Below are 72,089 nucleotides of genomic sequence, written 5' to 3'. Positions count from 1 at the left end.
TCAGTAAAATGAGGACCCAGATTGTTGGGGGCAAGAGGCTGATTCTGCGAACTGCTTAGAGAGGGCTGTAAAGCGGTATATAAATATAAGTGCTATTGCTGTTGCTAAGTGCTAGTGATCGTTTGAAGTGACAATGGCCCTGAAAAAAAATGACCTAAGATTATGTTTCATACTTATGACCATTGTGGCATCCCCCACGGTCATGTGATTTGCCTTCAGATGCTTGACAACTGGTTCATATTTATAACAATCGTAGCAATCCCCTTTTGCATCCTTCTTACCTTTTTAACAACGGCAGTGATTCCCTTAACAAATGTGGCAAGCAAAGTCATAAAATGGGCAAGCAAACTCACTGAACAAACTTCTCACTTAGCAACGTCAATTTTGGGCTCAGTTATGGTCGTAAGATGAGAACTACCCAGAGTTCCCCTCCCCGCAGCCAACGCTTGAAAACCAAAACTGTGATTTTAACCTAGCAGGAGGAAGAGAAATTATGGTATGAAAATCAATCAAAATTTTAAAATAACTTTACCCAACTTAGGGGCTTTTCCAAAAGGCAACTGGACTTCGTTTCTGAAGAACTGAAGAAGCTTCCAGGACGAGAAGCGAAACATCTTCAAGGAAAAACAAAAACGAGAACGTTCCTAGAGTAGCAACCTCTTAAATACAAAGGAAAGAGAGATGGACACATTTAAATATCCACTGACAAAGTTTGAATGTCACTTCGATTGGATGACTTGTGTGACCCAATGAGTCTTATTTGCTCTTTTATTTCATTTATTTTTTAAAATTGTTTCTGGATGTCCTCCAACTGAGCTGCTCAAGGCAATCTGTTGTGCTCCTGACTTTCTGTAACTGTTCATTTCGGTTTACGAAACCGGCACTGTTTGATCTGACTTCTTCCTGGTTCCTTTGATTTCTCAATTGGACAACATGTTTTTTTTTTTTTTTACTCTCAAATGCATGTCTTGAGGGTACCCCTTCCAGGAAACGTGTAGGCTGAAGATTGAATTTCTAGCTTCGCATGTCACAGGGGAAAGACTCAATTTCAGACTCCATGTTTGATCCAAAAGACAAATAATATCAGCACTCCAAAAACCAGTTTGATGCAGTGATTAAAGCACCAAGCTAGAAGATCGCACTTACATACCACTTCTTAGTGCTTAACAGCCTTCTCTAAGCAGTTTACAGAATCAGCCACAATCTCATTTTACCGACTTTCCATCGGAAGGATGGAAAGGTGAGTCAACTTTGAGCCGGTCAGGATCGAACGCCTGGCAATGAGCAGTGAATTGGCTTGCAATACTGCATTCTAACCACTGCGCCACCATCGTGAGTTCTAGTCCTGTCCTAGTCATGAAATCAAGTTGCATTGCCTTGAGTCCAGTGGTGGGATTCAGCCGGTTCGGGATGGTTCAGGCAAACCGGTAGTTGAATTGCTGGCTGGCCCCACCCCTCCCTGCCCTGCCCATTCCAGGAGTCCCCAGATGCTCCATTTTGGTTCCATTTTGGTAAGAAAAGGAGGCCTCCTAGGCCCAAAATGGGGCACAGGAGGGGGGATGTGCAGCATCCCTGTGGGCCATTTTCGCTCCCAGGAGGCTGCAGAGAGGCCTACTAGGCCCAAAACGGGTCATGGGGTGTATGGCACTATCCCCCCATGGCCCGTTTTTGCTCCCAGGAGGCTGCAGGGAGGCCTACTAGGCCTAACGTGGGTCACAGGGGGGGGCAGCGCATGCCACCCTGCAGTCCATTTTTGCTCCCAGGTGATGCAGGAGGCCGAGTGCTGGCCACGCCCACACCATGGCCACGCCCACCATGGCCACACCCACCCACCCAGTCATTAAGGCAGAGAACCAGTTGTTAAATTCTTTGAATCCCACCACTGCTTGAGCCAGTCATTCTCTCTCTCATCCCGAAGAAGACAAGAGACAAAAAAAAAAAAAAAAATCATTTCCAAAAATCTTACCCCAAAATTACAGGGACTAATTGAACTAAAATTTGCAGGAATTGAGACTGATTTAAAAGCAAAGACACTCACATATATACAAACGTACAAACACACATACACACACATAATTGCCGTAGATTTTTTTTCTCTCAGTTATTCTTCAAAAAAATCTAAAGGTGCGATGGGAAAATTGCCCTGGAAACCAGATATCTTCTGAGAATCATTGTCATCCAGTGATGGATTGCCAAAGCGTAATGTATCAGTAATAAAAATGCAAAATGATTCTTCTGTCTCACTTAATGGCCCCTTTTCCTCCCGCTGAATCCTTTGTGTTCCTTTTATTAATTCTACCGGGTTTCCCCTCACCCCCAGCTCAGAGCACCGTCAAATAATATACGGGACAAAGAGAGGACAGTTGACATCAAATGTTGCTTTAAAGATTTTTTGGTTCAATCTCTCGATCCAATCCCATTTTATTCCCCCTAAGGACTTTCCAGTCAAAACGTTCTATTCATCAGTATTGTGTTGTTGGTCCACCAGAAGCAAAGACGAGACCAGAAAAGTACTACATGAAAAACCAGAATAAACTCTATGATTATTCATTGAGTTCATCAGAGGACAAATCAATTAATAGACGATCTGTCCCTCGACTTTACTGTTCTTTTTTTCCATGTCAGGAGCTAGAAGGAAGTCCCTCTCGCACATATGTGCTAGTCGTTCCCGACTCTATGGGGCGGTGCTCATCTCCGTTTCAAAGCCAAAGAGCCAGCACTGTCTGAAGACGTCTCCATGGTCATGTGGATGGCATGACTAAACGCCAAAGGCACACAGAACACTGTTCCCTTCCCACCAAAGGTGGTCCCTATTTTTCTACTTGCATTTTTTACGTGCTTTCGAACTGCTAGGTTGGCAGAAGCTGAGACAAGTAACGGGAGCTCACCCCATTAAGCGGCACTAGGGATTCGAACCGCTGAACTGCCGACCTTTCGATCGACAAGCTCATCATTTTAGCCACTGAGCCACTGCGTCCCTCTTTGGTGGTTTTGCCTGGCTGAAATTCCCATCCTCCCCAACATCATAATCTTCAAGTAAAGCTGTCACAGGCTGCTATATAAATCATAGGTTGGGACATTATTTGTGAACTCTAGCTCCATCTAATAATTTTTGCTTCTAACTCTTCATTGCAACCTTGTTGACCTACTCGAGACTGATATTCCTGCCACGACAAGAAATGAATGAAGTTCATCAATGAAGTTCAGAGACAGAATGGAGAACTAGGGTTGCATTGCAGTCCTATGAAACAGCTTCCTCAGGCATGGCCAGATATGATAGAGCAGGGGTTGGCAACCTTAAACACTCAAAGAGCCATTTGGACCCATCTCCCACAGAAAAGAAAACACCGGGAGCCACAAAACCCTTCTGACATCTAAAATGAAGATAGCACTGCATATATTATTTTTTTACCTTTATGCTATGTATAAAAAAAACTATAATGTGTTGCATTTATGAACTCAATGAACTGCTACAGAGAAAACAATTTTTTATTTCTGCATACAACAAAAACATTTTGAACTCCCCCCCCCCCAAAAAAAAAAAGATGGGTTAAAAACCTCAATAAATTGCGTGCCGGCAGATGTCGCACATTGGAGGTTGTGATGCATATTTTGAGCAACAGGGAACTGCAGGGATCTCCAGCCTTGGCAACTTTAAGCCTGGAGGACTTCAACTCCCAGAATTCCCCAGCCAGCTTTGCTCTGGGAGTTGAAGTCCGCCAAGGCTTAAAGTTGCCAAGGTTGGAGACCCCACCCCCCACCCCCTGTGTTAGAGATCATGCAACCTGCAACAGTTTAAATGACTATGGGGATAGCATCAACGGAAGAGGTTCGTCATTCTAATGGCCTCCTGGGAAATCAGCAATCCCGTTACATATCTCAGTGATCTATTTCTCTAAGGCAAAAGCCACTTTCCCACCGAAGTCTGCCTAAGTGAGTGGGTGAGTTAATTTGAAAAAAAAAAAAAAAGGTTGTTTCTGTTTAGCTGCAGCCTTTTAATCTTCGAGCAGATGCTGGAAATCACCCCATGGTTTCTAAAAAGTCTAGGCAGGGGGAATAATGGTCTTGTGGAGAAGATTGATACCGCCCATTGCACTCTCTCGGAGAAATATCCTAATGACAATTAAAGCACATAATGGAGGAGAAGGAACACCATACAAATTCTCTGGAGCTGTTTCAGAGGGTGGATATTTCGTTGGTTTGGTTCGTTTTTTGTTAGCCATTACGCGATTGAAAGGGTCGTTCGGCACTCCCGGAGCTGTTATTATATGAGATGGAGTAGGGGGGGATCATGGGTGGATCAAGATGGAGGGATCTACAGTTTGAGACCGGCAGGATCAACAAAATCACCGAAGGAGTGATCTGTTGGCTTTTTTTTTCTTGTTTTCCTCCCCAAAAATGATAGGTGCGTCTTATAGTCTGGAGCGTCTTATACTCTGAAAAATACGGTATTATGATAGAAATTGATAGTTCTTGAATACATGACTGGAGGGCCACCACCTTGACTACACTCAAGGTCAGATCTCCAAATTCCAGCAGGTATTTCCCAGTTTACCAGATATGTGTATTACTGAACCCAATTCTTGTACCTTGTTAAACAGAAATAAACCCTTTTTTTTTAATGCTAGGATTTTCCCTCTCCTCTTCTTCACATTTGACATTCAAAAACGACTGCAAATAACAGTGAAGCTAAATATACAGCTTTGCATTCTAGTTTTCGCTTCAAGTCATACATGAATATGGATAATTTCTGTCTTTTTTCTTTTTCTTTTTGGCCATCTCTTTGAAAATGTCAAGAAGCTGCTGGGAGGCATTTGGTATATTTCTTTTTTCATAGATGTCTTTATTTAGTTGATTAGAGATGGTTTAGACTAGCACATTTGATGGAACAGATATCAGGAATTATCAAGGTCATCAAATCAGTATAAATATGTATTAAAAGAGAGAGTTGTAGTCAACTCACTTCCTTCCCCTCCCCCAATGCGTCCATTAGGAACTTCTAGTCTTTTTATTCTGGGGAATTTTTTTTTTTGACAAACATAGTATTTAATTGGAAATCAGAACGCCAGTGATAATGATTAACCTGGAAACAACCAGCAGTTAGGTTTTTACAGAAAGAATATTCATCATGAGTTATATTTTTAGAAGCCATTTCATGACCTTGAATGGCATACATGATATCTCATTATGTCAAATAATGCAGTAAATGTGTGCAAAGAATTATGATCAATCCTTTCATGAGCCTCTGATATGTTCCATGGCCATTAATGTAAAGTCTCTTTTAGGACAACAGCGACGACAAATAATTGGCATTCAAACAGCCTGCCCCGTTGCAAATGAAAATGAACTTTTTGCCCCATTGGGTTCCAACTTTTGAGCAGATTTTATTTTATTTTATTTATTTATTTGTTTGTTTGTTTGTCAAACATGTACAGGATAACAGGTATAAATATGAACATGGACATGAATGAAGGAAGTGAATACGAATAAATGGGGACAGTAGGACAGGGATGGTAGGCACACTGGTGTGCTTATGCATGCCCCTTTACGGACCTCTTAGGAATGGGGTGAGGTCCACGGTAGACAGTTGAAGGTTGAAGCTGTGAAGGTCTGAGGATGTAACAATAGAGTCAGGTAGAGCATTTCAGGCGTTGACCACTCTGTTGCTGAAGTCGTATTTTCTGCAATCGAGTTTGGAGCGGTTGACCTTGAGTTTGTATCAATTGTTTGCCCATGTATCATGGAGGTTGAAGCTGAAGAAGTCTTTGACAGGTAAGACATTGTTGCAGACAATTTTGTGTACTATGCTTAGATCGGACCAGTTCCAGATTGTCCAAGCCCAAAATTTCAAGCCTGGTGGCATAAGGGATTCTGTTGTGAGCAAGGAGTGGAGGACTCTTCTCATGAAATACCTCTGGACCCGCTCAATCGTATTAATGTTGGATATACAGTGTGGATTCCAGGCAGATGAGCTGCATTTGAGAATTGGTCTGGCAAATGTTACTAACTAACTAGTTAGCTAACTAGTTAGCCCTAGTTAGATGTTGAAGGCGGGTTGCAAAGAGGGAAATGGACCAAGAATTGGAACAGAAGATGTTGGAAGACAGGATCAATGCAATGGCTAAGGATCCGCATCATAGACAGAAGATTTAATTCAGAAAAATCTTGTTCCATAGATCGGATTATAAGAAGATAGGAAGTGTCAAGTGCAAAAGATCAGATCCACATGTGAAGGTCCACTTAAACGTATTTATTGCCAAACTGCCTATTTGCCTATGGCAGGGGTCAGCAACCTGTAGCTCTGGAGTCACATGTGGCTCTTTCACCCCTCTGCTGTGACTCCCTGTCGCTCAAAATATGCGTCACAACTGCCAATGTGTAACAGCCACCGGCACGCGATTTATTGAGCTTTTTGAGCCCCAACCATGGATAAATCCAAAAAAACAAAAGTTTCAGAAGAAAATAGAATGTTTAATTCAACTACATATGCTAGTTTTGTGGCCATTCAAGAAATAGTCAGGCACGGAAAGAGTTTTGTGGCTCCCGGTGTTTTCTTTTCTGTGGGAAACGGGTCCAAATGGCTATTTATTTATTTATTTATTTATTTATTTATTTATTTATTTATTTATTTATTTTATTGAATTTCTATACCGCCCTACTCCCGAAGGACTCAGGGCGGTGAACAGCCATAAAATAAAACACATACATATACAAAATTTAAAATCGAATAAAATGAATTAAATAAATTTGGCTGAATTGATACCCATAATTTAAAATACCCATATTTGAGTGTTTAAGTTTTCCGACCCCTGGCCTATGCAAAGAAGTCTTCTCAACTAAGGGTCAACACCTGGAGTTAGATCAACATCTATGGAATTCAGGGGTGATGGACTTAGACTGCTTGTGGCTATGTAAGGATTCTAGGTTGATCTCTCCTTTAATGCCACCCCCAGTTTCTGGCACTTCTTCTCTTACAGGAAGTGTTCTGTGATTCTTTTTCTTCTTCAGGAGTAGCCAATGGCCAAACAGAGCAGGTGGATTCAAACTCTTTACCATAAAGGGCCATCTGTAACTAACCATGTGGGGGAAAAAATTAGCTTTAATATGGATCTAATAACTATTAATAACTATTAAGTATTTAGGAATAATTGTGCGGTCCTTTGGAAAACCATCCCATCATTTAATGGTCCACATGTTTCCATTTTTTTAATGGCATATTTAAAGAACTGGCTCTTCCCCCTGGCAATGTGTGAATCTTGATTTACAGCCATTTTTTTTTTAGTAACCATTGAAAGTTAACAGTAGTGGCCAAAATTGTGGAAACCTTTTGGGAAAAGTGTATTTTTGAGGTTTGATAGCTAATAACACCATTTTTTTTTTTTTTGAGTTTCAAGATAATCCTATTCCACTGCTGGAATGGCCTGGGAATAGCCCAGACCTTCACCCAATTGAAAATCTATGGATTTTCCTACTAAAGAAACTTGCTAGTCAGAAACCACCCAGCAATAAAACCCAGTTAATAGAAGCAATCCTTCAATCTTGGTTTCACATTATAACGGATGCAGAACTAAAAGACTTGGTTCACTCCATGGGAAGACGTTGTAAGGCCGTCATTCATGCTAAAGGTTACCCAACGAAGTATTAACTGACATGGGGATCATTTTTGTATATCTCGTTTTTTCTACGTGTTTCACTTTTCTTCTTTATACTGTAACTCCTATTCTAATAGCAAATCCTTCATCAAAATTATTGAATCACATTCTTGATTAAATTATCTTTCCATTGATATATAATTTTATGGTATTACTCCAAAAAAAAAAAAAAAGTGGTGTTATTAGCTAGTTTTAGAAAATACACTTTTCCCAAAAAGTTTGCACAATTTTGGCCACTACTGTACAACCGCCCTGAAAAAAAGAGACTTATAGCAAATCATTTACACTTATGACTGCAGCAGCATCTTCACAGTCAGGTCTTCAAAATTTGGGCACTGGGTAACCGGGATGTATTTATGACAGTTGTAGCATCCCAGGGTCTCACAACTGCCATTTGTGACTTTCCTAGCTGGCTTCTGACCAGTAAAGTCAATGGGGGAAACTGGGTTTATTTAACGTCCGTAGGCTTCACTTATCATTGCAGTGATTCCCTTAACAATCATGGCAAAAACGGTCCAAAAATCAGGTGCAATTCAGGCGCAGGGCATCTCAATAACTTCCTTGTTAAGCAATGGAAATTCAGCCTCAATTGTGGTTGTAAATGCCGGGCTATTTGAGTTAAAACTGATAAATCAGATCTACTTACCCCTAGCTTGGCAGTTTGGCCCTTTCCACTTATTGCTGTTATTTCTGGGTGCTATTAACTTTTAAAAAAACCCTGTAAGGCATCCAGACTCACTGGCAAGCGGAAAAGCATTCGTAATTAAAATCATAAAATTTTTAAAAATAGAGTTAGATGCATAGCATCCAGTTCTTCCCTACAAAGAGGCAAAATCCTCTTTGTTAAATATTTTTTTTTAAAAAATGCATCTGTTCAATTGCTGTGTCCACCATAAAGCAGCCCATTGCGCACGATGGGGAAAGATAACCAAACCAGAATGGAAATGTGTAGCCGTTTGGCTGAGGAAAATATGAAACTGGAGAAGAGCAGTGCGGTGCCAGGATGTTTAAAGCAAAGTACAGAGTATATTGAAGGGAACTTTTCTGATCTGAACCACTTGGAGCAGTAGAAGGACGTGCAGTGGCTGTCCAGTTTGAATGCATCTGAACAACTTAACAGGAAGAATGGAAAGAAAGAAAAAAAGAAAGAAAGAAAGAGAGAGAGAGAAAGAGAAAGAGAAAGAGAAAGAGAAAGAGAAAGAGAAAGAGAAAAAGAAAGAAAGAAAGAGAAAGAAAGGAAGGAAAGAAGAAGAAAGAAAGAAAGAAAAAGAAAGAAAGAAAGACAGGAAGGAAGAAAGGAAGGAAGAAAGGAAGAAAGAAAGAAAGAAAGAGAAAAAGAAAGAAAGAAAGAAAAAGAAAGAAAGGGAGGAAGGAAGGAAGGAAGAAAGGAAGGAAGAAAGAGAAAAAGAAAGAAAGAGAAAAAGAAAGAAAGAAAGAGAAAGGAAGGAAGGAAGGAAGAAAAAGGAAGGAAAGAAAGAAAGAAAGAGAAAGAAAGGAAGGAAGGAAGGGAAGAAAGAAAGAAAGAAAGAAAGAAAGAAAGAAAGAAAGAAAGAAAGAAAGGGCATATAATAAAGTGGAGATTAATAAAAGTTCAATGTAACCAAATATTTGAAAGGAAAACTCTCTGTCTCTTTCTCCCTTCCTCCCTCCCTTCCTCCCTCCCTCTCTCCCTCTCCCTCTCCCTCTCCCTCTCCCTCTGTCTCTGTCTCTGTCTCTGTCTCTGTCTCTGTCTCTCTCTCTCTCTCTGTCTCTCTCTGTCTCTCTCTGTCTCTCTCTCTCTCTCTCTCTCTCTCTCTCTCTGTGTGTGTGTGTGTGTGTCTGTCTCTCTCTGTCTCTCTCTTCCCTCTCTTCCTCTCCTTCTCTGTGAATGCTTGCTTTTCTTTGCTGTGGCAAGATTGATGTATTAAGGAGACCTTAACAAAGCTTCCGAATCCAAAGTTATGATTTGTAGGCATGGTAAGAAACAATAGACGGAAACTAATCAAGGAGAGAAGCAACCTAGAACTAAAGAGAAATTTCCTGACAGTGAGAACAATTAATCAGTGGAACGACTTGCCCCCAGAAGTTGTGAATGCTCCATCACTGGAAGTTTTCAACAAGAGCCTGGACAGCCACTTGTCTGCAATGGTAGGGGCTCGTGCTTGAGCAGTGGGTTCGACTAGAAGACCTCCAAGGTCCCTTCCAACCGTATTGTGCTGTTAAGCGATTCTTTATCTAGGAGAAATCATTTCAGTCACTGTCTCATTCTCAGCAAAGGTCAGCATTATTTCTTTTCGACTTCCGAAGCATTGGGAGCTCCGTGCTTTGGGGAAACAAATCACCCTGCCTGGCTTTTGACGAGAGTAGCAGATGCAAAGAATTTCACCTTACTAACAGCATCGCAGAAATAATGAGGTGCCTTTATTCTTGCCATCTTCCTGTTCAGATGAACCTTCTAAATGTCTTGTATCAAACAGGGTGTCAACCCTGAAGTGAGCCTGGCCGAAGCCATCTTGGAGGCTCCAGGGTTGCCACACACCGATGGGACGGTAGTGGTGGAAGAGTTAGATGGGGTTTTGTAGCCAAAACAATAAAGCTTTCCTATGGGAACCAAGGACATTCTCACAGATGACTGGACAGAGGAGGAGCCGGTAACCCAGCAACCAGCCAGCACCTGGATTGGACAACGTGACCAGTGACTTAGAGGGAAGGGGAAAATGTTTACTTATTAGGTGAAAGCCGCGGGAAACCTCAGAGTCGGCTTTCACTGATTTGTGCCAAAACGATGTATCCAATAAACTGTCCTTTGAGGAACTCGAGTGCCTCGGAGTTCGTTTTCTATGGGTGCATTACTTGGAACGCTGACACAGGACGTGTCTTCTATTCCCCTCTCTATTTATTGTCATTCTCTTGAATTTGTATTGTGTTGCTTTGATGTTTCCGTTCCAAATTATCTCCCAATATTTCATAGTTTCTCTTTGCATTCATTTTTTTTTTAAATTGCAGGAATCCCGTAGTTTAAGCGAGATCTGGGATGAACAAGCGGTTCAAGATTGCTCAGAATGCAAGATTCAGATGGGGTCTCCGGTGTCCCAACTAGAGGACGTAACCACGACGCTAGAACTGTGAGTGTTTTTAGTGTTCAGTTTCACAACGCTGTCTGAAGTGTTTCTCTTACTTTTAATCGGGTGTTTGAGTCTATGTAAGCAATCGCTCCTTAATTTACTTATTTATTGAAATAAACCCCGTTGTTATAGCTACAGAAAAGGCAGTAATCATCTCACCAAAGTGTAGATTAGCTAGCCAATGTCAGAGGGCCTTAATTATCCCATAGCTGCTCTTTCGTGAATGACCATTGTCAATAAGATAATAGGCAGCATTTATTTATTTATTTAACCAATGGATATGGCCGCCCCTTTGACCGCCCTGGGCGACAAATAGAATCACGCACTCGGGCTTCCACATTTGGGCATAGAAACAGGTCTTTATGGTCTTATGAATGGTCAGCAAAGTTGGGCTCATTCTAATCGCTGGAGGGAGGATGTTCCATGAGGTGGACACTAGAGCAAAAAGAGGCACATCTTCTGGGCCTCATTAAGCAGCATTCTTTGGGCAATGGGAGCCAAGGCCATAGCAATAGCACTTAGACTTATATACCACTTCACAGTGCTTTACAGCCCTCTCTAAGCGGTGTACAGAGTCAGCCTATTGCCCGCAACAATCTGAGTCCTCATTTTACCGACTTCGGAAGGACAGAAGGCTGAGTCAACCTTGAGCCTGTCAGGATCAAACTCCCGGCAGTGGGCAGAGTTAGCAATAGCACTTAAACTTTATATATCGCTTCACAGTGCTTTACAGCCCTCTCTAAGCGATTTACAAAGTCAGCATATTGCCCCCAACAATATGGATCTTTATTTTACCGACCTCAGAAGGATGGAAGACTGAGTCAATCTTGAGCCGGCCAGAATCAAACTCCTGGCTGTGGTTGCAAAACTTTGCTTGCAATACTGCATTCTAATCACTGCGCCACCAGGGCTCCTGGTGGTTACCCATCATGTCTGACCAGACTGGACAGGTAGAAACAACTGGGGAGCTGTTATTGTTCCAAGTAATGAACTCAGGGAGGTCAGGACTCTGACGCTTTGTTCATGTTCAAGAGATCCTTTACTGAGTACTGTCAGAGTTTCTTGCAAAAATCAAATCCAGAAGCACACACAGGCAAACTGATTCAGCAGGATTTGTTAACTTCTTTATATACATAATAACACATAAAGTAAATTTACAATACCAACTGTGGTTCTTTCAGGAGAGATCAGCTTCAGTTCAGATCAGCAGACAAGTTCAGGCTAGTGTCGTTTTAGAGTTGAGCACAGAGCTTAGCCACGCCCAGACTTCTAGCTTAAGTTTCTGTTTCCAAAACAAGCCCCATTGGTTGACCTGTTACCATGCCTATTCATTGGCTGATCTATTCTAGTCCATGAATATTCATACTCTGACAAGTACATCATACCAGCACTTAGAAAGGTGAAGCTAGCTCTGAATTATTCCCACGCTCAGGGATAGTTAAAAGAATGAGACTTCCCCACCCCACTTTGCCTCTCAGGTCACATAGGCCAATCAGTCCCGCTCAACTTCAACAAGTGTCCATTGACATGACCTTGATTCTCACGCTATCTGGTAGATGTTACGGCTACCAGCTGAGGCACCACATTCCCGAGTCCCCCTTGAATGGCAATCAAGAAACGAAGCAGAAGTAAGCATGGCTTCAACTGAAGTTGTTTTGCAGGTTGACGGGAGAGATGGTCCCTCAGGTAGCCTGGTCTAAGGCCTTTAATCCAGGTAACAACTGGCACCATGCAAGCATCTCTGAAGCACACTGCCAACCAATGCAATTCACGGAGCAATGAGCTGACATGTGCTGAGTTCCCAGCGCTGTATATTTCCTAGGCTGCCACATTCTGCACCAGCTGAAGCTTCTGAAGGGTCTTCAGGGGTAGCTCCAGGTAAAGCATGTGGCAGTAATCCAGACAAGGACACAAGTGACAGTGAGCGTCAGTACATCTTGCGCTTTGATTTGATTTCATTTGATTGCTTGGTTATGTTGGCCTACTGATGAGTACCACAGTCTCTGAGAGCTTTACAGTAAACACACAATGGGGTGCAGGATCCAATGTGGGTCATTCATCGGGACCAGAGCAGAGGTGGGTTTCAGCAGGTCCTGACCAGTTCTGGAGAACCGGTAGCGGAAAGTTTGAGTAGCTTGGAGAACCGGTAGTAAAAATTCTGCCTGGCCCCACCCCCATCTATTCTCTGCCTCCCAAGTCCCAGCTGATCGGGAGGAAATGGGGATTTTGCAGTAACCTTCCCCTGGATTTATTTTTTTTTTTAATTTTTATACCGCCATTCTCCATCAGGACTCAGGGTGGTGAACAGCTGAGATAAAACATAGCATATAAATTGGGGAGGGAATGGAGATTTTGCAGTATCCTTCCCCTGCCATGCCCCCAAGCCCCACCCACCAAGCCATGCCATGCCCACCAAGCCATGCTCACAGAACCGGTAGTAAAAAATTTTGAAACCCATCACTGGACCAGAGGTTTAGTCTTCCAAATTTTTGGACTCGTGCTGGAGCCCATCGTCATGGAAATTCTGGTCAGAGAGAATTCAAAAGCTCCAAAGTTCAAAAGCTCAGAAGATTTAAATCTCTGGTCCCTGTGACCGACTCAAATTGGATCCCGGGACACATATATTTGCCTTTATTTGTGACATGACTGGATCCCTATTTACCATTGTGGTTTCTGATCTAAGCCCCCTTTATGGTTTTCGTCAGGCTACGGTGAACCGAAATGCATTTTGAACATTTGAACTTGACACATCCTTTGTAACTTATTGGAAGGAGAACACAGCTGAATGCTCGCCAAGCATTAGATATCTGAGAGCAGGCTTAACTGATCACAAGGCTGTTGCCTTCCATATTGATGGCTGCACTTATGCCTGGCTCTTTTTTTTTTTAGCATCCTGAAAGATGGAGCGGTAAAAGGATATTATATAATCTTTGTTTTCCCAGGTGGTTACAACACAGGTACAATAATACTGGTTTTCTCTGTGTGAGATAACATCTATTTTTCTGGGTGCATCAATTCTACATCAGTGAGAGTGCTCTATGAAGGATTGCTCCATGATGCAGAAGTTCAGGCGTATCAAAATAAGATTGTATGGACGAGGAAGGAAGACAGAAAGTATGTACAAAGCCTTAGTAAGATCACACTTAGAATACTTCATCCAGTTTTTTTTTTTTAATTTGATTTATATGCCGCCCTTCTCTGGAGACTCAGAGCGGCTTACAATGTGCTCAGCAATAGCCTTCATCCTTTTTGTATATTTATACAAAGTCAGCTTATTGCCCCCACAAACTGGGTCCTCAATTTACCTACCTTAGAAAGGATGGAAGGCTGAGTCAACCTTTGACTCAGTTTTGGTCGCCGCTGTACAAAAAAAAAAAAAAGTTGAGACTCTGGAAAGAGAGAAGAGCAATAAGGATGATTAGAGGGCTGGAAGCTAAAAGATATAAAGAACGGTTGCAGGAATGTCTAGTCTAGTGAAAAGAAGGACTAGGGGTGACGTGATAGCAGTGTTCCAATTTTTGAGAGGTTGCCAGAAAGAAGAGGGAGTCAAGCTATTCTCCAAAGCACCTGAAGGCAGGACAAGAAGCAATGGAGGGAAACTAATCAAGGTGAGAAGCAATCTGGAATGAAGGAGAAACTTCCTAACAGTGAGAACAATTAACCAGTGGAACATCTTGCCTTCAGAAGTTGTGGGTGCTTCATCACTGGAGGTTTTAAAGAAGAGACTGGACAGCCACTTGTCTGGAATGATATATAGGGTCTCCTACTTGAGCAAGGGGTTGGACTAAAAGACCTCCAAGGACCCTTCCAACTCTGTTATTCTGTCATTCATACTTCAACATCGCACATGTCAATAATAAACCTTTGCATAAGGCTTAGGCTGGTGATGTATCTGCTCTTCTATTTAGTGGAGGGATGAAGTTACCTCAGATACCAGATCCTGGAAAGATCAAAAGGACAGATTCCTACTCCTTATTTTATGCCTTGGAATCCTCTCTATTTAATCCTGTTCTGGTATGAATACAAGAAACTGTGCAAAAAAATTTGATTTGGAGATTCGGTCTCCAAGCAATTAAATCAAATTGGTTTCCATCAAATTGGAAAATCAAATATTCAAATCAAATTGAATGCTTACAAGTCGCTTTGGACCATGTTCACATCCTCGTATCTGCGCCTGAAACATGGACGTCAAATCAAAGTGAATTTTCTGAGCCTGCATCGCCTCGTTTTTTGCAAAGCGATTGAAATAATGGAATTTCCCCGAATGCAGCACAGATCAAATTCGGCTTGCTTGTCACACGTCGAATGCCTGATATTTTTTTCCCCCTCCCTCTGTTCTGGGTACAACTTTGAAATCGTCAAAAAGAGGAAAAGAAGAGTACGTTTTCCTGCATTCTCAGTAGCACATCCCTTTGTCTTAGACCTGTGGGAATTCTGCTTCTGGTTTCCGTGGAGATGTGGCCTCTCTTAGGACCTTGCTTCTCGAGACTGGGCTAATTGGTAAGGGTCAAGAGACATTTACCACAAACACCATTTTAAATAATATTGGGGGTGGGCGGGAACCATTTTCCTAAGCTGTTCATCTGTTAACAGTACCAAATAATTTCTTCATTTTCACTGTCGGGCTTGCAAAGATTTTTAAGGGCACATTGCCTTCTTTATGGCGCACAGAGCTGAAGGCTTTCAAACAATGTGTGTGTTTGCGTGTGTTTGTGTGTGTGTGACAGTGGTGAAATTCAATTTTTTTTTACTACCGGTTCTGTGGGTGTGGCCTGGTGGGCGTGATGTGGCTTGGTGGGTGTGGCTTGGTGGGCATGGCAAAATCTCCATTCCCTCCCCACTCCTGGGGGAAGGATGTTGCAAAATCTCCATTCCCAGCCCACTCTGGGGCCAGCCAGAAGTGGCATTTGCCGGTTCTCTGAACTACTCAAAATTTCCGCTACCCAGTGGGGGTTCCTCCCAGTTCGGTCCGGTTCGGCCGAGCTGGTAGCGGTGATGATATGACATCATCGAACTGGTTCTCCCCCCCTTCCTCTCACCCCCCACCCTCCCACGTTATTCTTACCTTTTATTTGGTCCCACCCCCAATCTATTGCTGCCTCCTGAGTCCCAGCTGATGACTAGAGGGAAAAAAACTGTTTAAACTCTTGCCGCGGGGCTTCAAAGGGCCGTCCTACAGCTGATCAGTGTTAAAAGGAAACAAATGAGTCAGATCGTAAGTGCGAGGACTGGTCGTAAGTGCGAGGACCTTCCAGAAATGACTCTGACCAGCTAGCCACGCCCACCTAGTCACATGACCTCCAAGCCACGCCCACAAAATAAGCCATGCCCACAGAACCGGTAGTAAAAAAATTTAGAACCCACCCCTGCCGCTACAGGTTCTCCGAATTGCTCAAAATTTAAAGGTTGTTAAGTGAATCAACTCCACTGATTAATTGTTCTGTCAGGAAATTTCTCCTTAGTTCTAGGTTGGTCCTCTCCTTCATTACTTTCCATCCATTGCAGAGGTGGGTTTCAGCAGGTTCTGACCAGTTCTGGAGAACCGGTAGCGGAAATTTTGAGTAATTCGGAGAACTGGTAGTAAAAATTCTGACTGGCCCCACCCCCATCTATTCTCTGCCTCCCAAGTCCCAGCTGATCGGGAGGAAATGGGGATTTTGCAGTATCCTTCCCCTGGAGTGGGGTGGGAATGGAGATTTTACAGTATCCTTCCCCTGCCACGCCCACCAAGCCATGCCATACCCACCAAGCCACACTCACAGAACTGGTAGTAAAAAGTTTTGAAACCTACCACTGATCCATTGCTTCTTGTCCTACCCTCAGGTGCTTTGGAGAATAGCTTGACTCCCAATTCTTGGGGCAGCCCCTGAGACATTGGAACACTGCTATCATATCTCCTGTGGTCCTTCTCTTCACTAGACTAGCCATGCCCAGTTCCTGCAATTGTTCTTCGTATGTTTTAGCCTCCACTCCCCTAATCCTCTTGTTTGCTCTTCTCTGCACTTCTTCTAGAGTCTCAACATCTTTCTCTTTCTAACGTCTCAACATCCAAAGAGACTCAGTCTTAATCCACTCATTCTAGTTAAGGGTTGGAAACTCTTAGTTTCTGGATTCGATGTTCACCCCAAACTAAGTAATCAAGTCCCTTACTGAAATCTGCTTAGTTCAGGATTCTTTGATCTTGCCTAGCTCCATGGCAATTGCGCCCTCCAAAAGATGCACAAAGAATAGTCATCCACTTCCAAATATTGTCCATTCCCAAAGACAAACGTGTCTTCTGCAACCAGAATTCGCCACTCAGGACAATTTCTCTGGCATAAGTATAAAGCCTCCTTCTTCTTGGCAAAGGAGTTTTGGGGGCAATTTTGTGACTGACGTGAGTCTATTCGACTCCATTTCCCCCCATTTTGTTAAGATCGCTTCCTCCCCATCAAAAGCGCCAACCGCTTTGAATGACGATTCCAGCTGTCTGGCACTCTGGACTTGTTAACGCTAAATGAGAATTCATCATCAAACAAACCCGATACAGCATTTGGGGCTGACAGGTGAAGCAGTTCCAGTCCATGTTGATGGGAATCACTTTGTTCATGCTAATTTAATAAGCTGGTTTTTTTTTTTTCTCCCAATGTGCAGTCAGACAGGCCTCAGTTAAGGAGGTTTCTTCTTCAGATCTATCCCTGAAGCCACTTTGTTCTTTTCTAACAGGCCTCTTTGACATTTTCTGCTGAATCGCCTTCCTCTTTGAGGAGAATCCGGTTATTGCTAAATTGTTCCTACAAGTTTTGGGATAACTTTGGGCAAGTTGTCCCAAAGGTGGCTTTTTCAAAAAGCAACTAGACTTTGTTTTTTTTCCTTGAAGACGTTTCACTTCTCATTCAAGAAGCTTCTTCGGTTCTGACCAAATGGTAGACGATGGAAGGATTCACCCTGTTTCGCCGAAAATAAGACATCCCCTGATAATAAGGCCAATCGGGCTTTTGAGCACATGAACTAAAATAAGCCTCCCCCCAAAATATTTAAACATAGAGCTGGAAATCAAGTAAGATAGCAAGAGGAGCCCCATCTTGCTCCATGTGCCCCAAAATAATAAGAACTCCCGGAAAATAAGGCCAAGTGCTTATTTCGGGGTTCAAAAAAATATAAGACAGGGTCTTATTTTTGGGAAAACATGGTATAATCTGGAAATAGTTCATACTCCCGCATCAAAGGCTGTTCAGCCCAAGGAGCATAACTAAATGCCTCCAACTTGCCTCCAGAAGTTGTGAATGCTCCAACACTGGAAGTTTTTAAGAAGAGGTTGGATAACCATTTGTCTGAAGTGGTGGAGGGTTTCCTGCCTAAGCAGGGGGTTAGACTAGAAGACCTCCAAGGTCCCTTCCAACTCTGTTATTGTTATTCTATTCTATTCTATTCTATTCTATTCTATTCTATTCTATTCTATTCTATTCTATTCTATTCTATTCTATTCTATTCTATTCTATTCTTTGTCTATACATATCCCGCTTTCCTCTTGAAAAAGCACCTTTGGGACAACCAAGGCCTGGATGACTGAGAATCTCCAAGACATTTTGGCATATTACTTCTTATAGAGGGAGAATCTTTACTCTGCTCTGTCTCTAATAAATATTGTTTTCCTACTAGCCCAAAAGTTTGGCTTTGAGGAGGACTAAACTCATTATTTCTTTATCGTATGTTTTAGCCTCCAGTCCCCTAATCATCTTTGTTGCTCTTCTCTGCATTCTTTTTAGAGTCTCAACATCTTTTTTACATCGTGGCGACCAAAACTGAACGCAGTATTCCAAGTGTGGCCTTACCAAGGCCTTATAAAGTGGTATTAACACTTCACGTGATCTTGATTCTATCCCTCTCTTTATGCAGCCTAGAACTGTGTTGGCTTTTTTGGCAGCTGCTGCACACGGCTGGCTCCTATTTAAGCGATTGTCCACTAGGAATCCAAGATCCCTCTCACAGTTACGGCTCTTTTTCTTGACTTAAGAACCATCCAGAATCTCTAAAGTAGAACCCCTCTACCGTGAAACTTGATTCAGATCTTAAACATAGAATCAAGATTCCCTAGTCACAGACCACGTCTGTCAGCCTTGCCTCTTCTGACTCTCCCGCCACTGACTTCCATTTTATTCCTTATTATAAACCTTGCTATTTTTATCTTTCTAGAGTCAGAACTTCAATTATTTTGATTATATAGGTACAAGCGCAAGCTGACTGCACTATCAACTGCTCCGCTGCCCTTGTATTATAATTCAGATTGCTGCCCACACACTCAAGTAGCTGTCTTCCTCCTGGTTATTATGAAGATTTTGTTTGGCCTTTCCTGCCGAAATAGCAGATTCGGAACTTGACTGCGAAAGCTGAAACCAGTAAATGCTCCAGGACGGGTGTATGCATTGTGTTTAATTTTGTGATTTGCCAAACGAATGACTGCCTTTGAAAATAAACATGAACATAACATTTAAAATGAAAGCATTAATATTCCAGGGCCATCTAAATCTAGAACTGGACCAAATTGCCCAACTGATAAAATAAAATCGGGGGGAGGGGGGGTGAGAGAAACCAGAGAGAGGAAGCAAACTCTATGGTTCGGAGGACCAAATTGATTGAACCAACCAAGCGCAAAGATAGGAAACGTCACCAAGCAGAGATGCAGAAATCAGGATGACACCAAAAACTCACAGCCACTTTAGAGTCCTGTTCGTGCTTTGCAAATTTCTGCTTGTATGCTTTGTCCTAGAAAAAAATGTATATGCAAAAACGTATCGTTCAAAACTCATCTTGTTTACCATCCGCCTTGGACTTTTTTTTTTTTTTAAATTTGATTTATATGCCGCCCTTCTCCGGAGACTCAGAGCGGCTTACAATGCGCTCAGCAATAGTCTTCATCCTTTTGTATATTTATACAAAGTCAGCTTATTGCCCCCACAACTGGGTCCTCAATTTACCTACCTTAGAAAGGATGGAAGGCTGAGTCAACTTTGAGCCTTGGCGAGATTCGAACCTGCAGTAATTTGCAGGCATCTGGTCTTAATAACCAGCTTAATAACAGGGTGCCTTAAACCACTGTACTACCAAGGCTCTTGTGTTAAAGCAAAAAAAAAAAAAATCGGGCAGAAATACACACGTGGTTAGAAAAGATGTTAGGAAAACGTGTAGATGTTTAAACCTGAACATTTTTTTTTAATTAGGTATAATATCAGAAAAACGTGATAAACAAAGTGTATACTGCATGTATTAACAGCAGCGAGGATCGTATGCGCTCAGCATTGGAAAAAAAATGAAGAAATACCATGAGATGATGAGATAATTAAGAAGATACTAGACTGTACAGAAATGGACAGATTTACATAGAAGACTAAACAGATACAGATTACTATGAATCGGGCTCCCCTATGGACTTTGCTTGTCAGGAGGTCGCAAAAGGGGATCCCGTGACACCCCCACCCCCCAGGACACTGCAAATGTCATAAATACAAGTCCGTTGCCAAGCATTCGATTTTTTTTAATCATGTGATTGTGAGGATGCTGCAGGGGTCGTAAGTGTGAGAAGCAGGGTCATAAATCACATTTTTCACTGCCATTGTCACTTTGCATAGTCACTAAATGAACTGTGGTAAGTCTGTACATTCTTCTTGCTTTCCCCCCCCCCCCCTAAAGAAAAGAAAGGGCCACAGTGGCTCAGCGGCTAAGATGCCAAGCTTGTCGATCGAAAGGTCGGCAGTTCAGCGATTCGAATCCCGAGTGCCACGTAACAGGGTGAGCTCCCGTTCCTTGTCCCAGCTTCTGCTAATCTAGCAGTTCGAAAGCAGGTAAAAAATGCAAGTAGAAAAATAGGGACCACCTTTGGTGGGAAGGTAACAGCGCTCCGTGCGCCTTTGGTGTTTAGTCATGCCGGCCACATGACCATGGAGACGTCTTCGGACAGTGCTGGCTCTTCAGCTTTGAAATGGAGATGAGCACCGCCCCCTAGAGTTGGGAACGACTAGCACATATGTGCGAGGAGAACCTTTACCTTTTACTTTTAAAGAAAAGAAACTCAGAGACAAATTCTCATTTTCAAGGTGAAAGAACAATACCTTTCTTTTTTCAGGATGAGGGGGAAAAAAAATCACATTTCCCGTCACTAAAGCAGGACATCTCGTTAAAATTCTCATTTCCAAAGCCTTCCATTTCCCGAACCATTGTTCTCATTAAACATTTTCAAGCCATTGAACTTCACTGTGTGATTTAACAAAATGGCGCACGCTCGGATGGTTTCCTCTTCAAACCCAAACGCTCAAGTTTATTTTTTGTAAAAAAAAACTGTCCCTTGGAAACCAGACGCTCTTGCCTTACCGATTTGCTTATTTATTTTAAAACCAGCGATTGTTTGGATCGGGGTTAATCCAATCGTCCCTTCTCAAAGACCTTTGGAATCGTAGGATGATTAGAGCGGAGGGGAAGTAAATCCCGGCTTTATACCAGAATCCATTTTGGATCCGTTAAAACTATTCGACATTTTATTTTGAAGGTCAGTCGAAAATAAATGGCAAGACATGAACAATTAGACATCTTGGCGCAGTTTAGATGCATATATTTGGAAGTCTTTCACGTGGCACATTCCAAAGATATCCAAAATGAATATTTAATCTATTTCCCCACCCTGTCTTCCTCTTGGAGATAGATTTAAAATGTATCTAAATGCCAGACTACAGTTTGTCTAACTGGGAAGAAAAAGCTTTAGACATTTCTTTGACAGTCTCCATCCTTTTCAAACATAAATGCCAAGGGCCTTCAGGAAAACGGGTTCCTTAAGCTGAAAATGCCTTAATAGACTTTTCCTTTCAGCGACTTCGCTTCTGTAATGCCTCACTCTCAAGGGGAAATTATGACCCATTGGCACGGGGGATGAATAAATGCCGCTACATATTTGAATCTGTTTGTTGGGACGAGGCAAAGATTGCAAGCCGGAACATAGAATAACAGAGTTGGAAGGCAACTTGGAGGTCATTTACTCCAACTTCCTGCACGAACAGGACACTTTATACCTAGGGGTGGGCTTCAAAAATTTTAACAAGGGGTTCTCTGCCCGTTTGCTGGGTGGGCTTGATGCCACTCACTGGTCGTTGCTGACTGGGTGGGCGTGGCCAGCTTGATGCCACTCCCCAAACTGCTGGCATGTTTCCTCTTTGCATTGAGTAGACTGGGCTGAAGCCATGTGGGTAGACCAGGCTGAAGCCACACTGGCCTGATATTTCCTCTTCGCATTGGCTAGACTGGGCAAAGCAATGCGGGTAGACCAAGCGGAAGTGTTGAGGGTTGCCCGGGTCGAAGCGATGCAGGCTGGCCCCTTACATTTTCCAGGATGGCCCTCATGGGCTGGATCTGACCACATTGCAGGCCAGATGTGGCCCGCAGGCCTTGAGTTTGACAGGCCCTGACTTAACAACTGTGGCAGTGACTCGCTTAACAACTGTGGCAAGAAAGGTTTTCAAATGGGGCAAAATTGACTGAACTGTCTCGCTTAGCAACAGAAATTTTGGGGTCAGTTGTCAAGGACTATCCGCAGTACGAGTTGAAGTCAAGCATCAAAGAGTTTTCAGACTGGAGTGGATGGGTGGGGGAGTTTGGGTGAGAAGTATTGGTTCTGACTTGAAGATTATGGGTTTCTGACAGACCCCCCTTCCTGGAGAAATGTCCAGAGGCTCATTTAGATTTCTTGGTGTATTTGATTTAGCAACTTACCAACCATTTGTATATATTGATATTGATGGCCTCACAGAACACTGCACGTAAGTTTGAATTTAGACATCTCTGAAGATTGATGGGTCTTCGTTTACTGCGATGCGTTTGGTTCCACTTGTCTGTTTATAACATTTGGCCTCCTTTTTCCCTTGTTCAGGTTGAGATAACCAGAGCTATAGGAAAACAACAAAACCGAAGAGGAGCGACGTAGACATGGTTGCGTTCCCTTTGGCTCTTGGGTCTGTTTGACAACTGGAGATTGTGTTAGATTAAAAAAAAAATAAAAAGAAGTCAAAGCGGAGACAGATTAGAATCCATCTGCGCTGGCTGGTTTTGAACCTTGGAAGTGAAAAAGATACAATCCTGGTTTTCAGCCATCAAGCATTAAATTGTGTGAGTCTTACCTGCAGAGCTGCAGCTGATCTCTATAAATGATACTGCTGTCATTCCAGTGCAGAATCGTTGAAGCTGAACCTGCCTCTCCCTGTTGTCTTCTGCTTCAGACAGATACCCCCTTCCTTCTACATTAATTTTCAATAGCTCAAGAATTTCACGCTAGGTGATAAGCCAGCTGGTATTAGTCATGTCTGATTTCAGCTCAGAAACCTAGGAAGTCCTTCATTCTTCATCAGACGATGTGTAGATGGAAGGCTGAGTCAACCTTGAGCCAGTGAGAATCAAACTGCTGGCAGTCGGGCAGAATTAGCTTGCAATACTGCATTCTAACCACTGTGCCACTGTGGCTAATAACTGAGGAATAGTTATTATTGCTTTCCTCCAGATTTTATTTTTCCAACTTCCCAGTCTAACCTACACTCAAATGTGTGTCATCCGAGTATTAATTGGACACAAACCTTGCTTAACTTCCAAGCTTGCCAAGGTCAAACAACATCAAAAGATGATGGTTCTCCTAAACTCCTTTAGACAAATCTGTTTCCTACCAACGCTGTTTCGTTGTCCCTATTTTATGATCTGAGAAGGCCTCATGTGAGGAATGTTTTTTATTTTTTAAACAAACAAAACATAAAACATCCATCATTCATTACAATTGCAAACAGTGTGTCGGTTGGTTACAAATCCCTTGTGCATCTTCCCCATATTCATATTTTACTAATTATCTAATTTCTCATATTATCAACCTGATATATATCTTTATATCATTATCCTCATTTATCATTTATTTAACAATGGCATTATCATTCCAAAGAAAAGTATTTTCACATATTATATTATAACATTCATTTTATATTTTATATTTCATTTCCATGTTTTATTATCTAGCCATTGGTAAAATAAATCCCATATCTTATAATATTGTTTATCTTCTTGTTCTCTAATTTCAAATGTCAATTTACTCATTTCAGCACATTCCATGATTTTCTTAATAACTTCATCTTGCGTTAGTATTTTCTCAATTTCCCAGTTTTTAGCAAACACAATTCTAGCCGCTGTCAATACATTCACAATCAAATATCTCAATTCTCTATTGTATGTTTCTGGCACAATTCATCATTAAAATATCATGTGAAGAATTTTTTTGGGTATTATCTTTTTTTATAGATCAGCAATGAAGAGGCCTCCAGATGTGGTTGGTGTCAACTCGTAAAGCATTCTAGGCCTGCTATCGAGTTGCCATAGGCAAGAAGAGAAACTGACGGTATCCTTAAGATTTATATGGACTGTTTCCTAATATGATTTGATTGCTTATTTGTACCCTATGACTATCATTAAGTGTTGTACCTTATGATTCTTGACGAATGTATCTTTTCTTTTATGTACACCGAGAGCGTATGCACCAAAGACAAATTCCTTGTGTGTCCAATCACACTTGGCCAATAAAGAATTCTATTCTATTCTTCTATTCAATAAAATGAGGACCCAGTTTGTTGGGGGAGAGGGGCAATATGCTGACTCTGTAAACCACTTAGAGAGAGCTGTAAAGCACTATGAAGTGGTACATAAGTCTAAGTGCTATTGTTATTGTTAAAGAGGTTGGATAGATTGCGTTTCAACATCTGTTGTGAGCCTAATCATTATCTTAGGAGGTTGGGTGAACTTTGATAGAATGTTAAGCCATTAAGGATTGAGTTGCTTGGACATAGCCTGTTGTACAAAGACAACATTCTCTCCCTCCCTCCCTCTTTCTTTCTTTCTTTCTTTCTTTCTTTCTTTCTTTCTTTCTTTCTTTCTTTCTTTCTTTCTCTTTCCTTCCTTCCTTCCTTCCTTCCTTCCTTCCTTCCTTCCTTCCTTCTTTCTTTCTTTCTTTCTTTCTTTCTTTCTTTCTTTCTTTCTTTCTTTCTTTCTTTCTTCTTTCCTTCCTTTCTTCGTTCTTCCTCCTCCTCCTCCTTTCTTCTTTCTTCTTTCTTCATTTTTTGATAACCAACTATTGGACATCTCTCCAGCTCATCCGAAAAGCTTCCATTTTGTCTCTCTGCAGGAAATTTTACATTCCGCTTTGCTCCTCTGTATCCCCTTTCTCTATAACTTGTAATAAACCCTACAAGCCAGTGAATCGAAGTGGGAAAAATATTGGAATGGCAACTTAACTTCCTAATTTTTCCCAGTGAAGTCTCCCTTGCCCCTCCCAACTGCAGTCAGGGCATCAAAGTAAAAATGACTTCTTTGTACATCAAGTACATTCTGTGAGTAGCTTCTCTTCTCTCTTTACCTAATCAGCCATCAATTTATAACGCAGTGCCATAAAAACCATCTGCTCGCCTACCTGGGATTTGTCCTTCACATTGAAAGAGACACGGGATGCTTTCCCTCACCCACACAAAGCTTTACACTCACTGAAGTTCAAATTAGCATTCTTTGTTCCGCTCCACTTTTGACCTGAATAGTCACTGATTTCACCGAAGATCAGAAATCACTTCAACTTGCAAGGCGGGCTGCTCCTGTAGATATAAGTTGTGGAAAAGTTGGAATCAGAGGCACCTCAAATGTTGCTTTGGGTTGGTGATCTATCTGCCTAAAGAGGTTGACCAAAGATGTTCTTTAGAATTTCAGGAAAGAGTTGTTTTGAATCGGCCTTTTGTGTGAAGTTGCTGATTATTGGAATCGGGTTTTTTCTTTTTTTTTTAAAAAAAAGTTTTTTATTTTTATTTCTCGTAAACATACTTAAATGTACAATCTCTTATCCATTGTTAATCATACGTATTATCTTTTGACTTTTATCTTAGTTCATTCTTCATCCTAAAAAATTAAAAATTGTACCTTGTGATTCTTGATGAATGTATCTTTTTTTTTTTTTTTAATGTACACTGAGAGTTTATGCACTGGAGACAAATTCCTTGTGTGTCTAATCACACTTGGCCTATTCTATTCTATTCTATTCTATTCTATTCTATTCTATTCTATTCTATTCTATTCTATTCTATTCTATTCTATTCCATTCCATTCCATTCCATTCCATTCCATTCCATTCCATGGATAAAAATGCCAGGGAGAAAGGATGCCAAAGGGATGAAATTGCAAAAAAGAAAAAGAAAAAAAAGGGGGAGGTAGAGAATGTACCACATTTCTTCACTGATGTTGCTTGAATAGAAACCACTTTTCTTTCACTCTATTGAAGATTTTAGAACCTGCGCTGATCATTCATCAAGTGTAATACGAGATGGTAGCAGTGAATGTAACAGTAACAGAGTTGGAAAGGACCCTGGAGGTCATCTAGTCCGACCCCCTGTTTATAGGAGCTGAGGTGGCACAGTGGTTAGAGTGCAGTACTGCAGGCTACTTCAGCTGACTGCTAGCTGCAGTTCAGCATTTCAAATCTCACCAGGCTCAAGGTTGACTCAGCCTTCCGTCCTTCTGAGGTGGCTAAAATGGGGGTAAGACACTGACTCTGTAAACCGCTTAGAGAGGGCTGTAAAGCATTTTGAAGCGATATATAAGTCTACGTGCTATTGCCCCTCCTTCCTTCCTTCCTTCCTTCCTTCCTTCCTTCCTTCCTTCCTTCCTTCCTTCCTTCCCTCCCTCCCTCCCTCCCTCCCTCCCTCCCTCCCTCCCTCCCTCCCTCCTTTCTTCCGTCCAAATGGATAGAATGCAGTATTGCAAGCAAACTCTGCCCACTGTCAGCAGTTCGATCCTGACTGGTTCAAGGTTGACTCAGCCTTCCATCCTTCCGAGGTGGGTAAAAATGAGGATCCAGATTGTCTGGGGGCAATAGGCTGACTCTGTAAACCGCTTAGAGAGGGCCGTAAAAGCACTATGAAGCGGTATATAAGTCTAAGGGCTATTGCTATTGCTCACGCAGGAAACCTGTACTAGGGATTCGATGCCGACCTTCCTGATCGACAAGCTCAGTGTCTTAGCCACTGAGCCACCTAGTCAGGCTTGTCAGCCCCCAAGTTTCACAATTTTCTTTGCCTACAAGTTCTTTGAAGATTCACAACCGATTTTCTGGCTCAACGAAGAAGAACGATCTCATTCACGATAGTTCCTCTTCCCCTTTCCATCCAAGAATCACCGCACCCAACCACACCAATGTCAAGAATCATGTTATTTCCCTATCTTCCATCTCTCTACCCTCCACTTCCTTAACCTTTTCATTCAGCCTTTGCAAGATGGTATCTTTCTCCACCAGAAGGGTTTTTATCTCAGTACACCTCTAGCGAAAAAGACAGATCTCGGGATAACAGATCCAAGACTATGCTCTAATTTTTTCACCCCAAGTTCTAGTTTCCCCTCCAGCTTCTTCTCTGAAGTTCATCGGTGAGTAATGATTTCCTCAGCTTTGCTCACATTTTCCTAGGTGATAAGATAAAAGGTTAGCAATATATAACTCCTGCAGTGCAGCAGGGAGGACTTGGAAGAATAATTAATAATCAGCCGGGCAGGTTGGTATAATTGCTATCGGCGTCTGGTTAGGTAGGGAATGGATCTGCTTTCCTTCTTCATCCCCATCGTCGGTAGAGGAAGGCTGCCATACACTTCTCACAGGTTGGAAATCTCTTATGTCTAATAGAATGAATTGATATAAAGCTACATATCACATCAAAGGTGGGTCTTGACTTAACAAGCACAACTGAGACCAGAATTTTCCTTGTACGTCGTTGCGGTAGGAATTTGAATTGAATCTGACTTTACCATCATTTTTATGGCAGCTGTTAAGGGACTCATGAGGTCATTATGCAAATCTATGGCTTTTTTTTGCCGTTATTTTTTGTCTGTCTGTCTGTCTGTCTGTCTGTCTGTCTGTCTGCCTGCCTGCCTGCCTGCCTGCCTGCCTATCTGCCTATCTGCCTATCTGCCTATCTATCTATCTATCTATCTATCTATCTATCTATCTATCTATCTATCTATCATCTATCTGTCATCTATCTATCTATCTATCTATCTATCAATCTACAGTATCTATCTATCTATCTATCTATCTATCTATCTATCTATCTATCTATCTATCTATCTCTGTCTGTCTGTCTGTCTGTCTGTCTATCTATCTATCTATCTATCTATCTATCTATCTATCTATCTATCTATCTATCTACAGTATCTATCTATCTATCTATCTATCTATCTATCTATCTATCATCTATCTGTCATCTATCTATCTATCTATCTATCTATCAATCTACAGTATCTATCTATCTATCTATCTATCTATCTATCTATCTATCTATCTATCTATCTCTGTCTGTCTGTCTGTCTGTCTGTCTATCTATCTATCTATCTATCTATCTATCTATCTATCTATCTATCTACAGTATCTATCTATCTATCTATCTATCTATCTATCTATCTATCTATCATCTATCATCTATCATCTATCTATCTTTGAATTACAGGAAAGATACTATGCATGTTGCTTTGAGTTGGAAAGAAGGGGGAAGGAAGGAGGGAGGAAGAGGACAGGAAGAAAGGGGAGAAAGGAAGGAAGGAAGGAAAGAAGGAGTGGGAAGGAAGAAAGGAAGGAAGGAGAGAGGGAGAGAGAGGGAAGGGAGGAAGGGGAAGGAAAGGAGGAATGAAAGGAGTGGGAAAGAAAGAAGGAAGGAAGGGAGAGAGGGAGGGAGGGACGGAGGGAGAGACGGAGGAAGGAAGGAAGGAAGGAAAAAACATGAATTACAATAGGACAATCAAGTGGAAAGATTCATTATTGTCTCCCTTTCTACCCCATCTGAAACTTTGCATGAGTCAAATAAAGCTCCTTTTGTGTTGAAAGGCAGCAGAGGCAGGACTAAGTCTCAGGCAAGAGATTCCTTTTTCTCTCCCCCTCCGCACCCTTTTTTAGTCTAAAAATGAACAAAGAAAGAAAATAACCATTTGAATTTACCCGAGGCAAGACGGAAGATGAAACGTTTGATGTATCTTTATTATGAAAATATAGAAAAAGAAAGAAAGAAAGAAATGGGCTGACCTGTTCTATTCAGATAAAGGAATGGTTCTGCCATGTGATTAACTTCAGTTCAATGACATTCTTTTTTGACCCGGCTCTTGAATGGATTTGCAGGGACCTATTTTTTTCCCCCCAGAGGGATGCAATGGCTCAGTGGCTAAGACGCTGAGCTTTTCGATCGAAAGGTCGGCAGTTCAGCGGTTCGAATCCCTAGTGCCGTGTAACGGGGTGAGCTCCCGTTCCTTGTCCCAGCTTCTGCCAACCTAGCAGTTCGAAAGCAGGTAAAAAATGCAAGTAGAAAAATAGGGACCACCTTTGGTGAGAAGGTAACAGTGTTCCATGCGTCTTTGCCGTTTAGTCATGCTGGCCACATGACCACTTGCCTCAAGAGATTGTGAATGCTCCAACACTGGAAGTCTTTAAGAAGATGTTGGATAACCATTTGTCTGAAGTGGTGTAGGGTTTCCTGCCTAAGCAGGAGGTTGGACTAGAAGACCTCCAAGGTCCCTTCCAACTCTGTTATTCTATTCTATTCTATTCTATTCTATTCTATTCTATTCTATTCTATTCTATTCTATTCTATTCTATTCTATTCTATTCTATTCTATTCCATTCCATTCCATTTCATTCCATTCCATTCCATTCCATTCTATTCTATTCTATTCTCTCCAGCATCACAGCTCAGAGGCATCCCCTCTTACCCTCTCTGCCTTTTTCAAAGTTTCAACTGGAAAAAATGAAAAGTATAGGGAGAAATTTGGATCGCATTGTTCTTCGAGGCAGCCTTGGCTCTTAAGCTGCTTTCATCGATGGAGAGATTGGATGAGATGTTTTTGTTTGAGCTTGCACAATTTAATCCTAACTCTGCCTTCTCGACTGCGGAGAAGCGTTGGCCCGCTCAAGCTGGTGCAAAGGTGAGGTCGCCAAGAAAAATGCAAATAAATAAAGGCACAATTAAATTGCCAGCTGCTTTCGCTAGCCAACTTTCAAAGGTTAATAACAGCACTTTGAATGGAGCTCAGAAATGCAATTCTTCCATCACGCCAAGGTGAATAATTCTTTGAGAGAGGTGCTAATGAACTCTGGGTCCATGGAAGCCGTCCAACATCTTGCGGAGAACTGCTGATTATGGTTATTGCTCAACTAGAGAATAATTAACCATTCAGATGGCTCCAGCAAGCCAGCCAAGTTAGAGGCATTGCCAGTGGTGGCGGGAAAAAAGTTTTGACACATGCATCACAAACAAAGGTATCTGCGGTGCTCATTCTGAGCCCCCGAAGAGCCCACGTGATACGGTTTCAGACTCTTTCTCCATCCTTGTCCGCAAAATACGGGGGAAAAAAAAAATCAGTTTGCGGCCGCAACGATAAAATGGCAAAGTACCATTTGGAGCTTTAAAGGAAAAACTCGTGCTTATTCTGTTAATGTTCAGAACTGCTCAGAAAGTGGCACTTCAATTAGGCAGAGTACGATTGATTGCTATCATCTTCCTATTATGCATCTCACGTGGGCCGCTCTACTCCAAACATCGAACGTGGCTAAATGTCCCTTTACCGCGGACACCCGGTGCTACCCACTGTTTTTCGAATCAAATGAAATCAAAGCAACAAATAATTAAGGAATAATAATAAAAAAAGAGATCAATCTAATACCCCTTTAATTAAGTAGGGGCTCTTCCCCAAAGACCGTTTGAAATGATAATGAAGAGGGGCATTAAATCCAACCCCCTGGGCTTCGGATGTCGGAAAATGTGAAAGGCAGCCGATGAGGCTCTAATGTAGAGATGACAAAAGAGCTTGTAATTGTGTTGGTGGGTCCCCCCCCCCTTCTTCATTTCTACCAGTCCCTAGCATCATTTTTTTTAAATTTACAAAGCGCTCTCTCGGCATTCCATGGGTTTGAGAGAGAGAGAGAGAGAGAGAGAGAGAGAGAGGCAGGTCTAGAAAAAGAAAATGACAAATTGTTGTCATTCAGCACTGCATTTAAAAGCACTGCATCTTTGTCCAGGGAAGGAACCCCGTAGAAGGTTAGAAATGAGGAACCTCATAGTTGCATTTTCCAATAAATAGCAATAGCACTTTTATTTATATACCACTTCACAGTGCTTTCCAGCCCTCTCTAAGCGGTTTACAGAGTCAGCCTCTGGCCTCCCAGCAATCTGGGTCCTCATTTTACCCACCTCGGAAGGATGGAAGGCTGAGTCAACCTTGAGCCTGGTGAGACTCGAACTGCCGAATTGCAGGCAGCCAGCAGTAAGCAGAAGTAGCCTGCAGGACTGCACTCTAACCACTGTGCCACCGCGGCTCTAAAGTCTCCTTCAAACTGAGCTGTTCATAAATAAATAGACATCGGTAACATCTTTTTTATGCAACAATAGTATTTTTATGGTGGCACAGTGGTTAGAGTGCAGTACTGCAGGCTACTTCTGCTGCCTGCCGGCAGTGCTATTGCTACTGCTATTATAATTTTGGAGATTAAAGGGAAAAAAATATTGGTAAAAAATACAAACTCTGCTGTTCATCTTTCTAGGTCAGGGGTCAGCAACCTGCGGCTCTGGAGCCACATGTGGCTCTTTCACCCCTCTGCTGCGGCTCCCTGTCACTCAAAATATGCATCGCACCCACTGGCACACAATGTATTGAGCTTTTCAACCCCCGATAGACCAACCATGGCTAAATCCAAGACGGGAAAAGTTTCAGAAGAAAACAGAATGTTTAATTCAACTACATATGCTAGTTTTGTGGCCACTCAAGAAATAGTCAGGCACGGGAAAGGCTTTTGTGGCTCCCGGTGTTTTCTTTTCTGTGGGAAATGGGTCCAAATGGCTCTTTGAGTGTTTAAGGTTGCAGACTCCTCTTCTAGGTGGTCCAGTTAGGAAGCAAGGCACTTCTACTTTATTGCTGAAGGATATAGTAGAAGAATTTTGAAAGTCTTCCAGAGTTACCCTCTGCCACCTTTTATATTGTAACAAATCAAAGCAGGTTATTTTGAGTCTCTTTCTGGTGTCCCCACCTTTTCCAGGCCTGAGCTGTTATTTACTCTCCTCTCTATTTATCGCTTCATGGTTCTGCTAATAGTTCTTGCATCCCTTCATCAGCATCATCTCTCTAATCCTCTAGCAGGCTTAGTTCCTCGTGATGCTTCGTGTCCTTTGCTTGTCAACAGCAAAGAATTTGTGTGCATTGCTTCGTTTAAGGATAGATATATTCCCTATTTTTTTGTAATCTGACTTGGCGTTCGCTAAAGTACAAGCCAGGCAAAACTACGACAAGGTCAACCAAGTCCAACTCTTCCCAACAGACGGCAGTTCTAGGAGTACCTACGCTCACTATAGTAGCTGCAATGGGAAGTAGGAGTGTCCCTGGGGAACAGAAGGAAGAGCTACAACCAAGGGAAGACCAGAAATTTAAGCCGGGGCAGAAATCTAAATTGGCAAAAGCTTCTCAGATATAGAATAGAGTAACAGAGTTGGAAGGGACCTTAGAGGTCTTCTACTCCAACCCCTTGCTTAGGCAGGAAACCATACACCACTTCAGACAAATGGTTATCCAATCTCTTCTTAAAAACTTCCAGTGTTGGAGCATTCACAACTTCTGGAGGCAAGTTGTTCCATTGGTTAATTGTTCTCACTGTCAGGAAATTTTTCCTTAGTTCTAGGTTGCTTCTCTCCTTGATTAGTTTCCACCCATTCCTTCTTGTCCTGCCTTCAGTTGCTTTGAAGAATAGCTTGACTCCCTCTTCTTTGTGGCGGCCCCTGAGATATTGGAACCCTGCTATCATGTCATGTCACCCCTAGTCCCTAGAAGCAATCTAGAACAATTAAATTAAAAATAAAATAATCATCTCTGTTGCTCTTCTCTGTACTCTTTCTAGAGTCAATAAAATAAATAGAGACAATAAAATAAATAAATAAACCAACAGAATAACAGAGCTGGAAGGGAACTTGGAAGTTTTGATAGTCTGGTGAAAAAAGTAAGGTTCTACATTTAGACAAGAAAAACAAAATGCACTGGTACAATATGTGTGGTACCTCGCTCAATAGTATTAACTGTGAGAGGGATATTGGAGTCCTAGTGGACAACTATTTAAATAGGAGCCAGCCGTGTGCAGCAGCTGCCAAAAAGGCCAACACAGTTCTAGGCTGCATAAACAGAGGGATAGAATCAAGATCACGTGATGTCTTAATACCACTTTATAATGTCTTGGTAAGGCCACACTTGGAATCCTGCATCCAGTTTTGGTCGCCACGATGTAAAAAAGATGTTGAGACTCTAGAAAGAGTGCAGAGAAGAGCAACCAAGAGGATTAGGGGACTGGAGGCTAAAACAGATGAAGAACGGTTGCAGGAACTGGGTATGTCTAGTTTAATGAAAAGAAGGACTAGGGGAGACATGTTAGCAGTCTTCCATTATCTCAGGGACTGCCAAAAAGAAGAGGGAATCAAGCTATTCTCCAAAGCACCCGAGGGCAGGACAAGAAGCAATGAGTGGAAACTAATCAAGGAGAGAAGCAACCTAGAACTAAGGAGAAATTTCCAGACAGTCAGAACAATTAACCAGTGGAACAACTTGCCTCCAGAAGTTGTGAATGCTCCAACGCTGGAAGCTTTTAAAAAGAGACTGGATGACTCTTTGTCTGAAGTGGTGTAGGGTTTCTTGCCTGACCAGGGGGTTGGACTAGAAGACCTCCAAGGTCCCTTCCAACTCTTCTATTCTATTCTATTCTATTCTATTCTATTCTATTCTATTCTATTCTATTCTATTCTATTCTATTCTATTCTATTCTATTCTATTCTATTCTATTCTAATGTAAAGAGATGCCATTCAAAAACTATAAATATTGTCCAGTTCAACATTATGGTCTTTTAAAAAATATATTATTATTAATTTTTCTTGGCTCCTGAGAAAACCATCTTCAAATGATAGATGCATACGCATCACACTCAATATGCAGATTGGGATCAGATCAAATGGCAGCGGAGTGCATGCTACTATAAAAATTGTGCCTGGAGGCCGTACGGATCTGGATGGGGAGGAACAGGCTCAGGCTCAACCCATCCAAGACCGAGTGGCTGTGGTTTCCGACGTCCCGATATAGCCAGTTGACGCCATCACTGACTATTGGGGGCGAATCATTGGCCCCCACGGAGAGGGCTCGCAACTTGGGCGTCCTCCTGGATTCACGGCTGTCTTTAGAAGAGCACTTGACGGCCGTGACCGGGAGGATTTTTCATCAGGTCCGCCTGTTTCGCCAGTTGCATCCCTTTCTGGATCGGGACTTGTTACACACGGTCACTCATGCCCTCGTCACCTCCCGCCTGGACTATTGTAATGCTCTCTACATGGGGCTCCCCTTGAGGAGCACCCGGAGGCTCCAACTGGCGCAGAGTGCGGCCGCGCGGGTGGTAATGGGAGCGACATGGCGCTCCCATGTAACACCTCTCCTGCGCGAGCTGCACTGGCTCCCGGTGGTCTTCCGGGTGCGCTTCAAGGTTTTGGTTACCACCTTTAAAGCGCTCCATGGCTTAGGGCCTGGTTATTTACGGGACCGCCTACTACCACCAATAGCCTCCCACCGGCCAGTACGCTCTCATAGAGAGGGACTCCTCCGGGTGCCGTCAGCCAAACAGTGTCGACTGGCGGCCCCTAGGGGGAGAGCCTTCTCTGTGGGGGCACCGACGATCTGGAATGAGCTCCCCCCAGAGATACGGAAGATCCCGGATCTGCGCTCATTCCGCCGTGCTGTGAAGACCTTTTTATTCCATCAAGCGGGCTTGGCCTGATCTCTTCCCTTTTAAAATATGTAAATTTTAATCTGTTTTTAAATTATTGGGGTATTTTAATTTGTCTGGGCCAAAAAGTTTAATTTGATTTTATCGGGTTTTTAAATTTTGTGTATTTATGTATTTTATTGTTGGCTGTTCACCGCCCTGAGTCCTTCGGGAGTAGGGCGGTATACAAATCAAATAAATAAAATAAAATAAAAATAAAATTACTTGGGAACAATAGTTTGCAATCTTTATGTAAATTCCTTTCTCTATCTTGTCTCCTCTGTAGCGTGACAACCAGGTGCCCGTCCTTCCTCCCCTCTCCTCCCCTCCTGCCTCTCTCTCACCCTCTCACCCTCACGCATTCATATATACACACACACGTGCATCTTTCCACCACCGTGTTAATAAAGATTACTAACTAACGATCACAATTTGGCCTGGCATGATTTTGCTGAGTTGAATAGATCTAGAAGTATCCTCCTGTCAAATGTCATAATTTGGGAGGACGGGAGAGAAAATGTCACGCAACACCCATGAGACTGAATGCTTTAAAGTCGATTGAATGAATTTCATTAATTTTAAATAGAGGCAGGGGGAAAAAAAATAATAATAATTGCAAAACGCCTCGGGCACGCTTTTATTGCTCCTGCTTCAACTTTCGATTTTCTTTTTATCTCAGCCTCTTGGCCCCAAATCCTTCACAGCTTCATTAAGAGTCGCATTAGCGAGCTGACAGAAATGGCCACCTCTGTCACGGCAGCCACACACAAAAAGGCCATTACAGCGCCACGAACTGTATAGAATAAAACGCGCCACGAACAAACAGGCGTTGAAATGGATTTTGACAAAGTGACACACACACACACAAGAGTCCGGCTTCAAAGAGCAAAAATGCCCTGGGTTGAAATAGGAAGACCCACAAATGGGGGGGGGATTCTGTTTTCTTGTCTTGAACGTGACCGAGACGACAGAATCCTGTCCTTTGGGATGTTGTGGGTTTTTTATTTTTTTTGTTTTGCACCAGCATTGACGTTGCTTCTTGCAGGCTCCAAGGAGAAGCTGCGTTCTGTCTTACGGGACTTTCGGATCACTCAAAGGTCACCCAGATGAAAGAGCATGTCTGGAGAAAGCGTGAAGGTCATTTATAGAAGGCGTGTTTGGGTTAAGCCTTGGGAATTGCCTGAACTGGTTCCTGCAAGGGGAGGGGGGGTTGGCAAAATTTTGGAAGTGTTTGCCCTTGCCTCTTTCCTAGGACTTTTTTTTTTTTTTTTGCCTAAGGTGGGACTAGAACTCCCCGTCTCCTGGTGATTGGGCCAAGGTCACCCAGCTGGCTTTCATGCCTAAGGCAGGACATGAACTCACCATCTCCTAGTGATTGGCCCAAATTCACCCAGCTGGCTTCAATGCCTAAACCGGGACTAGAACTCATCCTCTCCTGGTGATTAGCTCAAGGTCACCCAACCGGCTTTAATTCTAAGGTGGGACTAGAACTCCCAGTCTCTTGGTGATTGGCTCAAGGTCACCCAGCTAGCTTTCATGCCTAAGCCAGGACTAGAACTCACCCTCTCCTGGTGATTAGCTCAAGGTTGGCTTTTTTGCCTAAGGTGGGACTAGAACTCCCAGTCTCCTGGTGATTGACCCAAGGTCACCCAGCTGGCTTTTTTGCCTAAGGTGAGACTAGAACTCCCAGTCTCCTGGTAATTGGCCCAAGGTCACCTAGCTGGCTTTAATGCTAAAGTGGGACTAGAACTCCCAGTCTCCTGGTGATTGGCCCAAGGTCACCTAGCTGGCTTTAATGCTAAAGTGGGACTAGAACTCCCAGTCTCCTGGTAATTGGCCCAAGGTCACCTAGCTGGCTTTAATGCTGAAGTGGGACTAGAACTCCCAGTCTCCTGGTGATTGGCCCAACTGGCTTTCATGGCTAAGGCAGGTCTCGAACTCACCATCTCCCGGTGATTGGTCCAAATTCACCCAGCTGGTGAATTTGATGCCTCAGATGGGACTGGAACTCATGGCCTCCTGCTTTCTAGCCTGGTGCCTTAACCACTAGACCAAACACCCTCTCTCTCTCTCTCTCTCTCTCTCTCTCTCTCTCTCTCTCTCTCTCTCTCTCTCTCTCTCTCTCTCTCTCTCTCTCTCTCTCTCTCTCTCTCTCTGACATAATGTCAAGCGGTTATTTTGATGGCAACAAAGAGCAAACTGCTTTCTAAAAGCTTGCGATTATTACATCCAAGGACAAGATTTCTTGCAGTTGGAAACCCCTCCAGGCCTTGTTCTTAAAATGCGACTCCCATCTCGTTGCATTTCCTTTCCTTTCGCTGACCACCTTGTCTTTTTCTTTTTTCATTTTTCCCCCCTCTGGTACGTAGTTGTTTTCTCTGCGATCTGCCAGGGAGGTGGGAGCGGGGACCACACCAGGAGCAAAATCTGAGATACAGAATCAAAGTCATCCTTTCAAGCTCTTACTTTTCACTGGGTTGCAACCATTGGGGTTCAAAGATGCAGCTGGCCGAAGAACACAAATGCACGCTTGTTCTGAAAGCTGGCAAAAACACCAGATCCATCTAAGGTTGATTACATAAATGCTTCGTTCAGGCCCCTCGCATGGCAGAAGCCTTAGAAAGTAACATTTACGCTACGAAAATTAAACCCGCAGTATACTTTCAAGAGGGACGCGGTGGCTCAGTGGCTAAGATGCTGAGATTGTCGATCGAAAGGTCGGAAGTTCAACGGTTCGAATCGTGGGGTGAGCCTCCCGTGACTTGTCCCAGCTTCTGCCAGCCTAGCAGTTCGAAAGCACATAAAAAATGCAAGTAGAAAAATAGGGACCCCCTTTGGTGGGAAGGGAACAGCGTTCTGTGTGCCTTTGGCATTTAGTCATGCCGGCCACATGACCACGGAGATGTCTTCAGACAGCACTGGCTCTTCGGCTTTGAAACGGAAATGAGCATCGCCCCCTAGAGTGGGGAACAACTAGCACATATGTGCGAGGGTAACCTTTACCTTTACCTTATACTTTCAAGCCTAGAGAAGGCTCTGTCTTTGAGTCTGTTCAGAATATACCAGTGGCTCATTTTTAATTCCAAGGGATCAATGAATTGTGTTATTAGCTATTATTGGAGATGCACAATCGGTCCCTGAAAGTCTTGGGAACTGATCTCGGGAGACCACAAAAGTGATATTATTAACCCAACAGAAAGGGGGCAATGATGAATGACAGGCTTGGAAAGCAATCATATTAACTGTGTTTAATTTGAATTCTAGGTCAGCGATGACGACATGAAATTTAAGGCAGTGCTGGTGGTTTTCCTTGACTTTATCCTGCCTGTTTGACATAGGAGACCCTGGAAAGATTACTGCAAAGTCAAATGAAGTCCTTGGCCAGACAAATATGGTACATATCCAATAACAACAACAAAAATTTATTATTACATCTTAGACCAGAGACCGGAACAAATAAAAGCACTCAGTATATATACACTTAAAACTTCTAGTATAAAATAATAAATAACAACTAAAATCTATAATAAAATCCAGTGTCAATTATACATGGTCTGACTATACGATAGTTGCAATCTCTAAATTCCACGCACCCACCTTTATCTCCCTTGACACGCTGCCAAAGACCTAATTGGCAATTAGCTTTGCAAGGCCAAACGGAGCACAGAGTCAAAACGGAGCTTCAGAATTTTAACTGACCAGAATGAACAAAGTTGCTTCCTGCAAAGGCTCATGTGCCTTTGCTCCTCCTTTATGTCTTATGGGAGGGGGGCAATCATCTCCAAGCCTTACTCCTGAGTCGCCCCTTTTGTCTTAACCGTTCTTGCCTTCTGGCAGTTCTGTGCATGCGCGCACTGGGAACAGGCTCCCCCTGTTCCTCTGCCTCGCTGAAGTCAGACTCTGGAGGCTCCGCAGTCAGCACATAACTCCCAGATGGCCCTGGCCCTCTCTCTGCCTCTGATGCAGAGCCCTCGTCCGAGCCTTCCCCAGACTCCAGGACTGGCCCATGGTCCTCCACAGCCTCCTCATTGTCTGACTCTGCTGCCAGCTCCTCAGGCTGCTGGCGGACCACAACACACCTCTGTGATATTTCGGAAAGTTGAATGGTGCATTAGTGACTTCATAAAGATGCTAAAAGTAGAGATGGGACTTCCAAATTCATCCCGTTGACTCTTTCATAACCATGGCAAAACAGTAACTGTGAGAGGGACCTTGGAGTCTTAGCGGATGATCACTTGAATATGAGCCAGCAATGTGCAGCAGCAGCCGAAAAAGCTAAGACAATCCTGAGTTGTATAAACAGAGGCATAGAATCAAGATCACGTGTGGTATTAGTACCGCTTTATAAAACCCTAGTAAGACCACACTTGGAATACTGCAACCAATGTTGGTCACCATACTACAAAAAAGATGCTGAGACTTTGGAAAAAGTTCAGAGAAGAGCAACTAAGAGGATCAAAGGCCTGGAGACTAAAACATATGAAGAACAGCCGCAGGATTTGGGTCGGGCTAGTCTAAAGGAAAGAAGAATTAAGAGTGACATGATAGCAGTATTCCAGTATTTGAGGGGCTGCCACAAAGAAGAGAGGGGTCAAATTGTTCTCCAAAGCACCGGAGGGCAGGACATGAAACAATGGTTGGAAACTAATCAAGGAGCGAAGCAATTTGGAATTAAGGAGAAACTTCCTTACAGTGAGGACAATTAACCAGTGGAATAGTTTGCCTCCAAAAGTTGTGGGCGCTCCATCACTGCAGGTTTTTAAGAAGAGACTAGACAGTCACTTATCTGAAATAGTATAGGTGTCAGGTTTCGAGGTCGTCTCAAATAAATTGCATTTCAAACAAAGTCTTTGAAGAAAAACTCCCATTTATTAAGTACGACATCCTAACTCCGACTTATTGCAGCCAACCCTGACTTCCCAGACCCAAAATTCTCCCTTTCCGTTCCCCACTCCCCTGCACTCATTGGCCATCTTCTACGTCACTCTACCCCTAATCTACTGCTCCAGCTCAAAGGAATTTCCCCCCTCCCACCCCATCTCCTAGGGGATATTATCTCCAGGGAAAATAAGTAGGTAAAAAGTCAAACATCCCTTTCCAGACACCTCCGCTTCTCCTTCTTATGTCAGCACTAGAGTAAATGCAGCTTGAAGTGCTGACAATAGGTTCTTTTGCTTGAGCAGGAGGCTGGACTAGAAGACCTCCAAGGTCCCTTCTACTCATTCATTCTATTGGCGATTTCTAAATGTGTGGACTTCAAATTCCCAAAATTCCCCAGCCAGCATATCTACTGCTGAGAATTCTTGGAAATGAAATCCAGTCTTAAGAAAGTTGCCAATGTTGATGACTATTAAAAAAAGCTTGCCTTGCCAGGAAACTCTTCCTAACCTTGAGTATAAATTTGTTTTCTTACAGCTCAACCCTCTGGAACAACAGAAAATAAATGTGCACCATCAGCGATGTGATAAGTGACACAGCAGGGCACAAGAAGGTCATGGACTGGGAACAGAAAACAAGTGAGGACAAGGCACAGAGTTATAGAAAGTTGATTCAAAGTGTTTAAGGTAAGAAAACATAATAGTGGATTGTGCCATAAATTGAACACATTTACCGGATGCATGGAAACCTATGGAATATCTACAACAGAAAAATACACAACAGGGCAACAAAAACCACTCCATGGTACCTGAGAGTCGAAACTGCAATTTCAACCATTGTGTTGTTAGACTTTGGGAGGAAAGAATACCAGCTTCCTTGCACAAATTTTGACTATTATGTTGTCTTGAGTTGTAGGAATAGCACTCTCACTTATATCTGACCACCTGAACATCCTTCTCCATCTTCATTAGCTATTCCGTAACTAATAGAAGAGAAATATTTGTAGCTCAGGCAGTGGTGAAATCCAATTTTTTTTGCTACCGGTTCTTGTGGGCGTGGCTTGATGGGCGTGGCAGGGGAAGGACACTGCAAAATCCCCATTCCCACCCCACTCTCAGGGGAAGGATATTGCAAAATCCCCATTCCCACTCCACCCTGGGGCCAGCCAGAGGTGGTATTTGCCGGTTCTCCGAACTACTCAAAATTTCCGCTACCGGTTCGCCAGAACCTGTCAGAACCTGCTGGATTTCAACCCTGAGCTCAAGGATGAACTACGGGGTCCTTGGTGTTCTCTGAGCTTGGGGATTTTCTTGCAGACCCAGGTAGGTAACATCATCAGTGCTAGTTGGATCATGAAACATCTGTAAGAAAACAACCAGGGACCTCATATCTGGAAAAGGGAGCAATTTGTCACCTGCCATATAGATAGATACACATGATGGTCTATAAAATATGCCAAAGAGCTGTGGTTAGAATGCAGTATTGCAGGCTAATTCTGCTGACTGACAGCTATTCTCACCCGCTCATGGTTGACTTAGCCTTCCTTCCTTCCGAGGTCAATAAAATGAGGACCCAGTTTGTTGGTGTGTGTGTTTGTGTGTGAGAGAGAGAATAGGCTGACTCTGTAAATCACTTAGAGAGGTGTGTAAAGCACTATGAAGTGGTATATAAGTCTAAGAGCTATTGTTATTGTTAAAGAGGTTGGGTAGATTGCATTTCAACATCTGTTGTGAACCTAGTCATTATTTTAGGAGGTTGGGTGAACTTTGATAGAATGTTAAGCCATTAAGGATTGAGTTGCTTGAACATAGCCTGCTGCACAAACACAATATTCCCCCTTCCTTCCTTCCTTCCTTCCTTCCTTCCTTCCTTCCTTTCTTTCTTTCTTTCATTTTCTTCCTTTCTCTCTCTCTCTCTTTCTTTCCTCTTCCTCCTCCTCCTCCTCCTTTCTTCTTTCTTCTTTCTTCATTTTTTTTCATAACCAACTATTGGACATCTTTCCAGGTCATCTGAAAAGCTTCCATTTTGTCTCTCTGCAGGAAATTTTTACATTCTGCATTGCTCCTCTGTATCCCCTTTCTCTATAACTTGTAATAAACCCTCCAATAAATGAAATTTATTGGGTCAAATGATATGAAATATCTTATTATATCGCTAATAACATTTTGGGCTTTCATACGGAATTTTGAATAATATTCTCTCCCCCCCACACCAAATACTCAGATAGGAGCCCCTTTGCTTCTGTATCCCCTCTAGCAATTTTCATTGATATTCCGATATAATTTATTAAACTTGACGCGCATGAGATCCCATCTTGAAAAAAAGTAGGTTTCCTTTAAACTGAGCTGAGCTGAGCTTGTAAAAGAGCTTGATTTTCTATCCAAATAGTGTTCAAAAGTATTTGAAATATCTAAAAAAAGAAGCATCAATATTACTGTAAACTAATATATTTGTCTACTTGCCCCCTAAATATTTCTACATAAACATATCCTCTCTTTTTCTATGTGTGTGTGTGTGTGTTTTACTCAAGTTCTAGAGATAAGCATGATAGATGATAAAATATCCCTTTAGGTAACAATCTGACATTATGAACAATGCATTTCAAATCTTACCAAATGATATGGTCTTAGCAGGCAACATAATAACTGCAAACACAATATCTGATGTGTAAATTGAAGATAGATTTGAAAAGAGAGAAAGAAAAACCGAAAAGGAAACACATGAAAATTAATCATAACCAAAACAATTCCAGCAGTGTGATTGAATGGCTGGGAAAAATCTTCTCTCTCGCCCCTTAATCAAGAGTCAATTGGATCAAATAGTGTCAAGAACAACACGTCAACTATCCACTGCAGTAAATTCCTTGTAGATTTGTCCTTCCAGTGTTGTATACTGCAGTTAATCCCTTGGATTACACCTCCAATTTTATGTCTGAGGCTCTTTATTTAGGAGCTGAGGATTTTAGAGGCTGCGTTTTATAATTTTGTTCAGCACCCAGTTATCGGCATCTGGAAAATTGGACTCCGTTACTGTCACAATGCCACCAGACTTATAGTCCACCAACTTCATTCTAAAGAAGAGCCGCGGTGGTGCAGTGGTTAGTGTGCAGTACTGCAGGCTACTTCTGTTGACTGCTGGCTGCCAGCAATTTGGCAGTTCGAATCTCACCAGGCTCAAGGTTGACTCAGCCTTCCATTCTTCCAATGCCAGATTGTTGGGGGCAATAGGCTGACTCTGTAAACCGCTTAGAGAGGGCTGTAAAAGCACTGTGAAGAGGTATAAAGGTCTAAGTGCTATTGCTATCTTCCTTCCTTCCTTCCTTCCTTCCTTCCTTCCTTCCTTCCTTCCTTCCTTCCTTCCTCCCTCCCTCCCTCCCTCCCTCCCTCCCTCCCTCCCTTCCTTCCTTCCTTCCTTCCTTCCTTCCTTCCCAGTGATTAGAATGCAGTATTGCAGGCTAACTCTGCCCACTGTCAGCAGTTCGATCCTGACTGGCTCAAGGTTGACTCAGCCTTCCATCCTTCCAAGGTGGGTAAAACAAGGACCCAGATTATTGGGGGCAAGATGCTGATTCTCTAAACCGCTTAGAGAGTGCTGTAAAAGCACTGTGAAGTGGTATATGTAGGTCTAAGCACTATTGCTATTCTAAGAGAGATATTAATATACACATCACTCCTCCCAATTTCTTTAACAACCCTGGGTGTTAGGCTGGGATGAGAGAAACCTCTGATGAATTTCCATGGATGGATTAATCCATTACATTTAACCTTGTTATCTCCACCTCTTTTAGAATTTTCTATTAGAAATGGGTAAGAGAACCTGCCCAAAGCAATTGTAGTTACATCTTGAATTCATGGTGAGGGACTTGGGGAGGTGGGGGGAGGGCTTCTTTGTGGTCCAGAAAGGGTTCGATAGGTAGAACTTGTGCTGGAGGATATTTCCAAAAAAGGTCCACCAGATAGAAGAAAATAGAAAGAAGACAGAGCCACGGTGGTGCAGTGGTTAGAATGCAGTATTGCAGGCTAACTCTGTCCACTGCCAACAGTTCGATCCTGACCGGCTCAAGGTTGACTCAGTCTTCTGAAGTCGTTAAAATGAGAACCCAGATTGTTGGGGGAAAATATGCTGACTCTGTAAACCGTTTCGAGAGGGCTGTAAAGCACTATGCCGTTGTATATAAGTCTAAGTGCTATTGCTACTCCTTCCCTCCTTCCCTCCCTCTCTCCCTCCCTTCCTCTCTTATTCCCTTTCTCACTCTCCTTCCTGGTGGCGCAGTGGTTAGAATGAAGTATTGCAGGCAAATTCTGCTCACTGCCAGCAATTCGATCCTGACCGGCTCAAGGTTAACTCAACCTTCCATTCTTCCGCGGTTGGTAAAATTGAGGATCTAGATTGTTGGAGTCAATACGCTGACTTTATAAACTGCTTAGAGAAGGCTGGAAAGCACTATGAAGTGGTATATAAGTCTAAGTGCTGTTGCTATGGCTGTTGCTAAAACGTTTTCATTGCCAAACACCTGCAGCGACCTTATTCTTGATTCTAAACATTACTCTGAAATCCTGCATGACTGGTAGTATTTCCTCATCGTAGGATTTCCATGATGCTAATAATAAACGGCAACCAAGACGCAGGTGTTTATGCTCCTCTCCTCTACTCCAGATCTTTAGCAATCTAATTAGCAATCACTGTGGAATGAGAACTCAATTTTAGCTCACCTGAAAAGTCAACTTGGCTAGGAATGTTTGAAGATGAAACGGCTTGAATAACCGTGGCACGCCAATCTAGTAATTATTTTATTCAGGAGCACAACGGAGGTTAAATTGTCTACCAAAGGAAGGGAAGATATGGAGGCTAGGAACTGAAGCACCTTTGTTTGGTCCTGACTTGTACCAGAAGGGAGCTATTTTCCGCTTCTTTTCGTAGAAGCACCAAAAAGAAACACAACGCTACCCTCGTCCTGTTTTCTGCATCCCACGCAGCATCCTAAATGTTCAGCTCATCCAGGTTCTGCCCTTTTGTTTCATTGTTAAGGGTGCAAGTAAGGCTAACTCAATTAAACAGCTCATCCGCCTGGAACCCACATTGTATTTCGGACATTAATATGATTGAGCGGGTTCAGAGCAGTGGTGAAATGCACTTACCTACTGGTTTAGGAGTGTGAGCGCGCGCATCTCTTCTGCTCATGCGTAAAGCCTTTTGCGCATATGCAGAGGTTCAAAAATGGGACATAATTATGTCCCGGCGGGTGGGTGGAGCCTCCCACCGCCGGCGCTACCGGTTCGCGCGAACCGGATAGATCCGGCTGGATTTCACCACTGGTTCAGAGGTTAGGGGTTAGGGGTGAGGGTGAGGGTTAGGGTGAGGGTGAGAGTGGTGTGAGGGTTAGGGTTAGGATTGGGTTAGGAGTTAGGGGTTAGGGGTTAGGGGTTAAGGGTTAAGGGTTAGGGGTTAGGGGTTAGGGGTTAAGCGTTAGGGGTTAGGGGTTAGGGTGAGGGTGAGGGTGAGGGTGAGAGTGGTGTGAGGGTTAGGGTTAGGGTTAGGGGTTAGGGGTTAGGGGTTAGGGGTTAGGGGTTAGGGTGAGGGTGAGGGTGAGGGTGAGAGTGGTGTGAGGGTTAGGGTTAGGGGTTAGGGGTTAGGGGTTAGGAGTTAGGGGTTAGGGGTTAGGGGTTAAGCGTTAAGGGTTAGGGGTTAGGGGTTAGGGTGAGGGTGAGGGTGAGAGTGGTGTGAGGGTTAGGGTTAGGGTTGGGTTAGGAGTTAGGGGTTAGGGGTTAGGGGTTAAGGGTTAGGGGTTAGGGGTTAGGGGTTAAGCGTTAGGGGTTAGGGGTTAGGGTGAGGGTGAGGGTGAGGGTGAGAGTGGTGTGAGGGTTAGGGTTAGGGTTAGGGGTTAGGGGTTAGGGGTTAGGGGTTAGGGGTTAGGGTGAGGGTGAGGGTGAGAGTGGTGTGAGGGTTAGGGTTAGGGGTTAGGGGTTAGGGGTTAGGGGTTAGGGGTTAAGGGTTAGGGGTTAGGGTTAGGGTTTAGGGTGAGGGTGAGGGTGAGGGTGAGCGTGGTGTGAGGGTTAGGGTTAGAGTTGTCCATGGGGTCACGATGGGTCAGACATGACTTCGCAACTAACAACAACATTCTATTCTATTCTAGATCAGTGAGGAAGGAACATCAGCAGAGGAAAAGGCGCTCAAATCTTCAGCACGATTCAAGCAGATTTAAGGAGCCGTATCCAGCTGATTCGATTTTTTTTCTTTTCTGATCACAAACGTCTATTTGGACATCCCAAAGATGTTTGCAATTCTGCCTGAAAAAGCTGTCCTTCTTCTCCCTGCGCACCACCCCCTTCCCTCCCAATCACCTTATCAGCGTGCCGATGAAATGTTGACCTCATGCATATTCATTCCGCCAGGCAATTTTAGTTAACCAAATATCAGAGAGTTTATTCGCACCGCAATCTCACCGTTCCGGGGCCCGCATCTGCTTCACGAGACAGTTGTGAGAACGCCATGAATGAAAGTGTGCAAAATTGGACTAACCTTGCCTGCCCTGTAACTCTCCATAAGAAGATTTCCCTGCCCGTCTTCAAAGCACACGATTTGCATATTTATTGCCTTCTTTATTTGTGTTTCTCACCTTTATTTACCACTCTGCCTATTCTGTTTCTGCCTTATCATAAATGTTCCTTAAGCACAGTTGCTTCATGCCCAGATGAAGGGCACGGAACGAATTTCACACTGTTTTCCTTGTCAGCATTTCAGAGGCAGTCGTACAGATCTGTACTTCTAAGGGGGTCGGCTGCCTTCATTCTCTGTATTGCTTTTTTTTCCCCCTCTCTTTCCTTTGGCTTTTGTTTGTTTTGCTTTGTGGTTGACCTTCGGCAGCTTTGCGCTTTCAAGCAGGAAAAAAAGGCCAAACGCGGAAGAAGGGAATGGAGTTAAGAAGGGAATTCCAGGGATCCCAAACTTCCTAATGATAAACCATTGTAGCCTTTAATGAAAGGGTGTTCACTTCTCTGCTGGGGCAGCAGATCCAAAAAAGCCTGTTGCAAAGAGAGAGCGGGAATTACTAGAAGACAGGATAGGAAAGCAAATAGTCTTGCTGGTTGGCATTTCATAATGGCATAATGGGCCAGAAACAGGTAAAAATGTGCCATCCTGGATTTTAAATATGGAGCCAACTGCAACGTCCTTGACTAGTATTTAGCCTCTCCTCTCCTCTCCCCTCCTCTCCAGTCCCCCAGTCCCCCCTCCTCTCCTCTCCTCTCCTCTCCTCTCCTCTCCTCTCCTCTCCTCGCCAGTCCCTTCTCCTCTCCTCTCTTCTCCTCTCCTCTCCCCTCCTCTCCCCTCCAGTCCTCTCCGGTCCCCTCTCCTCTCCTCTCCACTCCCTTCCAGTCTCCTCTCCCCTCCTCTCCCCTCTCCTCTCCTCTCCCCCAGTCCCCTCTCCTCTCCCTCCCCTCCTCTCCCCTCCTGTCCCCTGCAGTCCCGTCTCCTCTTCTCTCCCCTCCAGTCCTCTCTCCTCTCCACTCTTCTCCCCTCCTCTCCCCCCAGTCCCCTCTCCTCTCCTCTCCTCTCCTGCCAAGGTGGTTGAGTAATTATATTAAATAATTGTATTTAAATAATACAAGCAACATGGTTATAGTAATAAGTGGGAGGAGATGGGTGATAGGAACAATGACAAGATCAATAGTAGTGCAGACTTAGTAAATAGTTTGACAGTGTTGAGGGAATTATTTGTTTAGCAGAGTGATGGCGTTTGGGGAAAAACTGTCCTTGTGTCTAGTTGTTCTGGTGTGCAGTGCTCTATAGCGTCGTTTTGAGGGTAGGACTGTGCATAAATATTATTGTGTATACATATTATTGTGATAATTTTTGTGTGCTGCAACAATTATCTCCCTCACCTTCATGGCTCCCACTCCACTGAGAGCTGCCATCTCCGGTCTACATTATTTCTTCCAACGTTGAGATCGTATGATTTTATCTTGACGTCTGGGAGTTGCCATGAAGGCGCATTAAAAGTGGTGGGCTTTGAAAGGTGGAAAATAAGCTTTTCCTTATCAGCATGAACATCCCGATGATGCTCAGCTTTTAGAAGTTTATAGATGTCCACCCCTGAGGCTTCCTGAAGTTTGCTCCCCCAGCTTCGGATGCAGAGAAATCCCATGTCAGCAGACAATCCTTCTGCTTTTTTTTTTTTTTTAAAAAAAACCTTTCCATTTCGTAATTACATTCTCCATTAGATAAGCTGAATGCTACTTGGGCTTAGAATTTGCTTAGCATAAACTCAAAGGATTTCCTTTTCTTTCTCCAGAATGAATAAGCCATTGCGGAAATGATTTTTCTTTTTTTTTTTTAAAAAAAAAGCAATCTTCCAGTAAGTCCTACTTTTGTGCTATAACCTTAGATGGGCTCATAAACAACTTTATATAGGCACTTCCTGAGACACGAAGATAAAAATTGACCTGAAATATACAATTCTTTGTTAAGTAGATCCATCCATTCTGGAAAGGATGCAGCATTTCACAAATGTAAAAAGAACAAGGGGCTTGTAAGAGTTTATGCTGAGCAGTTCTACGTTGCCCACTGTGATTGTTAGATCTAAAGAAAAAAGCTGAGCTGTGTTTTTTGTTTTTTTTTTCAAGGCCACCTTGGGTTGGGAAAATATTTTTAAAGCTGGAATGTGGGAGAAAAATAGCAGTAAGATGTGCTGATGTATGTGATATGCAAGGCACATATTTTGGTAAGCAGAACATCACTTGATTTAAAGGACATTTAGAATGGAATGGAATGGAATGGAATGGAAGGGAAGGGAAGGGAAGGGAAGGGAAGGGAAGGGAAGAGAAGAGAAGAGAAGAGAAGAGAAGAGAAGAGAAGAGAAGAGAAGAGAAGAGAAGAGAAGAGAAGAGAAGAGAAGAGAAGAGAAGAGAAGAGAAGAGAAGAGAAGAGAAGAGAAGAGAAACAGAGATGGAAGGGACCTTGGAGGTCTTCTAGTCCAACCCTCTGCTTAGGCAGGAAACCCTACACCACTTCAGACAAATGGTTATCCAACATCTTCTTAAAAACTTCCAGTGTTGGAGCATCCACAACTTCTGGAGGCAAGTTGTTCCATTGATTAATTGTTCTCACTGTCAGGAAATTTCTCCTTAGTTCTAGGTTGCTTCTCTCCTTGATTAGTTTCCATCCATTGCTTCTTGTCCTGCCCTCGGGTGCTTTGGAGAATAGCTTGACTCCCTCTTCTTTGGGGCAGCCCCTGAGATATTGAAAGACTGCTATTATGTCTCCCCTAGTCCTTCTTTTCATCAAACTAGACATACCCAGTTCCTGCAACCTTTCTTCATATGTTTTAGCCCCCAGTCCCCTAATCATTTCTGTTGCTCTTCTCTACACTTTTGAGGAACACCACTGTTGCAAATTCTGAAAGAAGACAACATAATCTCTTGGATCAGGAATTGGGTTCTACCTTTTCCCAATAGGCCACATTGTGAGACAAAAGAGAGGAATGTAGGTTCCAGGCAACTGTGTAAGGATGTTGTTAAAGGGTATTTTGTCGTTAGTTACCAAACATAAAATCTGAAGAACAGAAAAAGCCAATGAAACTTTCAAGTCCAACTCTGCTCTGTGTGGAGCTCTAATTTAAAGCATAATGTGTCTTCAGCTCTGCCTAAAGGTAAAGATTCCCCTCGCACATATGTGCTAGTCGTTCCCGACTCTAGGGGGCAGTGCTCATCTCCGTTTCAAAGCCGAAAAGCCAGCGCTGTCCGAAGATGTCTCTGTGGTCATTTGGCCAGCATGACTCAACGCCAAAGGCGCATGGAATGCTGTTACCTTCCCACCAAAGGTGGTCCCTACTTTTCTACTTGCATTTTTTACATGCTTTCGAACTGCTAGGTTGGCAGAAGCTGGGACAAGGAACGGGAGCTCACCCCGTTATGCGGCACTAGGGATTCGAACCGCTGAACTGCCGACCTTTCGATCGACAAGCTCAGCGTCTTAGCCACTGAGCCACGCTTGGAGACACCCAAAAAGGAGAAGTCAACAGCATTCTCATAATTGATTCCATGGACAAATTTCTCTTTCGTGAAGGATCTTGGCTAGTCCTCTACAAGAAGAGGAAGAATGTGAGAATTTCTAACAAGTAGGAAATCAGCTTGTGCGTAAGCCCTGAAAAAAGGAGATGACTCCAAGAACTATTAGAGAAGCATCACAGCTGAGTCAGAATTTGGGAACTGTCCAACAATCTCAAGGGATAAGTATTGTTTTCTCATTCCCATGACCTTTCTTGGCTTGTTTCAGAATCCTTCCCCCCACCCCACCCTCCGGACAATTCAGGGATAGTTCTATGACGACAAGATCATCATAAGCATTGGACAGTTGGATAAGTAGATTTGATAATGGCCCCTTCTATCCTGATCTGTGACACCATCCCTAATGACATAATAACCTCTCTTTTTCTTTCTCTCTTCCTTCCTTCCTTCCTTCCTTCCTTCCTTCCTTCCTTCCTTCCTTCCTTCTTTCCTTCCTTCCTTCCTTCCTTCCTCCCTCCCTCCCTCCCTCCCTATTTCTGTCTGTCTGTCTATCTTTCTTTCTTTCTTTCTTTCTTTTCTTTCTTTCTTTTCTTTTTTCTTTCTTTCCTTCTTTCTTCCTGCTTTCCTTCCTCCCTTCCTCTGTCCGTCTTTCTTTCTTTCTTTCTTTCTTTCTTTCTTTCTTTCTTTCTTTCTTTCTTTCTTTCTTTCTTTCTTCCTTCCTTCCTTCCTTCCTTCCTTCCTTCCTTCATTTCTTCATCCCTCCCTCCCTCCCTCCCTCCCTCTCTCCCTTCCTTCCTCCCTCCCTCCCTCTTTCTGTCTATCTGTCTTTCTTTTCTTTCTTTCTTTCTTTTCTTTTTTCTTTCTTTCCTTCTTTCTTCCTGCTTTCCTTCCTTCCTCCTTCTTTCTGTCTTTCTACATTTCTGTCTTCCTTCCTTCCTTCCTTCCTTCCTTCCTTCCTTCCTTCCTTCCTTCCTTCCTTCCTTCCTCCCTTCCTCCCGTCCTCTGTTCTTCTTTCTTTCTTTCTTTCTTTCTTTCTTTCTTTCTTTCTTTCTCTTTCTTTCTTTCTTTCTTTCTTTCTTTCTTTCTTTCTTTCTTTCTTCCTTCCTTCCTTCCTTCCTTCCTTCCTTCCTTCCTTCCTTCCTTCCTCCCTCCCTCCCTCCCTCCCTCCCTCCCTCTTTCTGTCTTTCTGTCTGTCTTTTTTTCTTTCTTTTTCTTTCTTTCTTTTCTCTGTCTCTGTCTCTCTTTCCCCCTCCCACTCCCTCCTTCTCCCTCCCTCCCTCCCTCCCTCCCTCTCATTGTAATTTTCAGAAGGAAAAGAAGACCCTCAGAAGCTTCCAGAAGTTTTCACCAAGCTGATGTCTTGTCTATACTGTATTTTTTTTTTAAAGCCATCTGTTACTGTGCTGGATAAATTTAGATTGATTGCAAAACAACATTTGCAGTTGGTAAAACATCACCTGATGGGCGATTGGTTATTTTGCATGATGTTTCACGAGCAGTTTACATGGCTGTTTTTTTTTTAAGGGTAAAGAAGCTAAATTAGACAGGCGTATGACCATAATCAATTGATATTCAGAGATGCTTAGAAGAAGGAGACAAGGAAGTAAACATAAGGGAGATGAGAGAATGCTGGGAAAATGATTTACTTTTCTCGTCTTAACCGGACATAATAAAGGGGCAGGATTCAAACTAATGAATTTATATTTCCCCACCCTGTCCTTCCTTGAATGAAACGTCTAGTGCATCATGGCTATGTTTAGTTCTTTGATTCATCCTTAGGGGAAAACTTACCTCGATTTGCTTCTTTCCCTTATTATTTTTTTTTTTACCCGTTTAGAACAAGAAAAATCAATTACCGAGATAGTTTGGGAGGGATAGCTGGGGAGGATGCTCTGCTGTTCCAAGTCTTTAAAATTGATTTACAAAAGAGCTTTTATAGCCCTGCGAAAAAGCCTACCATCGCAAATGGTTCACAAAACTTTAACTGTACCGGGAGGGTTTGAATCATTCTTTTAGGAAGATGAGTTGTCTGAATTTTACACAGAAATTCTCTACAGCGCGACTCGTCCGAGGGTGGCTTTGATAGTTTCTGCCTTTAATGCGGAGAAGTGCTAGGTGGAAGGAGGTGGAAAGGATGCAGGGACATGAAAGGTTTAATTATGTTCAGCTAAAATCGGTATCAAAATAAATAAATAAATAATAATCTAGTGCAGGAAATGTAATTTAGAAAACAAAAAACAGGGACACTGTGGACACCAATTTTTTTTTTTTAATTTGATTTATATGCCGCCCTTCTCCGAAGACTCAGGGCGGCTTACAATGTGCTCAGCAATAGCCTTCATCCTTTTATATATTTATACAAAGTCAGCTTATTGCCCCCACAAACTGGGTCCTCATTTCACCTACCTTAGAAAGGATGGAAGGCTGAGTCAACCTTGAGCCTTGGCGAGATTCGAACCCTGCAGTAATTGCAGGCAGCTGGTCTTAATAACCAGCTTAATAACAGGGTGCCTTAAACCACTGTACTACCAAGGCTCTTTGGTAGTATTTGCTTGACCTGCTTGGTTCCTCAACTGCCCCTGCTTTTTTGGAGGACTCTATCAGCACCGCCATCGCCACTGCCATACCAACGGTTAGCCTAAACCACTGATAGCTAACCTTTTCCGAACCAAGTGCCCAAAGCATGCATGCATGCATGCCTGGACCCCCAAAATGTAATGTGCGTGTGGCCCCCATGCATGTACCCCCCGTGCATGCACACACAGGACTTTGCATGCATCCCTCCCCCCACGCATGCACGTGTGGGCCCCGCACATACCCCACCCCATGCATGAGCACATGCCCCTGCATGTGCCCCGCCCCCTGCTCATGCATGCATGGCCCCCTGCATGCACCCTGTCCCCCATGCATGCACGGCAGAGACCCGAAGACCAGCTGGCTGGTGGGAGGCACACACACATGTACAGCAGAGCTGAACTGGGGCGATGGCTTGCGTGCCATCAAAGAGGGTGCTGCGTGCCACCTCTGCAGTGGTGGGTTGCAAGAACCGGTAGTAAAACCCCCGCCCACTGCCCTGGATATCATCATCGGCAATCTGCACATGTGCAGAAAATCGGCAAGTGCACAATCCCATTGCAAACTGGTAGTAAAGGTAAGTAGAACCCACCCCTGCACCTCTGGCATGCGTGCCATAGGTTCGCCATCACGGGCCTAAACCAACAATGGAGAAAGAGCACGATCTGGTTCTTCTGTTTGGTGTAAAAGGGTTCACAACCTTGAAACAACAAAGACTTGAGACAAAGACTTGAGGCGCATTTTGTCCCAAAATGTATCTGCTCACCTCAGACTTGATATCAACAAACCTAGGACGGGAAATGGGATGAGAAAGGCAAAGGGAAGAAGAAGGGAAGATCACGACACAATTTTGTGGTGGGAAAAGTGTACAGGAAACTTGCTGTCCCAGAAAGAGACAATCTACAACCCTGAGATGCTAAAGATGGATCCCATTCTACCGAGAAGTTCTCCTTCCTTCCCAGTGGTGGGTTTCAAAATTTTTTACTACCGGTTCTGTGGGTGTGGCTTGGTGAGCGTGGCAGGGGAAGAATACTGTAAAATCTCCATTCCCACCCCACTCTGGGGGGGAAGGACACTGCAAAATCCCTATTTCCTCCTGATCAGCTGGGACTTGGGAGGCAGAGAATAGATGGGGGCAGGGGCAGTCAGAATTTTTACTACCGGTTCTCCGAACTACTCAAAATCTCCCCTACTGGTTCTCCAGAACTGGTCAGAACCTGCTGAAACCCATCTCTGTTCCTTCCCCAGCTAAAAGTAAAATCAACCCAGTATGATTCAAAGATGACACAGCCAATTTGAGATGTCTTTGAACTCTGCTTCCTTGCTATTTAACTCACAGGGAGCTGGGCTTCGCAGCTCTGATGCATCATTCATTTGCCTTATTCCCACAGTAGCTCCAGCTGTTGCAGAGTTCAGCTGCTTACGACTTTTTCAAGCGTAGCTGTAGGCCCATTGCCATCTTACCCCTGGCTGCTGACTTTTCTTCCCCGGTGACTGCCAGAGGCCAAATAATCACCCTCATTTCAGTCTGATGGTGTAGTGCTTTCCCCGGGGAAGTGCTATTCAAGTTCAATCAGTCATACGAACAACTGTTTCATCATTACAAAAAAGGAAATATAGCTACACTGGCCTGTTTTTAAGCACCGAGGCATGAATTGTGTGGTCTTGTTCTGGAGTTACTTAGAAACCGACCATGCAGTCTGCCAAACGTCACTCAACAGAGCTTGCGTTCGATACAAATCAAGGTTGGGCATGGCCGGCGCTTGGTTGATTGCACCTATTGTGTCTTAGTTGTGAATGGCGTTCGTCTGGTGACTTGGAAATAATAGTCACTGCAACGTGCGTTCAAAAGGCTGAGTGCGATTGATGATAGCCGAGGAAATTTGATGAGAATCAGAGAAACTGGATTGGTAATGAGCTGCAGTGGTGCAGAGGTTATAGTCAGTGGTGGGTTTCAAAAAAAAATTACTACTGGTTCTGGGGGTGTGGCTTGGTGGGTGTGGCATGGCTTGGTGGGCGTGGCAGGGGAAGGATACTGTAAAATCTCCATTCCCACCCCACTCTGGGGCCAGCCAGAGGTGGTATTTGCCGGTTCTCCGAACTACTCAAAATTTCTGCTACCGGTTCTCCAGAACCTGTCAGAACCTGCTGGATTTCACCCCTGATCCATCCCCTCTTGGAACAGGGACTTCATTTCATCTTCATTTCTTCTTCAGCTTCTGAAGAACAGGCCCCTCTTTTGGAGATGGTCTGATAAAGAAAGGCAGATATCGGTCTGAAGAATGTACCGACAACTATTTACGGTAGTGGCCAAAATTGTGGAAACCTTTTTGGGAAAAGTGTATTTTCTAAATCTAGCTCATAACACTACTTTTTTTTTTGGGGAGTAATACCATTAAATTTTAATATTGAGCTGAAATTATTTAATAATTTTAAATTATTTTAATTGTTGTTTGTCTTTGTGCTTTTAATAGGCTGTACACTGCCCTGAGTCCTTTGGGAGAAGGGTGGTATAGAAATAAAATAATAATAATAATAATAATAATAATAATAATAATGATAATAATAATTATTATTATCATTATTATTATTATTTTATTTCTATACCGCCTTTCTCCTGAAGGACTCAGGGCGTTTATAAATGTATTTTTTTTGGGGGGGGGGGGGAAGTGCCAAATCCATGACAATAAGGGAGAGAATAATATCACAGTTGGATGATGATGATGATGATGATCATTATATTATTTTGCAGCAAGGTGTGAATATTAGACATATTTGCATCCAAAATCACAATAAGTGGATTTTCACAATATCTATTTTAGAACAGTCATTCCTCATATCGCCAAAATAAAAAAAAAACATAACATGTGTGGGTAAAAAGCTACAGATTTCTAGTCTCAGATGCTTTGCTTTTAAAAAAAAACAAAACCCAACCTCTTTTGATCTTATCTTTCATTTGTTGCATTTCCATGGCGAGAATGAAAGCCTTGTAAGCAAAGTTTTCACCGAAGAGTGTGAAATTAGCATCTCTGTTGCTCAAAGCTAAACTTGAACAGAATTATAATGTCAGGGACCAGAAACAGATAGATGTATTTTCTTTCTTTTTCTATTTTTTTAAAAAACCCTTCTCATTTCAGTTCCTACAGAAAAATAAATGGCTCAAATGAATACAGGTATGAATACAGTTATGACCACAATCAAACCCAAAATGTTCTGTTGCTAAGTGAGAAATTTGTGAAGTGAGTTTTGCCCTGTTTTAGGACTATTTGCTCAATAGTAGTAACTGTGAGAGGGATCTTGGAGTCCTAGTGGACGATCATTTAAATATGAGCCAGCCGTGTGCAGCAGCTGCCAAAAAAGCCAACACAGTTCTAGGCTGCATAAACAGAGGGATAGAATCAAGATCACATGAAGTGTTAATATCACTTGATAATGCCTTGGTAAGACCACACTTGGAATCCTGCATCCATTTTTTGTCACCACAATGTAAAAAAGATGTGGAGACTCTAGAAAGAGTGCAGAGAAGAGCAACAAAGATGATTAGGGGACTGGAGGCTAAAACATATGAAGAACGGTTGCAGGAACTGGGTATGTCTAGTTTAATGAAAAGAAGGACTAGGGGAGACATGATAGCAGTGTTCCAATATCTCAGGGGTTGCCACGAAGAAGAGGGAGTCAAGCTATTCTCCAAAGCACCTGAGGACAGGACAAGAAGCAATGGGTGGAAACTTATCAAGGAGAGAAGCAACTTAGGAGGAATTTCCTGACAGTGAGAACAATTAACCACTGGAACGACTTGCCTCCAGAAATTGTAAATGCTCCAACATTGAAAGTTTTTAAGAAGATGTTGGATAACCATTTGTCTGAAGTCGTATAGGATTTCCTGCCTAAGGAGGAGGTTGGACTAGAAGACCTCCAAGATCCCTTCCAACTCTGTTATTCTATTCTATTCTAAAATGAATGGATTAATATGTATCCCCATCATCTTTCCATCCCAGAATCCACATTTGTCAAGAGAATTGCTGCAGGTGTTAAGTTAGTAAGACGGTTGTTAAGCGAATCTGGCTTCCCCACAGATTTTGCTCATCAGAAGATCACAAAAGGGGTCGTCACAGGATCCTTCAATCTTCATAAATTTGATCACATGACCACAGTGGCATTTCTACCATCGTTAGTAGCGAATAATTGTCTTAAGTCATATTTTTGTCCGTGCCGTTCTAATTTTGAATGGTCCCTAAACAAATGGTTGTAATCTGTGTTGCAACCTGGGCAAGTTGAGATGCACGGACATGCATGTGAGCACTGGCCTCACACTCACACAAGTTGAGCTGCACATGCGTGTGCCCACCCCATGCTCACATGACTCGGTTCCTCTCTCTCTCTCTCCCAAGCCGGGGCACCTTATTACACATAGTAACAACTTGTCAAAAGCAGGCAGACTGAACAGGAGACTCGTCAGATTAAGTTAGATGATAAACTCAGTTGTTACACGGTATGTAAATAAAAAGACTACCCTGTTGAAGAAAACGTATCACCTGAAAAGCTAATTTCTGTATCGGGTGCCCGAGGCAACTTCATCTGTTCATCCTTTTCTTGTTCAAGGGATGCAACAAGATTAACTACCCGATCCAATCTCTCTTGTCGAGTCTGATTTTACCAGTGTTCCTCTGTTTTGTTGACAAGAAGACTTGGATGCAGTCAGTAAAAAAGAGAAAGAAACAAAGAAACAAACAAACAAACAAAAACCTCCAAGGAATTTTGGCACAGCCTAGAATCACCAGGAGGGGGTCTATGACAATTTGCCATGGCCAACTTGCCATGGCCAACTCTCCATGGCCAACTCTCCATGGCCAAGTCTCCATGGCCAATTTGCCATGGCCAACTCTCCACATCCAACTTGCCATGGCCAACTCTCCACGTCCAACTTGCCATGGCCAACTTGCCTTGACCAACTCTCCATGGCCAAGTCTCCAAGACCAATTTGCCATGGCCAACTCTCCACATCTAACTTGCCATGGCCAACTCTCCACAGCCAACTTGCCATGGCCAACTCTCCATGTCCAACTTGCCATGGCCAACTCTCCACGTCCAACTTGCCATGGCCAACTCTCCATGGCCAACTTGCCATGGCCAACTCACCATGGCCAACTCTCCATGGCCAACTTGCCATGGCCAACTCTCCATGGCCAACTTGCCATGGCCAACTTGCCATGGCCAACTCTCCACGGCCAACTTGTCATGGCCAACTCTCCATGACCAACTCTCCATGGCCAACTTGCCATGGCCAACTCTCCATGGCCAACTTGCCATGGCCAACTCGCCATGGCCAACTCTCCATGGCCAACTTGCCATGGCCAACTCTCCACGGCCAACTTGCCATGGCCAACTCACTGCAGGAGAACTCGCCATGGCCATCTCACCACAAGATAACTGACTGGGGGACAAGAGTTACACTAATATCAAAGAAACGGTGGAGTAGAATCATTAAAGAAAGGATGTAAAAGGAGGGACATAGAATTGTTAAATTGTCCCGAAATGAGTTCTCTCGTGGTGAGTTAGCCATGGCGAGTTGTCCTGCATCAAGTTGCCCGTGGTGTGGCAAGTTTTCCCATTCCCCATCAGGAGGCACCATAGAATAGATGCTTTGTGTTTCATGTCAGTTTTGGCCTTGCTAAGATGGAAGACAGTGGTGGTAATAGATAGAATAACAGAGTTGGAAGGGACCTTGGAGGTCTTCTAGTCCAACCCCCTGCTTAGGCAGGAAATCCTATACCACTGGAGACAAATGGTTATACTTCTAGATCTATTCAACTCAGCAAAATCATGCCAGGCCAAATTTTGATCGTTAGTTAGTAATCTTTATTAACACGGTGGTGGAATGATACATGTGTGTGTGTATATATGAGTGTGTAAGGGTGAGAGAGAGGCAGGAGGGGAGGAGAGGGGAGGAAGGACCGGCGCCTGGTTGTCACGCTACAGAGGAGACGAGGTAGAGAAGGGAATTTACATAAAGATTGCAAACTATTGTTCCCAAGTAATTTTTATAGTAGCATGCACTCCGCTGCCATTTGATCTGATCCCAATCTGCATATTGAGTGTGATGTGTATGCATCTACCATTGGAAGATGGTTTTCTCAGGAGCCAAGAAAAATTAATAATAATATATTTTTTAAAAGACCATAATGTTGAACTGGACAATATTTATAGTTTTTGAATGGCATCTCTTTACAAATAGAATAGAATAGAATAGAATAGAATAGAATAGAATAGAATAGAATAGAATAGAATAGAATAGAAATACGATTAAGGACTAGGACTAGGACTAGGACTAGGACTAGGACTAGAATAGAATAGAATAGAATAGAATAGAATAGAATAGAATAGAATAGAATAGAATAGAATAGAATAGAATAGAATAGAATAATAGAGTTGGAAGGGACCTTGGAGGTCTTCTAGTCCAACCCCCTGCTTAGGCAGGAAATCCTATACCACTGGAGACAAATGGTTATCCAACATATTCTTAAAAACCTCCAGTGTTGCAGCATCCACAACTTCTGGAAGAAAGTTGTTCCACTGACTCATTGTTCTAACAGCCAGGAAATTTCTCATTAGTTCTAGGTTGGTTCTCTCCTTGGTTTATTTCCATCCATTGCTTCTTATCCTGCCTTCAGGTGCTTTGGAGAATAGGTTGAAACCCCCCCCCCTCTTCTTTGTGTCAGCCCCTCCAATATCGGGACACTGCTATCATGTCACTAGACTAGATATAACCAATTCCTGGAACCCAGCGGTGTAATGTATTTACCTTCGCTACCGGTTCGGAAATATGAGAGCGCGCTCGTGCGTGCCTTTTCTGCCGATGCGCACAGCCTTCTGCTCATGCACTGAGGGTCGAAAACAGGACATAAGGACATCCCGGTGGGTGGGTGGAGCCTCCCGCCACCGGCCCTACCGGTTCGCACAAGCCGGATAGATCCAGCCGGATTTCACCATTGCTGCAACCATTTTTCACATGTTTTATCCTCCATCTCTGTTGTTCTTTTATGTGCTTATTCTTTTCTCTTTAAAAACAGTTCTAAACTACTAAAATCATCACTACATAAATAAACATCAGTAGACTAGCGTGAAGTAGAGCATAACCGTCTAGAGAATGAAGCCAGGAAAGCAATTTAATTACTATAAACTCTCAAATCCATTTGGAAACCAGGTACTTAAGCTCCGTGCAAGAAACTTGGGTCAGAATAAAATTATTTGCTGAATTCCGTCCAGAATGCTTTCAATTCTCTCTTCCTCACCTTTCAGCCTACAGAAGGCAGCAGCTTTGAAAAGACTGGGGGTGTTGAAAATAACCCAAATTAAAATAAAAGCCTTAGCCTCCATTAATGGAATAGCTTGATCTGCATCAAGCCTTAAATAAAGGGATAAGACAGAATAATTTCCTCATCCTGAGATTCACAACTGGAAGTTCTAAGGCTAAAAAGATCCATCAAACCTTGGCTAGGGTACCAAGAAGTGTCCAAAACTGTATTACCAAATTGTATTTTTTAAAAAATGGGACGAAAGGTAACATTTATTATTTTTTTTTACAATTGGAGAATAACAATATTAACTGAAGACTTGGTTTGTCTCTTGAGCCTTGAGGACAGGATGATTAGAGAGCCCCTTCTTTTTTTATCTTTCTGCTTGCTTTTTAAAAAAAATTATTTGGATTAATTTGATCTTCTGGACTGGTGTATCTTTTATTCGTGGGTGGGTGTGCTTGTATGCATATGTATGTGTAGGTATGTCTGTGTAGATAGATGAGAGAGAGAGAGAGAGAGAGAGAGAGAGAGAGAGAGAGAGAGAGAGAGAGAGAGAGACAGAGAGAGAGAGACAGAGAGAATAGATAGGATAGAGAGAGAGAGAGAGAGAGAGAAACAGAAAGAAAGATAGATAGATGATAGAGATAGGGAGAGATAGATAGATAAAGATAGATAGATAGAGATAGATAGATAGATAGAGACAGATGACAATGATAGAGATAGATGATAGATGATAGATACATAGATGATAGATGATAGAAGTTAGATAGATGATAGATGATAGATGATAGATAGATAGATAATAGATGGTAGATGAAAGATGAAAGATGAAAGATAGATAGATAGATAGATGATAGATAGATAGATACATAGATAGATGATAGCTAGATAGATGATAGCTAGATAGATGAAAGATAGATGATAGATAGATAGATAGATAGATAGATAGATAGATGATAGATAGATAGATAGATGATAGATAGATAGATAGATAGATAGATAGATAGATAGATAGATAGATAGATAGATAGATAGATAATAGATAATAGATAATAGATAATAGATAATAGATAATAGATAGACAAATAGAGAGTTTTGGTTTCTAACTTGTCACAGAGTCATATAGGGTTCAGGCAGCTTATATAACAAATAAGCAAATAAGCAAACACAAGATAAGATAATACAATGAAAATACAGGTGACTTTTCTCCAATCCAACCCCACCCCTCATTGAGTAACCCATGGTGCTGCCACTCAAAGGCTTGGGGGAAAAAAAATATGCATACAACTTCATGGCAGAAACACCCATCATATATCTGGATTGCCCCCCTTTCCCCCCCCCCAGTCCAATGACAATGAGCGCACCCAGAATCTGGACTCAATCGTTAGCCCAGGATATTTTGCTACCTGAAAAAGAGCCCAAGGCCAGGAACACAGAGAACGACATGTGCGCTGTGCACACCAAAGCAAACTTTTGAGGCGCCTCGTTTCCCACTTCCGATACTCTTTGTTACCATCTGCTTGCAACAGAATACCTTAGGCCACCAGGCTTGAAATTTTAGGCTTGGACAACCTAGAACTATGCCGCCTACAGTCCGACCTAAGCATAGTACACAAAATTATCTGCTACAACGTCCTACCTGTCAATGACTACTTCAGCTTCAACCGCAATAATACACGAGCACACAATAGATACAAACTCAAGGTAAACTGCTCCAAACTCGATTGCAGAAAATACGACTTCAGCCACAGAGTGGTCAATGCCTGGAATGCACTACCTGACTCTGTGGTTTCATCCCAAACCCCCAAAACTTTAACCTTAAACTGTCTACTGTTGTCCTCACCCCATTCCTAAGAGATCTGTAAGGGGCTTGCATAAGCACAACAGCGTGCCTTCCGTCCCTGTCCTACTATCCCCATTTATTCATACCCATTTCCTGTATTAATAGCCACGTTTATACTTATTCCTGTTGAGGGACGCGGTGGCTCAGTGGCTAAGATGCTGAGATTGTCGATCGAAAGGTCAGCAGTTCAGAGGTTCGAATCCCTAGTGCCGCATAACGGGGTAAGCTCCCATTACTTGTCCCAGCTTCTGCCAACCTAGCAGTTCGAAAGCAGGTAAAAGATGCAAGTAGAAAAATAGGGACCACCTTTGGTGGGAAGGGAACAGCATTCCGTGCACCTTTGGCATTGAGTCATGCCGGCCACATGACCACGGAGACATCTTCGGACAGCGCTGGCTCTTCGGCTTTGAAACGGAGATGAGTACCACCCCCTAGAGTCGGGAACGACTAGCACATATATGCGAGGGGAACCTTTACCTCTTACCTTACTTATTCCTGTTATCTCGTACATGTTTAACAAACAAACTAACTAACTAAATAAATCTTCTTCATTGTGGGACACAACTTGTCCTGAAGTTGCCATCTCTTTGAGATTCACCCATTGGGTGGCTTTATCTTATTTACTTAGAAAAGATTTTGTTTCACCCTTTCCTGTGCATTTGCATTGCCCAGGGCTGCCTTGCGATAATTAAGGACAAAAAAAATCAATCCTATGAGAGAGATTACACAACAGAGTAAAAGCAATCCTATGAGAGAGATTACACAACAGAGTAAAAGCAAATGGAAACGGACCAAGCGGTAAAATAAAAATACATCACAGAAAAAAACCCCATCTGCCTGTGAAGAAGTGCGCTTTCGAGAACAGTTGGCTTAAAAAAAAAAACAGAAAGAAGGAGAAAAGGGAGACTGAATGAATTTCACGGGGTAGCTTAGTGCAGTGATGGCAAACCTTTTCGGCACTGAGTGGCCAAACCAGAAGATCACATGGTCCAATCAAGGTAGTGTCCGGTCGCTTGGAAACTTCACTGCTCCTCTCTTCAGCCACTTGTGGGAATGTCCTTGGTTCTCAGGGGAAACTATTTTGTTTTGGCTATAGAACTCCATCTACCTCTATTCCCCCCTCCCTATCCCTCATCTTGTGGCAACATTGAAGTTTCCAAGATGGCCTCAGTCAGGCCAGCTTCAGAGTTGACACCAAGGCTCTTTCCAGCCCTAGGATTCTATGATAAAGTCTTAAAATCCCAACCAGTAATTAAATCACTCCCAAGTTAGACATTCTAGAGCTGTCAACTTCATCCACCAAACATGCATGAAGGAGACACTAAGCCCGTGATGGTGAACCTATGGCACACGTGCCAGACGTGGCACGCAGAGTCCTTTCTGTGGACATGCGATCTGTCACCAGCTGCTCTTTTGGTTTCCGGCACACACATGTGTGCTGGCCAGCTGCTCTTCGCGGGCACCGGAGTGCCGGAAAACGGCCTGAAAACGGCTCGAAAAAAAGGCAAAAACAGGCCATTATTGGGCCATTTTTGGGCTGTTTTCGAGTCATTTTCAGGCTGTTTTTGGGGCCATTTTTGGCCATTTTGGGGCCAAAACTGGCCCCAAAATGGCTCTATTTTTCATCAGGCAATGAAAGATGAACCATATAGAAGAGCACAATAAAGCGGATGGGAAGAAAACATTTGTTTATTGTCTAAGCCAGAGGTAGGTTGCCCCTGGTTCGCACCGGTTCTATAGAACCGGTAGTAAAACTGGCGGGAGGCTCCGCCCACCGACCCTGACGTCATCAAAATGCTTCTGCGCATGCACGTGCGGCCCTGCTGTGAACTGGTAGTAAAGGTAAGAAGAAAGGTAAAGGTAGAACCCATCCCTGGTCTAAGCCCGTGATGGCGAACCTGTGGCATGCGTAGCCATATCGGTGAGCACGCAAACTCAGTTCTGATGCGCATGTGCATGCCAGCCAGCTGATTTTCAGGCCTTCTGGGCCCACAAGAAGTAGGGAAACAGGCTGTTTTCTGCCTCCGTGTGTGTGTGTGTGTGTGTGTGTGTGTGTAAGGCCATTTTCGCCCTCCCCAGACTCCTAGAAAGGCTCTGGAGCCTGGGGAGAGAGAAAACTGGGCCCACCGGGCCATCACATGCCAGGAGTGGGGGGGAGGGGAGGTCACGCGCACAGGGGCGAGGCACATAGAATTATGGGTGTGGACACGCACGTGCGACCCCCTCCCCCCGCTCTCCCCCTGCTCCTGGCACGCAATGGCAAAAAGGTTAGCCATCACTGGTCTAAGAGCCTTGGTGGCGCAGCAGACTAAAGTGCTGTTAAGTAGCACCAGCTGCCTGCAATTACTGCAAGTTCAAATCTCACCAGGCTCAAGGTTGATTCAGCCTTCCATTCTTGCGAGGTAGGTAAAATAAGGACCCGGATTGTGGGGGCAATAAACTGACTTTGTATAAAAAAGAACACCGCTTGGGGGGGGGCCGAAAGCCCTACTAAGCAGGTATATACAAAAGTATGAAGGCTATTGCTTAACGCGTTGTAAGCCGCCCTGAGTCTCCGGAGAAGGGCGGCATATAAATCGAACCAATAAATAAAACAAATAAGCCATATGTGTAGGAGGTTGTATTCTTAGAAGGAAGAAAAGAGAGAATAACATCGAAGCGGGAAGGTGGATCTTATCAGGTACAAACTCGAACGCTTTACACCAGGGACAGTCTCAAGGTTTTCTGGAAAGAAGAAACAAGCAGATATAGACTCCATCTGTTAAAGTGAAATCTTTTCCCATCCTTGACAAGATGCATCAAGATGCCTTGATAGGAAAAAAAAAAAACACACAAACACACAAACGAGGAGAGAGATCAATTAGGCAGTCTTCACACGAACCCAACTGGAGAGGCTTTGCAATTTAAACTAGGCTTAAAGACAAAAAGCAAAACCCAGTGGGATGAGGTTTCTAGGATATAATTACAGCACAGATGGTATCAAAACTCCAACCTGAAGGGAGCTTAGAATTCCGAAGATCGTTCTTTAAAGCATTTGCCTTCAGAAAAAAAGAAACACCGCAAGAAACAAACAAACAAACAAGCAAACTATTCACTCTCCTTTTCTTTTTCCTTCAGAGAAAATGGCGGCGACTCTATAATCCGTTTCCTTTTTTTTCTTTTTTTTTAAATACAGGAGTGGCCAAAATTGTGGAAACCTTTTGGGAAGAGTGTATTTTTGAGGTTTGATGTCTAATAACACCACTTTTTTTTTTTTTTTTTTGGAGTTTCAAGATAATTGTATTCCACTGCTGGAATAGCCTGGGAATAACCCAGACCTTAACCCAATGGAAAATCTATGGAGCTGACCAGTGATGTGTTTCAAAATTTTTTACTACCAGTTCTGTGGGTGTGGCTTAGTGGGTGTGGCATGGCTTGGTGGTCATGGCAGGGGAAGGATACTGTAAAATCTCCATTCCCACCCCACTCCAGGGGAAGGATACTGTAAAATCTCCATTCCCTCCCCAATCCAGGGGAAGGTTATTACAAAATCCCCATTTCTTCCCAATCTGCTGGGACTTGGAAGGCAAAGAATAGATGGGGGGCGGGGCCAGTCAGAATTTTTACTACCGGTTCTCCGAACTACTAAAAATTTCTGCTACCGGTTCTCCAGAACTGGTCAAAACCTGCTGAAACCCACCTCTGGAGCCGACGAAAGAAACTGGTTAGTCAGAAGTGACCCAGCAATAAAACTCAGTTAATAAAAGCAATCCTTCAATCTTGGTTTTACATTATAACAACTACAGAACTAAAAGACTTGGTTCACTCCATGGGAAGACGTTGTAAGGCTGTAATTCATGCTAAAGGTTACCCAGTGAAGGATTAACTCTACATGGTGATAATTTTTGTATATCCCATTTTTTCTGTTGGTGATCATTTTTGTATATCTTGTTTTTTTCTACGTATTTCACTTCTCTTCTTTATACCATAACTTGCTATTTTAATAGCAAATCCTTCATCAAAGTGATTGCATTACATTCTTGATTAAATTATCTTTCCATTGATATTTTTTTTTAGCTTTTTAAATTGTCAATGGGTTTTAGTTTGAATGTTTTAAATTTTGGGCCAAAGTCATATAATTCTTTTAAAAATTTTAAATTTTGTATTGATATGTCTTTTAGTTCTGGCTGTGCACCGCCCTGAGTCCACTTGGAGAAGGGCGGGATATAAATTGAAATAATAATAATAATAATAATAATAATAATAATAATAATAATAATAATAATAATAATAATATTTAAATTTATGGTATTACTCCCCAAAAAAAAAAAGTCGTGTTATTAGCTAGTTTTAGAAGATACACTTTTCCCAAAAGGTTTCCACAATTTTGGCCACTGCTGTATACTTCTGGTATCTTGAGTAATCTCGACTCAAGGCCCCCATGTAAGAAACATGGGAAAATACAGACAGTAAGGCAAAGGAGCTCATTGTGTAAATGATTGGTGAAAGGTCCATTATGAAAGTTATTGCTGAGGTTGGCTTGATGTTGTGCTCCAGTTATTGGTACCCTGAGGCAGACAAGAGAGCTTCTATCACATCCAATTTGCTCACCCATGTGGTGACCTTCCTGTTCTCTCAGTGTGGGGAGAGCTATCCATAGGTGACTGAACGCAGCCGGCCTCAAAGGGCAATGCTCAGAAGGAGATGTTTCTTTTCGGAATCTCAAATGTCAAAATACGTCTTGATCTCCGGGGAATAAATTAAATATTGGGAGAGCAACTGACTCTGCAACAGCTTGACTGAAATTAATGTGTTTTGCTTTGCTGGACAGGAAGAGAAGAAAGTGAACTCTTCTCTATTGCAGCCTCCAGATTTTATCACCGCTATTATTATTTTTTTTAAAAAATGCAACATTTCTGTTTAATGGAAAGGAAAATGTAATTCTGGTGAGAGTCTAAAATATATCGAATAGAATAGAATTCTTTATTGGCCAAGTGTGATTGGACACACAAGGAATTTGTCTTTGGTGCATATGCTCTCAGTGTACATAAAAGAAAAGATACATTCGTCAAGAATAATAAACTACAACACTTAGGGGTAGTCATGGGATACTAATAAGCAATCAAATCATACTAGGAAACAATAAAAACAATATAAGTTGTAAAGATACAAGCAAGATGGATATAGCCATAAGTGGGAAGAGATAGGTACCAGCAAGGATGAGAAGAAGAATAGTAATACAGTCTTAGTAGTTAATTTGACAGTGTTGTGGGAATTAGTTGTTTAGCCGAGTGATTGCATTTGGTAAAAAACTGTGTTTGTGTCTAGTTGTTCTTGGGTGCAGTGCCCTATAGAGTCGTTTTGAGGGTAGAAATTGAAACAATTTATGTCCAGGATGTGAAGGGTCTCTAGATATTTTCACAGCCCTCTTGTTGACTCGTGCAGGTCCTCAATGGAAGGCAGGTTGATAGTAATTGTTTTTTCTGCAGTTCTAATTATCCTCTGAAGTCCGTGTCTGTCTTGTTGGGTTGCAGAACCAAACCAGACAGTTATGAAGGTGCAGATGACAGACTCAATCATTCCTCTGTAGAACTGGCTCAGCAGCTCCTTGGGCAGTTTGAGCTTTCTGAGTTGGTGCAGAAAGAACCTTCTTTGTTGTGCTTTTTTGATGATGTTTTTGATGTTAGGTGTCCATTTAAAGTCTTGAAATATGATAGAACCTAGAAACCTGAAGGACTCTACAGTTGATGTCTAGCTGATTTTTGTCTCTGTGGGTAGTTCTGACCTCCAGAAAAATGTAGGAAGTCTTCTAAAATAGGCTCGACCAGCCAGAAAAGTATCTCCCCAAAGAAAGCCACATGTTCAGCTCAGCTATGGAGATTCTCCATCATCCAGGACATGGTTGTCCCAAAGGTGCTTTCTTTTTTCCCAAAAGTCAATTGGATTTTCATGGTTTTTTTTCTTTGAAAATGTTTTGCTTCTCATCCAAGAATCTTCTTCCGTTCTTCAGGTCTTTGGGATGTTCTTTGGAAGGTCTTTGGGATGTTCTTCAGAAGATCTTTGAGATGTTCAACTCAGTTGTCTCTTTGTCTTCTGGAAAGAAGATCCTGAAATTCCAAACAAGATTCCACCGCATTGTCCTATCTCTGAAGCATGAAGAGCCACCCAAGTAGTTGTTGATGCTTAGAAGCGTCTTCTTGGATGTTGTGAAATACAAGAAGGGAAATCAGAAGTAAATAAGATGAAAGAATGATTTTTGCCTTAAAATTACCCTCTCCAAAAAGTTCTCCATGAACACCGAGTATTTTTCTCTCTCTGCTTCCACCAAGGATGTGTCAACTTATTGGCTTCCATGGACTTTGCAACTGTACAATGGGTGAATAAATATTTCTGACCTCTTTCCATGATGTGGCATTGGGGAAAAGTCTCCCACATCACCATTAGAATAATCTTGCTCTTGCATATGTAGTCCTCGACTTTCAGTAGTTTGTTTAGTGACCGTTTAAAGTTACAATGGCACTGAAAAAAGTGACTTGTGACTGTTTTTCACACTAAACAACCATTGCAAAATCCCCACGGTTACTTGATCAAAATTCAAATGCTTGACAACTGCAGCAATTCACTTAAACAAGAAGTGGCAAGAAAGGTGCACAAAACGGGGGCAAAACTCACTTAACAGCTGTCTCGCTTAGCAACCGAAATTGTGGTCGTAAGTAGAGGACCACCTGTTATTTGGAAGGAGCAGCTCTTGTTTTCTTGTCGAAGGGAGCCGTTTAGGAAGAAGTGTTGTTCACTGATTTCTCAACAGGCTAAGTTGAGAAGATACATTTCAATCTGCTTCAACCTAGTTTGAAGATACAGGAGTGGCCAAAATTGTGGAAACCTTTTGGGAAAAGTGTATTTTGGGGTTTGATGTCTAATAACACCACTTTTTTTTTTTTTTTAGGAGTTTCAAGATAATCCTATTCGACTGCTAGAATGGCCTGGGAATAGCCCAGACCTTAACCCAATTGAAAATCTATGGAGCTGATGAAAGAAACTTGTTAGTCAGAAGCCACCCAGCAATAAAACCCAGTTAATAGAAGCCGTCATTCAATCTTAGTTTCACATTATAACAGCTGCAGAACTAAAAGACTTGGTTCACTCCATGGGAAGACGTTGTAAGGCCATCATTCATGCTAAAGATTCCTCAACTAAGGATCAACTGACATGGTGATAATTTTTGTATATCTCGTTTTTTTTTTCAGTGATAATTTTTGTATATCTCATTTTTTCTACCTGTTTCACTTTTCTTCTTTATACTGTAACTGCTATTCTAATAGCAAATCCTTCAGCAAAGTTATTGCATTACATTCTTCATTAAATTATCTTTCCATTGATATATAATTTTAGGGTACTACTCCTTCCCAAAAAGATGGTGTTATTAGCTAGTTTTAGAAAATACACTTTTCCCAAAAGGTGTCCACAATTTTGGCCACGGCTGTATGTCTACTGAGTTATTGGTTTGAAAACTAATCTATGTGAATAACATTTTTTTTAACCTACATGCATGAGATTTTTTTATAGCCATCACGACTTTTGTGGTCTCGGAAGTAGCATACTGTAATGTAGACTTACTGCTAAGGTCTCTTTCTGTTTATCCTAAAATCAATGTTTCTTTGATTAAAGGGGGTTTCTTACCCACTCATCTCTGTAGCTCTTTGATTAAAGAGAGCGATAAAACAAGCCGGAGTCAACTACCAGTCAAATAATGGAACAATCACAGGGAGAAACAAAAGGCATTGTGTAATGTCGAGCCATTTGCTGCATTCATTCTCCATGGCCCTCTGCCACGGCTAAGAAAAAAAAAATCAAATGATGTCGGACAGGAAATTGGTTTGTATAAAGTTCTATCGCCTCTTTGTCAACAAAGCCAAAAGTCCCTCCTTTTGGAGGACACAACAACAGTCTGATTGCGGACGCTTCGCTCCCTTCGATATTATAATGTGAATCATCCAGCTTTCATTCTTTCACACGTCCGTTTCCATACCATGGACCTTTTCATCGCAAATTCACCCATACCGTGTTTCTCCAAAAATAAGATCAGGTCTTATATTAATTTTGGCTCCAAAAGACGCATTAGGGCTTATTTTCTGGTTAGGTCTTATTTTTTTGGGGGGGAAATATGGTACTAAATAGATCCATCTGGCTGACAATTTTAACTGGGGCTTATTTTGGGGGTAGGGCTTATTTATTTATTTATTTATTTATTTATTTATTTATTTATTTAATTTGTATACCGCCCTTCTCCCAGAAGGGACTCAGGGCGGTGAACAGCCAAAATTAAAAAACATACAAATGCAAAAGTTAAGATAATTAAAAGAATTAAATCATTGGCTACCCAATTTAAAACCCCAAATCCATAAAATTTAAAATCCCAATTAAAAACCATTTAGGCTAGGCCGGCTTGATGAAATAAAAACATCTTCAGGGCTTTACGGAAGGTCCGGAGGTCCGGGATCAATCGTATTCCAGGAGGCAGCTCATTCCAAAGGGCGGGTGCCCCCACAGAGCATCTTATATTACGAGCATCCTGAAAAATCATGCTAGGACTTATTTTCCAGTTGGGTCCTATTTTCGGGGGAAAGAGGGTATTTAAAATATAATAATCACTTTTTATATGCACCTTCCAATGGCATGTTGTTGTTTTTAATTGGGAGACAAATGTTGGCCCTTTGCAAATTTCTTTTTTTTTTTAATTTGATTTATATGCCGCCCTTCCCTGGAGACTCAGGGCGGCTTACAGTGTGTTAAGCAATAGCCTTCATACTTTTGTATATTTTATACAAAGTCAGCTTATTGCCCCCACAAACTGGGTCCTCAATTTACCTACCTTAGAAAGGATGGAAGGCTGAGTCAACCTTGAGCCTGGCGAGATTCGAACTTACTTTAATTGCAGACAGCTGGTGTTAAATTACAGTGCTTAGTCTGCAGAGCTATCCAGGCTCCACTTTTGACAGTGGAGTGACCAAATATTTTTTTGTCTACAATTATTTTCATACTTAATGATGATAATGTTTTGATGATAATGTTATCCATTCAGTCCTGTTTGACTCTTGGTCATTCTACGGACCAAATCTCTCCACATCTTCTGGTCTTGTTCTACTTCTTTCCCTACCTATTTCTTTTCTTTTTATGATCCTGTAATCCCTTTATTCAAGGTGGAGTCGGGGTGACCGAATGGAGCTGAGCGTTTACTGGCTGGATCCCCTTCCTGATGCCTGCACGGAGTTCACAGTATGATCTGTTCCCGTACCCACACACACACCCACACAGCCAGTCGAGGGTTAAGGAAACACTTTGGAACGCACCCAGGTCTTATCTCCGACTTGGCAGCAATAGACACACCGTCTGCCAAGGGTCTTTATTTTCACAAACAGACAGATAAGATACGAACGTTCAAGAAAGTCCAAACAGAAATAATATTCCTCCCAGCAGTTCCGGACGAGGCTTTAGTGACTGTCCAAGGTTTTGCTTTGTTCGTCACAAAAGATCCTTGACCACCACCCTCTATTATATAGTCTCTGGGGTGTGGTCTCTGGGGTGTGGTCCAGTGACTCAGTTCTAATCCCTAGCACGCCTCCCCAGCTGCTGCAAACGTTTATCACGCCTTCGGAGGCGTGCGTCCAGGAATGATGTTTCATTATCACTTTGATTGGAATCAGCTGTCTCCTCTCCCTCGACCGGCACTTGAGACAATGCCAGAGGGGAGGGGCCTGGAGAGGGAGGCCTGGCTGACTCCTCTTCCTCATGCTCGGAGCTTTCTTCCTCCGATGGGACAGGCTCAGAGGGCGGGGCCACAACACAGTAGATATTTTCTTTTTGCGCTCTGATAGAGAAACATCTGCCTCTCCCTAGGATTGAACCCTCAACCTTCCGAATGGGAGGTGAGCACTTTCACCACTAGGCTACCATGCTGTTCACTTCTTCCCATACCTATACCTGGATAAAAATCATTCTTACTGCTCCTTACCAGAAGTTTTAGATCACAAATACTCGCAGTTGGGAACAAAATATAGAAATTTTTATGTAGGTAGTTTTCACGCCGCAAGTTTCCACACAGCATTCAATTGGTAGCAGGCAATTATTTTTACACCATTCAAAATCTCCCGTATTGGCAAGCCCTTTCGGATAAACAGGAATAAAATTGCAAATTTGTTCACATCAATTAAACTCATTACCTAATGAACCCCTGTCTTCTGTGCTTTTTAATTTCCTGGCTATTAAAAGAATGACTAAAGACTGGCATGAAAGAGAAACAAATGAAGAGGGAAAATGCTTTGAACGATTTAAATGAAGCATTCTTATCTTTTATTATTATTTTTTTATTTCTTGGGGAAAGCTTAACGGTAGGATTAAGACATAAATTCAAAAGAAAGAGACCGGCAGGCTGAAAGCAAGGGAGTTATGCTTTTTTTTTTGCATAAATGATAAACAGACAGGTTAATCAATTCATTATTTCAATGCACTTGTTTAAATGTCACCCTCCTGTAATTAATTTTGAGCATCGTTCAAATATTGCTGCATGCGGGGCAAGCTTGTGTTTGTGGGTGCTTGTCTCTACTGCAGCAATTAGTTCCTGGAATAAGCAATTGCGTTAGACGACAGGGAGAAAGCTTGAAAAATGTGACACCTGAAAGGTCTCACCTATCAATTCACCTATAAATTGGGAAAATATCTTTTGAAATGATTTTTTTTCTCTCTCTCTCTCTCTCTCTTTCTCTCTCTCTCTCTTACTTTGTCTTTCTCTCTCTCTTTCTCCTCTCTCTCTCTTTCTTTCTCTTTCTCCTTCTCTCTCTCTTTCTCTTTCTCTCTCTCTTTCTCTTTCTCTCTCTCTTTCTCTCTCTCCTCTCTCTCTCTTTCGCTCTCTCTTTCTGT

The sequence above is a fragment of the Pituophis catenifer genome, unplaced genomic scaffold (genome assembly GCF_029215685.1).
Source record: "Pituophis catenifer annectens isolate HBS135680 unplaced genomic scaffold, rPitCat1.0.hap2 SCAF_11, whole genome shotgun sequence".
Classification (NCBI taxonomy): domain Eukaryota; kingdom Metazoa; phylum Chordata; class Lepidosauria; order Squamata; family Colubridae; genus Pituophis; species Pituophis catenifer.
Note: the sequence above shows the minus strand (reverse complement) of the source record.